This window comes from Quercus suber, unplaced genomic scaffold (genome assembly GCF_002906115.3).
Source record: "Quercus suber isolate HL8 unplaced genomic scaffold, Cork oak 2.0 scaffold_128, whole genome shotgun sequence".
NCBI lineage: Eukaryota > Viridiplantae > Streptophyta > Magnoliopsida > Fagales > Fagaceae > Quercus > Quercus suber.
Genome location: NW_027069591.1, coordinates 527,306 through 599,394, shown reverse-complemented (window position 1 = coordinate 599,394; position 72,089 = coordinate 527,306). Strand labels below are relative to the sequence as shown.

The window sequence follows — 72,089 nt, the reverse complement described above, 5'->3', positions numbered from 1 at the left end:
TAGGGTCAGAGCAATATAAATTATATATCTAGAATAATATCTTCTTCTTTTTTTAAAGAAACATACCAAAGAATAATATCATATACTTATTACGACACATAATAGAAATAGCTTGTTGTTTAATAAAACCATACAGAAGGGACGTCTAGACCAAGTTCATGCATGTGCCTATGTGACAAAAAATTTTACTCAATAAAATACATGGGACACGAAAGGTATGGTCCACCAAATTATTATTGTTGTTATTAAAAAAAAATGAGATAGTTAATAAAATTACTTTATCTTGTTCATCAAAAAAATTACTTTATCTTGAATTTGTGTAGTTCTGTTACATTTAAAAGGGATTTGACGCTTTAGTCCGCATGTAGGACAATTTGAAGTAGTTTATGGAATGACAATATAATATAAGTACTTGTTTATTTATTTTCCGGAAAATAGAATTAAATGCTGGTTCCCTTGGTTATATTAAATAGAAGGTTTCAAAACAAAAAGAATTAATTCTAAAAATTAAAGATTTTATATTGGTCGTGATGCACGAGCAAAGCACACGACTGTTAATTTAATTTTTGTCTTGTAGCATTTCTCCGTTACTCTTTTGAAATTACCACTACTAAGGGGACAAGTTTAGAAGCACATGGCAAGGTTAAGTAAAAGAATTGACAATGATAAGAAAATAAAGAAAAACATGCAAAGGTTGAGGAGGCTAGCCTAATTATGTCCCAGGGACGAACCCAGGTGGGGCCTAAGGGCAGCTTCCGGAGTCTAATTTCTTTTCTTATATAGTTATTATATATTTTATTTTTGTAGTTGAACTTCCTTCCAAAATAGAAATAGCTTGCTGTTTAATAAAACCATACAAAAGGGATGTCTAGACCAAGTTCATGTATGTGCCTATGTGACAAAAAATTTTACTCAATAAAATACATGGGACACGAAAGGTATGGTCCACCAAATTATTATTGTTGTTATTAAAAAAAAAAATGAGATGGTTAATAAAATTACTTTATCTTGTTCATCAAAAAAATTACTTTATCTTGAGTTTGTGTAGTTCTGTTACATTTAAAAGGGATTTGACACTTTAGTCCGCATGTAGGACAATTTGAATTAGTTTATGGAATGATAATATAATATAAGTACTTGTTTATTTATTTTCCGGAAAATAGAATTAAATGCTGGTTCCCTTGGTCATATTAAATAGAAGGTTTCAAAACAAAAAGAATTAATTCCAAAAATTAAAGATTTTATATTGGTCGTGATGCACGAGCAAAGCACACGACTGTTAATTTAATTTTTGTCTTGTAGCATTTCTCCGTTACTCTTTTTTGAAATTACCATTACTAAGGGGACAAGTTTAGAAGCACGTGGCATAAGGTTAAGTAAAAGAATTGACAATGATAAGAAAATAAAGAAAAACATGCAAAGGTTGAGGAGGCTAGCCTAATTATGTCCTAGGGACGAACCCAGGTGGGGCCTAAGGGGCGGCTTCCAGAGTCTAATTTCTTTTTTTATATAGTTATTATATATTTTATTTTTGTAGTTGAACTTCCTTCCAAAACTTTAGATCTCAATTTTCTTCAATCAGCCTAACTAGTTTAACTCAAATAGCAACTATCTAACCCAAAAACTTAACAAAAATAATAAAAACACTCACAATGATTGATGATGCCAAAATCGTCAGTCGTGGTGATCGTCCAAACAGAATGTTGCTCAAGGTCGTCAGATGACCTGCACAAGAACAAAAAGAGAATTTCCACTCGAGAGGTCATCGATGTGGTGCTGGCCACTAAGCCACCGATGGCAAAGTCAAATGACTAAGGAATAGTGGTAATGATAAGAGCTCTGATTTTGCTGTATGTGGATAGAAATGAATCCATACCTCTCTTTGGGATTTGATGTTGTGTATATATACAGGGCCTTCCCTTCTAGCCATTGGTGGCATTTAATGGTGTCTTGAATGCCCTTTTGTAACGCCCCTGGATGATTTTCTGGTGGATTTGATATCTTCTCCAATGGCCCTATTCCCTGCATTCAGTGGTGAGTAACGACACTTCATTTAATATGGGCTTAATGGTGCTTTTCCTTTTCTAGCGTAGACTTATCTTGACAAAGGAATTCATTCTTTGGTGATGACATCTCAAGGATAGCTTTTACTTTTTCTAGGTTGGCTTCTATCTCTCTTTGTGACACCATAAAACCGAGGAATTTTCTTGAGGAGACCCTGAAGGCGCATTTGGTCGGGTTTAACTTCCTATTGTATTGTCTTAGTGTTTCAAAGGTCTCCTCGAGGTCGTCCATATCATTGACATAAACCTCCATGTTTTTCCCAATATGTTTATTGAACATTTGATTTACTAGCCTTTGATATGTGGCTCCTACCATAGTTGTCAAAACATGAATTATATCGTGAATCAATTTTTAATTTTTATGTATCGTGTATCGTATTGTATTGTGTATCGTAAGATACACAAACACTTAATAAAATTTATAAAAATTATAAATATACATATATAAAAAATATATTCATTATAAATTTTGAATATATTCAACTAATGACTAATTTATTCATCACTTATGTAATAATATATAACAAGCTAACTAAATAAATCAAACTAGCATGTGTTTATAACATACACATTCAAATTTCTTAAATTCAAAAGCGATAATATATTACAAAGGACCCAAAAATAATAATTTATTTTCATCATATTCATCAAATTGCCTCATCAACCCCATCTAAGCCAATGCTATCATCATGTTTATAATTTTGCAAACTTATTTCTTCATTAAAATTTTCTTCATCGTCATTTGTTATTAACATTTCCATCTCTTTTTGTTCTTTTTATTTAATAATATTTTTATAAAATTTTTTTTTGGCATTCTAGTTTCTTGGACTTATAACAATAATGATAAAAATACAAAATTTATATTGTCAATTAATATTTCATTCATAGTATTTAAAATAAATTTGTAAATATTAAAGTGAGGGGTAAGTGTGTACTATATAGTCTAATTGTAGGAAAGAGAGCAAAAAAACTTATGAACTGTTATTTTAGTTGGGTAAACTAAGTAAACTAATAATTTTTAAAAAAACAAGTCAACAACTTGTTAGATTCAAATAAAAGTACAAATTTTAACAAAAAAATCTCATTTTAAAGCATTTGTCCATGTATCATACGATACATATGATTTTACGATACGATACAATTCATACGATACGCACACTATATCGTACGATTCATAAATACTTACAATATCCCGATACGGTATAGAATTTTTTATACACAATACGATATGTATCATTCTATACGTATCACATATCGTACGATACTGACAACTATGGCTTCCACATTTTTCAATTTGAAAGGCACAACTCTGTAGCAATAAAGTCCTTGGCTGGTAATGAAAGTTGTTTTCTCCTGATTTTCCTTCGACATCTGGATTGGTTGTAGCCCGAGAAGGTGTCTATGAATGTGAGGAGTTTATGTCCTACTATTGAATCAACGAGCTAGTCGATTCTTGGTAGTGGGAAACTATCTTTGGGGCAGGCGCTGTTCAGGTCCGTGAAATCCACACACATTCTCCATTTCCTATTTGCCTTCTTCACCATGACGACATTAGCCAACCACTTTAGATAGTAGACTTCTCGAATGAAATTGGCAACGAGCAACTTATCCATTTCATCCATTATTGCTCTATTCTGTTTAGGGGCAAAACCCTCCTTCTCTGCTAGACTGGTTTTCTCTCAGGGTTCACATTCAGGTGATGCTGGATGATGTCCGCTAGTATAGCAGGCATATCCTCATGGCTCCAGGCAAAAATGTCTAAGTTTGCTTTCAAAAACCCTATAATTTTTTCCTTCGTTGAGATATCTAGGTTCATCCCTACCTTGGTTATCTTCGTCGGTTCTCCTTCCACTAACTCGATTGTCTCTAGAGCCTCTATGACTTCCAGCATCTTTTCCTCAATCATCCACGTATGGTTTTCCTTTAAAGCCAACGCTGCCTGGTAGCACTCCTGGGCCACTACTTGGTCCCCCTTATCTCTCCAACCCCACGCTCCGTTAGGAACTTCATCCCCAGGCAATAAGTGGATGTAGTTGCTTTCCACCGATAGAGAGTGGGTCTCCCTATGATGACTTTGTAGGATGAGGGGGAATCAAATACTAGGAAATTGAGTTGCTTAGTTATCCAGGGATGATACGAGCCGACCGTGACCGTCAGCGTTACTATCCTCCTCAGGTACACCTTGTCTCCACTGAAACTAACGAGGGAAGACTTGAATGGACAAAGTTTCTTCGGGTCTACCTTCATCCGTTGGAAAGCGAAAAGGTAGATGATGTCTGTTGAGCTTCCATTATCAACCAGGACTCGCCTGGTATAAAAACCTTCTATCATGAGCATGATGACCAAGGGTCGTCATGTGGCTGTTTCACTCTTTGGGCATCTTCTTTTGAAAACCATATCCAAGTTTTCCCTTCTTCGGAGTTTTGACAAATGCATCGCATGGACGCTATTTACTTGCCTTTGCTGAGATTTTTTGAGGGACTTGAACGACCCCCTTACGGTGGGCCTCTGTTGATCATTTCTCCTATGGCATCCCTCAGACGATCTTGTGGACAATCCTCGCCCTGGGCTTTCATTTGATCTCATCCGTGTGTCATGCTTATTTTGTTCTGGCACATCCTTCTTCAAAATTTTTGTAGCTTCCATTTTTAGATCAATTCTTCTATCTGCTCTTTTAAATCCCTGCAATCCTCTGTGTAATGACCATGGTCTTTGTGGAAACGACAATACTTCTTTTTGACATGAATAGTAGGCGAGAAGTGTAGTGGCTTTGGCCATTTAAGGGCATGGTCGTCTTTAATCTGCATCAATATTTTGTCAACATGCATTACTAAGGGAGTGAATTTTACCGTTCTTGGGGATTTGTCGTCTCTCCTCTTGATAGTATCATGGCTAGACAAAGGGGAGCTTCTTTCCCTTTTTTTCCTTTTTGCTCATCCTGAGTGTTCTTTCTTTCCTTTTGTGCATCCCTTGTCNAAAATGAGATGGTTAATAAAATTACTTTATCTTGTTCATCAAAAAAATTACTTTATCTTGAGTTTGTGTAGTTCTGTTACATTTAAAAGGGATTTGACACTTTAGTCCGCATGTAGGACAATTTGAATTAGTTTATGGAATGATAATATAATATAAGTACTTGTTTATTTATTTTCCGGAAAATAGAATTAAATGCTGGTTCCCTTGGTCATATTAAATAGAAGGTTTCAAAACAAAAAGAATTAATTCCAAAAATTAAAGATTTTATATTGGTCGTGATGCACGAGCAAAGCACACGACTGTTAATTTAATTTTTGTCTTGTAGCATTTCTCCGTTACTCTTTTTTGAAATTACCATTACTAAGGGGACAAGTTTAGAAGCACGTGGCATAAGGTTAAGTAAAAGAATTGACAATGATAAGAAAATAAAGAAAAACATGCAAAGGTTGAGGAGGCTAGCCTAATTATGTCCTAGGGACGAACCCAGGTGGGGCCAAAGGGGCGGCTTCCAGAGTCTAATTTCTTTTTTTATATAGTTATTATATATTTTATTTTTGTAGTTGAACTTCCTTCCAAAACTTTAGATCTCAATTTTCTTCAATCAGCCTAACTAGTTTAACTCAAATAGCAACTATCTAACCCAAAAACTTAACAAAAATAATAAAAACACTCACAATGATTGATGATGCCAAAATCGTCAGTCGTGGTGATCGTCCAAACAGAATGTTGCTCAAGGTCGTCAGATGACCTGCACAAGAACAAAAAGAGAATTTCCACTCGAGAGGTCATCGATGTGGTGCTGGCCACTAAGCCACCGATGGCAAAGTCAAATGACTAAGGAATAGTGGTAATGATAAGAGCTCTGATTTTGTTGTATGTGGATAGAAATGAATCCATACCTCTCTTTGGGATTTGATGTTGTGTATATATACAGGGCCTTCCCTTCTAGCCATTGGTGGCATTTAATGGTGTCTTGAATGCCCTTTTGTAACGCCCCTGGATGATTTTCTGGTGGATTTGATATCTTCTCCAATGGCCCTATTCCCTGCATTCAGTGGTGAGTAACGACACTTCATTTAATATGGGCTTAATGGTGCTTTTCCTTTTCTAGCGTAGACTTATCTTGACAAAGGAATTCATTCAGTTCGTCAATTGCCCCCCTATTCCATGATCGTCAAGATGCATAATGATGATCCTATGAATACAAAGGGTCACTCTTTTCTGATTACAACTTTTGAGATTCTCTCTCCTTTTGCATTTATTGCGACATGACGGTGGTGCACGGGTCATGGCCACGTGTTGCGCTCTGATTGGTGGGAGTGGCGCTTTTTCCAAGAAAAACTCTTTAGCTTCCTGTGGTTTCCGTTTTCCAATGGAGCTTTTTAAACTTCTTCTTCTTCCTCTTTACTTTACTCTTCTTTTTTTTGCTCTGCGTTTTTCTTCCTTTAAGTTTGATTTCCTTACTTCTCACGTACGACTTTTCCTTTTTTCCTTTTTGAGAAAAGTTATTTTCCTTCTTTTTGCTTGATGGTTGATTATTCTGAAGTTAGGCATTTTTCCCCTTTAGTTTCGTATTTTTTGCTCACTTAGAAGCATCCCTTAGTTCTTTTGGTGGTCGTTTTCCACAAATTGAGGGTTTTGCTTTGGGGATAGTAGTCTGGGTCTAGTTTGACTAATTTGTACCCTCTGTTACGCCAGTCTCTAAATTGGTTTAAGGCTGTGCAAAGGGTTTTGGCGGAGGAGAGAATGGGGTCTGAGGTTAGGTTGAGCAACTTAGAAACAGGTCTGTCATCTAGTGGCGACGCCATTGGGGCCGAGACAAATACCGTCGTCTCAGTGCCCTTGTCCTCCCAACCTTCCGTTTCACAACCACCGAGGTTTTTCCACGCTTTCAAGGAAGAGTATTCTTTGAATGAGGAAACCCTTAGTAGATTTAGGGATAGGTTTCAGTTTCTCGAGGAGACTAGGATTCGCCTTTCTTGTTCAAGCGAAAAATCTTGTGCTTTTGCCCACGGTGAGGTATGCTTTTATGAAGCCACTTTTCTGTGTGGTCTTAGGTTCCTTGTTCATCCCTTCATAATGGAACTTCTACATTATTTGAATATTGCTCCTAGGCAACTTATGCCAAACTCGTGGAGGATCGTCATTAGTTGTATGGAAATATGAACGATTGTTACCGACAGGGATATAATCAAGTTGGACGTGTTTGTTCACCTGTATTGTCTAAAAGAATCAAAGGAGTTCGGGTACTATGAGCTCGTGCCTTGGGACAAAAGATCTCAGCTTATCGTCGATCTCCCTTTGTCCTTTTGCTATTGGGAGACTCTTTTTAACAATTTTTGGGGGAGGTCCCTAGGCTACTGCGTAGATGGGAGACCCCTCAACTTGGTGCGTTATCTTTTATGGAAAAAGAAATCTTTCGTTAATCCTTTTGGTTGCTCCTACCCGACTTTTAATTTTCCTTCCTTTGTTTTGCAGTTAAGAAGCACCCAAAGCTTAAAGGTAAATTCAAAGGACGTGTCCGGGCGGCTATTGAATACGCGAGTACCATCGAGGATTTTGACGAGCTTATTGACCTTCGAACTTTGGCTCATCACTGCTTAGGTCCTAAGCCTTCTCATTTCGTTCTCCGTGCCATACGAAGGGAGGAAAAAAGTAAGTTCGTCAAAACTGAATCTATTTGCATTCTTATCTTTACTTTCTTTCTACTAAAATGATAAAGAGTTCTTTTTGTAGAGATGACAAACAAATTCAATCAGGAGATGTATGCCTGCATTAAGGCGAAGAAGAATGAGCTGCTTTCCAACATTGGCCAGAGGAGGGTTCGGGTCGTCCAAAAGGAGACCGTTGAAAAGACTTCGTCCACTCCTACTCCTGAAAAAACCCGATCCCGCTTCTCCTACTGTCTCTCTTGAGGAGATCACTCCTCGTCTAAAAAAGCGCCGAGCTAGAGACAAAGGGAAGGAGAATTTGGGGCCAAAGTCTGGGATGACGCTGGGACGACTTTGATGAGAGCTCATAGCATTGTCATGGCCAAAGAGCTAAACAAGATCTCAAGGGTACCTTCTCATGAGATGGTGAATCGTTACATTCACAAGCTCGTCCAAGTAATTCTTCACCATCCATTTTCCTTCTCTCTCTCTCTCTCTCTCTCTCTCTCTCTCTCTCTCTCTCTCTCTCTCCTCTCTTTATATATATATATATATATATATAAATTCGTTCTTATATGGATGATTACCAAGTACTGGGAGAGACGCTTCATATTACCTCGGAGTACCTGGTCCATGAGGAGAAGGCTGTGGTGGCTGGTTCTAAGGTGAAGGCACTGGAGGCCGAGGGTTCTTACTTGAAGAAGGATCTTATAACAGCAATGGACAACAGTAATGTGTCCAAAGAGAAGATTAAGACTCTGTCTGAGAAGCTCAAGCGGAGAAGCTACTAATGGTGCAGAAGGACGAACAACTTTAAGCAGCCAACCAAAAGATCAAGTCTATGGCTGCCAAGGCCGTCCAAGCGTTCCAATTTACCGATGAGTATAACATTGTTCTATTCAGCTGGTATTACAAAGGTTTCGAACTGCTGAAAAGGTATATGGTGAAGCATGGTCTGGAAGCGAACTTGGAGAACTTGGAGTTTGAGTCTATTGACAAAGAGATGGAGGCCGATGAAGCTGCTCAGGTTGCCGCCACCACTGACGAGAATCCAGTTGAGCTTGAAGGGGAAGTTTTGAGGCCTGATGGAAGTGAAGCTCCTGTTGCCTAGTTTTTACTTTTTTTTTTTTTTTTTGGGTGGTGCCTTACATGTTTTTGGGCCTTTGACAATTTCGAACAATTTTATTTCTTAATGCTTAAGTTCATCGCAAGTTTCTGTGCATGTCTAATATTTCCTAACGTTGAATGATTTACCTTATTTTTTATCGTCATTCAACGTTGTTCTTTACTTGACTCACATTATTGTTCTTGTCAAATAGAACTTAATACTTTGTTTTGTCCTTGGCGAGAGAATCTTATTTCTTGGCTTCGTCATGTGATTTACATCCCTTAGATTAGGGAATTTCATCACTTGGCCTCGTGATGTGATTTATATCCTTTAGATTAGAGAATTTTATCACTTGGTCTCGTTATGTGATTTACATCCATTTAAAGAATTTTATCACTTTGGCCTTGTTATGTGATTTACATCCATTTAAAGAATTTTATCAATTTTGCTTCGTCATGTGATTTACATCCACTCAAGGAATTTTATCACTTTTTGCAATCGTGGACAAAGCATCTTCAGCGTTCATGTACTTCTGGGTCTTTAGCAACATCTTTGCCATTGACCCAAGAGGGCTTTTGGCAAGAGCGACCACGAAATCTTTGGACTTCAACCCAGCTTTGAACATGGTTAGTTGCACTTTGTCTTCTGCCTCGTCCACCTCCAATACTTCCTTATTAAATCTCTTCACATACGATCTCAACGATTCCCCTTCTTCTTGCCTAATTGTAAGCAGGTGATCCATTGGCCTCTTCTGTCGTTGACCACTAACGAAGTGACGTATGAAGGAGTTGCTGAGTTGCTCGAAGTCGTCAATGGACGATCGAGCGAGCTTGCTAAACCATACTCTTGCAAATCCTTAAGGGTTGTTGGGAAGGATTTGCACAAGATCTTGTCGGGAGTTTGTTGTAAACTCAAAGTCATTTTGAAGGTGGTTATGTGATCCAAAGGATCTCTCAAACTATTGAATGACTCAAGCTAGGGGGAGACGGAATTTCGACGACAAAGGGCATTCCAGGACTTTGGAGGTGAAAGGAGAATCAATCCTTTTTACCATTCTGTCTAGGTTCTTATCCGTCTTCTCCTTCATCGCGTTCTTGAGCTCATCCATCTCCTTTCGCGTGCTTTTTTGGAGATCATTGATGGCCCCTTTAAATGGGTCTGCCTTTCTTAACTCATCCTTCCTGTTGTTGTTCTCCTCGTCCTCACTCCTGTTAGTGTCACAATTCTCCTTCTGTTGTAGCTGCAGTCTTATCTCTTGATTTTGTCTGGTGAGCTCTTTTACATTAGTTGTGAGTGCTTGAATCTACAAAGCTAGTTCTGCCGAATCTTAAGATGCATTAGACTCCATCTGGGTGTCACAAATGGTAGAGTTATGTTTTCAAACTAAGGTTTGAAGTATAAAAGCTTCCCCACAGACAGCACCTAACTAATGATGCTAGAATCGTCAATCATGGTGATCGTCCAGACAGGACATTGCTCAAAGTCATCAAATGACCTGCACAAGAACAGAAAGAGAATTTCCACCCGAAAGGTCACCAGTATGGTGCTGGCCACTGAGCCTCCAATGGCAAAGTCAAATGACTGAGGAATAATGGTAATGATAAGAGCTTTGATTTTGCTATATGTGGATAGAAATGAATTCGTACCTCTCTTTGGGATTTGATGCTATGTATATATATAAGGCCTTCCCTTCTAGCCGTTGGTGGCATTTAATGGTGTCTTGAATGCCCTTCTATAACGCCCTTGGATGATTTAATCGGGTGGATTTGATATCTTCTCCAACGGCCCTATTCCCTGCATTTAGTGGTGAGTAACGACACTCCATTTAATATGGGTTTAATGGTGCTTTCCCTCGTCTAGCATAGACTTATCTTGACAAAGGAATTTATTGGGTTCGTCAATGATGATTGTATTTTAGCAAAAAAAAAAAAAAAAAACTATTTTACTGCCAAAGAACCAAAAAATCATGTGTTATAGGAGAAGCTAAAGCTAAATTTGTTGCAATTACAATAAACTTGTATAAATACTAGTTGACTGTAGTAAGTTGTTAAAAATAAAATACAATATTTTATTAAAATTATATCTCTTCCTTCAATTAAAGAACTCAAATTCTCTCTTTTTCTTTATTATTTTAATGAGCTGTTTATATTATTTTAAATGAAGTGATAAAAATAAAAATAGAACATTTGATATTCAGTGTATTACAAAGTGAGGTGGTAAAATAAATAAAGTAGTTTTTTGAAGTGCTAAAAGCTAAAATTTTTAGCACTATCACTGTGAATGCTCTAACTTATAAAAAAAAAAAAAAAAATCCTAGCCAGTCTAGTATTAAAAAAAAAATTTATTTTGTTTTAGTTTCTGTCTTTGTTGGTAGATGATTGCATCTTAATGTATTTAGAAATAACGATTTTGTATATTTATAATTTTTTAATACTATATGGATGCCTATTTGGAGTTTTTTTTCTTTATACTCTGGCTTTCGCTAGCTTAAAATCTTGAGTACGTCACTGTCATGTCGCACCAAGGCACCAACGGTGATGATTATATTTAGAGGTCTACATGGATTAGATTAGGTCAGGAAAAGAGGATTTTTTAATCAAACCTACCATAGCTGGGTCAAAAAATAAAAAATAAAATTTAAAAAACAACAACAACACATCACAAGGGTCCAATCCAACCATGTGGATTGGGTTGGACCATAGGTTGGATAGTATTTTTTTTTTTTCAAAAAATTAAGCATTAAAACAGCAAATTTATAAGATTATCAACGCAAATAACAACATATTTACAATCTTATTTGTATTGGTTTGATGTACTATCAAATTTGAGCATAGCACTAAACCAATACAAATTGTTTGATTATTGCATCAAACCAACATAAATAATCTGAGATTCAAATGAAATGTGAAAATAGGTTAGGAGTTTATTTTTAATTTAAGGAAAGGGGCTAAATAGTAAGCAACAAAATCATATAACATATATATTAAATATAGGTGGGTTAGGCGGATTTGTGAATATACTAACTTGCACCCAACCCAACTCGTTGTAAAAAGAATTTTGGAAACCCACCAACCCATAAAAACCAACCCAACCCACTGGGTTGGGTCAGATCCAGTCAGTTTTCACAGATCGATGGGTTGGCCACACTTGTGGTACAACCTGTGACAGTTGTACCATAGTTCTAGTTGTATATTTTTACAATAAACTAAAGTAGACCATAATAATATGAAATCAATGATTGAAAACCTAGGTTTTGCTAGGGTAAATTAAGTGGTCTCTTTTTTGGTTGAAAAACTGATATTGACATAAAAGTCACAACCCAAAACCAATATTTCATTAATCATTTGGTTCTCATGTTCCCAAAAAGTATATGGACACCCAAAAAATGAAATTAGAAGAACCTTGTAAGATGAACTGAGGAAAATAGCAAGATCCTTTTTAGTTGTAGGGTAGGTGACCTAAGACAGTTCATCACCTCTTTGCCCTTGTACTCTTCCACCAACCAGTCACCTAAACTAGGCACACACACACACACTCACTCTCTCTCTCTCTCTCTCTCTCTCTCTCTCTCCAACTGATGCTTCCTCTACCAATCCCCACTATCTGTTCCTTGTCTCCAACAGTCCCACCCATCCACCACTTGTTTCTGTCAATCCACCCATCCAACCCATTCCCTCTCTATCGGCACCACCTATTCCAAAACTCTCTCATTCTGCCATTTTCACCCTTTGCCTTTTGGGGTTTAGTAAAGGCTTAGAATATTTAGTTAAGCTTGACTTTATTAATTTAAGGTTTAAGCATTGATTTTACTGAGTGATGAATTAAGAACTTGGAATTTATTTAGGGGAAGCAAGAGAAGATAGTTGAAGGCTTATACATTACTTGTGACTCTTGATACTCAACTGTTGATCGAGATAATGGATTATGCCATGAAAATTTAATAGTCCATGTTTTTAGTATACTCCTTTTAGTTGGTTTGTGTTAATATCAGGTAAAAACTTAGTATTAGCATACTGGTCCATCCTAGATCAAGGTATGACACATATACATGAGCAATCAAAATAAAAAATGAAAGCTAAAATTCCAATAATCCATGTGGTTACTCATTCATAAGGTAAAAATAAGAACATAAAATAATGATAAAAGCTTATATGCATGATATTTTCTTCAAAACAAGCAAAGTTCTACCAAAATATATATAGTGTTTTTAAGATACCAAAATCCTAAAAGCGAATGTTTGGGAAACAAAGAAAAAAAAAAGAATAACCTAGAATTTGCCCTAAATGTATGCATTAGCTCTAAGTGACTACCCCATCTCAAGTTAAGCAATAAAGTTTGTTGGAGGGAAAGAACTCATTCCAGGAGTACAACAAAAACCCAACAGTATTGCAATTCTTTGAATTTGATGATTATTTGTAATAAAAACCAAATTTTTACAATTTGAACGGAAAAACCAAACAATTTTTTTTTCTTCTAAAAGAAAAGACACGAAAATGTACCTTAAACCCTATTGAGGAAGAATACCTATATAACTAGAAAATATATCAAATCTAGAAACCAGTCATATAAATGAAATAATTTTTTGACTAAGAGCAAACATGCAAAGTGAGAGAATATTTAGGATTTGAGCAATGATAATGTGCAGAAGAGAAAGAAGAGTATATGGGGGAGAATTTCGGCATACATAATCCAAACCTGAAAATGAAAATAAATAAATAAATAAAGATAGTAAGAGTTGCGCAAATTGGCAAAGTGGCAGGGGAGGGTTAGGTGGAGGGTGGAACAAGATGGCCAGATGGGGTTTGGGACTTTGCTACATGAGAGAGAGAGAGAGATGTTTAGGTTAAGGGAGAGAGATCCATCATGACCACCATTGGGGACGAACCTAGGAATTCAAGTTAGGGCGGGTTGGAGTATAAGCAAAAAAAAAAAAAAAAAAAAAAAACAAATAATCATCTATATATTATTAACAAGCTATCAACTAAGATAAATTAAAAGATACGAAATACTATTGTTTTTTAATACATTACAAGCAATCATCTATGGTAAGATCAATAAAGACAAAAGACACAAAATACTATTGTTTCTTAATACATTACAATGCAATGCAATCATATATGAGAACATGAAACTCTTTTTTTTTTTTTTTTTTTTTAGTTTAGTTTGTAACTATCAAGCTAATAGATTTTTTTAATTTTTTAAAGTTTTGTTTTAGTTAAGTTTTTGGATTACGCAGTTGCCAGTTGGGCTAAGTTGATTGGAGGGGAGGGACCTAAGGTTTTGAAAGAGAATATTTAGGATTTGAGCAATGATAATGTGCAGAAGAGAAAGAAGAATACATGGGGGAGAATTTCGGCATAAATAATACAAACCCAAAAATAAAAATAAATAAATAAAGGATAGTGAGAGTTGTGCAAACTAGCGAAGTGGCAGGGGAGGGTTAGGTGGAGGGTGGAACAAGATGGCCAGATGGGGTTTGGAACTTTGCTACACGAGAGAGAGAGAGAGAGAGAGAGAGAGAGAGAGAGAGAGAGAGAGAGAGAGAGAGATGTTTAGGTTAAGGGAGAGAGATCCATTGCAATCACCATTGGGGACAAACCCAAGAGTTCAAGTTAGGGCAGGGCGGAGTATAATTATAAAAAAATAAATAAATAAATAACTTCAAATAAGCATTTATATATTATTAACAAACTATCAACCAAGATAAATTAAGAGACATAAAATACTATTATTTTTTAATATATTACAATGCAATTATCTGTGAAAAGATCAACAAAGACAAAAGATACAAAATACTATTGTTTTTTAATACATTACAATGCAATGCAATCATACATGAGAACATGAAACATTTTTTTTTTTTTAAGTTCAGTTTGTAACTATCAAGCTAATAGGTTTTTTTATTTAAAGTTTTGTTTTAGTTAAGTTTTTGGGTTACGCAGTTGCCAGTTGGGCTAGGCTGATTGGACGGGAAGGGCCTAAGGTTTTGACAGAGGGGGGCCTAGTAACAAAATTGTAAAAATATATTTACTAAAAATAATCCTTAGGACCAGGGGGCCCGAGCCCTTAGGCCCCACCATATGTCCGTCCTTACCACCACAAATCTCCCAAAATCCAACATAATCACCATAAATTCACAAAATCTTTCAAATCATCTAAAAACTTTAAGTAGATGTAAAAATTTTACCTTTGATTTTAAGCATTTCGTTGGTGGTGGTATCGACATGGCGGCTATTTTACTCAACTTGGTTACTAGGTAATTGGGAAAAGGGCTAGCTAAAGTGGATCTAGGTTGAGAAGAGAATTAGAGTGAAGTGAATGAAAAAGTGAAAGGCTTTTTATATATAGATAGTGCATAGTCAAAATACAAGACCCATTACTGATAGACCAGCATACTGATGTCAAAAAACCAATATCACCTCCAACCACTACCCTAAGTATTTTCAACATCATTCTTTGGTGGTTGGAGTGGTGCAAACTCCAATCAGGTCGATTATACTAACCCCTAATCAGGGCCGGCTCAACAACTTTGGGGGCTTTAAGCGAAAATTTTAAGTGAGACTTTTTTTATATTTAAATATTAATTAAATAATATTTATTGATTTTTTTATTTAAAATCTATCTTTCTTACTTTTTGAGATGCAAAATTACTAATTAAGTTTTTGTATTTAAGTTCCTCTAACAAATAAATATTTTCTAGTAAACATTTATAATGAGAAAATATTTATAGATAAATAAAACACAATTTATAATTAAAAATGATAATTTAACTAAAAATAAAATTTAAAGTATAGAATAATAGAACCTGGTTATTGCAATTTTTCCAAAGCCGTGACCACTTTAAAGTCTAAACTGCACAAATGAATATTAATTTATTACATGGTTCAATAAATTAGTATCACCATAATACAAATGAGTTGATATGATATATATCAAATTATTAATTGGTGTGATAATTTATAATAATTGATAAAATAAGAGTTTGCATTTTTTTTTTTTAAAGATGTGATAAATTATTAATTAGTGTGTGGCGGGGCCAGCTATGATGTGCTATAGTTTGTGGGCAGATTGTGCAGTGTTGTGTGCACTATGCAGTCTTGTTCGCACAGCCCACAGCCTGTGTGCAACATGCACTGTCACTATGTAGTGCTGTGGGCTCTGCAAGGGCTCTGCAACTTGTACAAGACGTGTTGTCCTATTAATCAAGCCGTGAAGTAGATTAAAAAAAGTATAATTTAAAATATTTAAATTGAATAAAAAGCAAACTCGTCAATCTTAATTTTCGGAAAGATAGAGAGGGAGAGAAGGTTACCTCTGCTATGCCCATAGCCCATGCCGCCCCTCTTCAATTTTGAATTTACTGTGAATTGAAGGGAATGAACAAAGAATGATTACAAGCTAGACTGAGCTTATAGAAAAAGATCAAGAATCAAGATGAAGAAAAGAAAGATTAGAATATAGATGGAGAGGCAGAGAGATAGAGAGATGAAAGATTTTTTCTTTTGTTTTAGAAATTTATAATCTTTATTTTAGCATATTTTAAGACAATTATTTTGTATTATTAATGAATTTTTCTGGTATTAATTTTGATTTTAGCATATTTCAATAATGAGTTAATGAATTTGTCTCCTAATTTTTAATTTTGTTTGCTAAAGTTTGATTATTTTTGTTTTTTTCCTTTTTAATCTTCTGCATTTTAGAATACAATGGGGTCTTTTTAATACATTTTACTGACCAATAATAGTACTTAATTTTTTTTTTGTAATTAAAATATATAAATAAATATATTATATATATACACATAAATTTTTTTTTTTACAAGTGGGACCTTCTTTTATTTGAGGGCCTTAGGCGATTGCATCAATTACATCAACTATTTAGTCGGCCCTGCCCCTAATATAAATTATGTATATTATTTTTTAAGTTATAAAAAGGGGGTGCCTTTTGTTTTTGTCTTTTTCTTAATAATATAAATTTATGTTTAGCAAAGTCATTCTGAAAGTAAATTAAATGGATAAAGTTTGGTTATCAACTTGGTTGTAGTTAATGACTAAGACTTTATTCAATATATTTTTATTAGATGTGAATCTTGACAAAACCACCATTGAATTACATTTCTTCTTATACCATCAACTTTTGCAAAATTTACGCAAGATAAAAAATCAATAGTTATGTCATTAATCAAATGTTTAAATTTAAAGTTTTTGTAATTTAAAAAATTATGTATAAAAAATAAGTTTATAGACCTTATAGGAAATATTTTCACCATCTCATAATTTGTCTAACATACTTGCATCATCAGGCCCTTTCAGGACATTCAGAAGCAATTGGGTCATTAGGTAGCAAAGACTTGTTAGGTCCCCCATGCGTTAGACAACCTTTAAGGTGACCTAACCAACGCCTACCTCCATATGCCCTATGGTGACAGACGAGTGCCCTGTGACTGACAATGGATTGCACTTGGCCTCAGAGACTATCTTGCATATTCTCCATTCAAGTATCTCCATATGGAAAGAACTTGCACACCATACCCAAAGATCATTCTGCATAGTTGTATCCTCCAAATATGAGAAGTTAAGCATGAATATCTCAGAGCATTAACTCCATAACTCCCTTGTAAGGAAAGAGCCTACACTCATGGGATCTTGGTCAGCTCTTCATTACTATATAAGCCAATCCCTTTCTCCTCCAAAGTACGTAATCTTTAGCTCTCGTACTCTTAGAGTTATTGATAGTTATTCTATTACTGATTTAATCTTCGGAAGGTCTTTAGCCGGCACCCCATTGGTGCTCTCTATAGGTTCTCAACTTTTCATTCTTTTAGGTGCCCTTGTCATTGCACGTCTGGACGATCAATTCATTGACGATTTTGTGTATCATCAAGATCGAATAGTAAATAGTATCCGATTAGCACGAAATTTGACAGGAGTATTAAGGAAATAAAAAACATACAATTGGATAGTTAGATTTTCAAAATATATAATTAGATGAATTATTTTCAAAATATTTAGCCATATGAATTTTTTTTTATGAGAGTTATAGCTACATGCTACAATTAAATCAAATTAAGTGTCCGTTTGGCAAAAATTATTTTTGTCAACTTATTTTACTATTCAGCTTATTTTTATTACTATTCATAAGTCCTAATGCACTTTTTGATACTATTCATGAGTCACATTGTACTATTTCAACTAACTTTTACCTTTATCTATTATACTTTTAGTAAAAAGTTGTTAGTTTCAGCAAAATAAGTAAATCCCAAACTGACTCTAAGAGTTCGTTTGGGAACAATTTATGGTGCGTTTGGTAAAATTGTTAAACAACTCATTTTCAATTTTTAAACAACATTACACACATTTCTAAACACATTTTCAATCACATGTATTTCAAAAAACTATAAACAATATTATTTAAACTCTTCTACCAAATAAGTTTTTATTTAGCTGAAACTAAATTTTTTTTACTGAAAATATTATAAATAAAGCTAAAAAGTAGTTGATATTGTACAATAAAATCATAAATAATACAAATAACTAGTAGTAAAAATAAACTTGACTTTTTAAGTTAACGTCAAATAAAACCTTGTGAGTCTCTTTTAAAAGCTCAATTAACTCACTTAACTCACACCCATTATTCTTTCCAAACGCTTTCAGCCAAAAAAAATCTTTCCCAACTCTAGTAGTAATAAAAAGCAAGAGAAAACGGAGCTACGATCAAGACAGTGAGAGCTGGGGTTGAGAAAGAAAGAAAGAGAAAAATAGAATGGCGAGCGAGGAAGAAAGCGCAGTGAAGGAGCCTTTGGATCTCATCAGACTCAGCCTGGATGAGCGCATCTACGTCAAGCTCCGTTCCGACCGTGAACTCCGCGGCAAACTCCATGTACTTCTCTCTCTCTTTCTCTCACTGCTTTTCTTCTTCTTTGGTCTTGGTCTTGGTCTTGGTCTTATGCTTGTGCTGTGTTTGTACTAAACGCCTCCTAGGGTTTTTTTCGCTTGCTTTACTGACTTGGGGGTTATTTAAATTTCCACAACAACAGTATTTGTGTAGCACTACCAGGCTCTTCTTCATGAATTTATTGTAAAATAAAGAACCAATTTGAGCCTTTTGTGTATCCACTTTGTGAGGGCAATGTTGAGCTCCTGGGCATAAGCATAAACCCCTTTTCCCGTTGTGGTTGAATGCCCCCTACCTTACCCGGAAACTGGTTCTGGCGACTCCAAAGGGCTCTTCTTTAGAAAGATTATTATTATTTTTTTTATGTGGAACCTCACCAAGGTAAGGCACTTCGGACCCGTCCATGGGGAGTAGTAAACCACGGATACACGACCCCACCCACCAGAACCCTGTATCATGGAGCCAAGGGAACTCCTAGTGGGGATCAAACTCAAGATGATGTCTGGGTCTATACCTCATCCTAAGCCTTCAAAAGGACAGATAGCACCTTGTGTATTGTCATTACTTTTAGCCATCTGATTTTGGTTGGTTTTGTGGTTAAAAATTCTGTCTTTGCATTGCAGGCTTATGATCAGCACTTGAATATGATTCTTGGTGATGTTGAAGAAATTGTTACCACTGTAGAAATTGATGATGAAACTTATGAAGAGATAGTTCGGGTATGTTCTTTATCTCATATTGTTTCTTTTTGTGTTCTTCTTTTTTGTATTTTTGAAATGTAATCTTATCTCTATTGTTACATTGTAAGCACCTTGATCTTGAAAGTTGCAGTTTCATATTTTTCATTTCTGAAAAGTTTTTAATCTAAACCTAACAAAATTTATTCAAGGAAGAACTGAAGTCAATAAGATTCTTTATCAATTTATACTCTGAAATGGCAAGTCATGTAGAAATCTCATATAATTAGAACTTGATTGTAGGAACCTCCACAGCAAAGTGTTCTATAGATTTTAGCACAGATGGAATTTACACCTTAATAGGAGCTGAGGGATGTAATTTACTCCTATTTTGGGGATTACCCTTTAATAGGGGCATGTTTATCAGTTCTTTTTATACTTATCAAAAAGAGTCTGTCTCTGTCAGATCTTTTTATGAAATTTTATTGTTTAAATTCTAATATATAACAATAGCCATCTGGAACAGTTTAGTAACTTTTAAACTTTTGTAAGCTGATCGATATGGAATAGTGTTATTGTGCGGTGATAAAAGAATGCAATTTATTTTTGCCACAGTAAAGTGAGGGATGTTCCCTGGGCAGGCTTTGAACCTAAGCTCACTCCCAAGGGTCCCAAAAATAAAATGCCACTGAGCCAAGAGGCTCGTGGTTGAAAGAATTAAAGAATGCTTATTGATATACTAAAGGGAACTTGAATAGAAGTAGGAATAAAAATCAGTGGGGATATTAGTTGCAATAATGATTTAATCCTAATCTTCTTCTTTTTAAGTTGTAACAGTGAGATATAACCAAATTAAAAATTATCCAATCATTTTACTTTAATTAATTAGTAAGTTAAACACGCACCCAATGGATTGTGAACCCATAACCTCATCCTCCATCCCATTATTATGGGAAGAGAGTGCTAGTTGAATTATAGCACACTGGTCCCTTTAGCCAATCATCTAGTACACTGAATTGCCTGCTGTAGCTAATGAAGGATTTTCTTTTTACTATTTGTGATATAGGTAAGAGAATGAAAGATTTTTAATTCTTTGAAGTCATCTATTATGAAATTGTTTATATGAGAAATAACTAATAAGAAAAATAGAATGACAGAAAATTAAGGAGTGAGAGAGGAGAGGAAAAGTGGGAGGTGATGACAAGGATTGAACGGGGGGGGTGGGGGATAGGTGATTTGAATGTAGTCAAAAAATTTGGGGAGGGAATAAGTGGTGGACCCAATCAGAGAGGAGCAGGTTGCAATGGAGGGATTGGATCAAAATGGGGGAGAGGGAGAGGGAGGTTGTGGGTGGCATTGACAATGGAGATTGGCTCTTGCCATTTGGGTGGGACATGATCAGCAAGAAAGAGAGTGAGGAAGAGCAAGAAAAGAATATTAGAACACTACTGGTGGGTGGCATTGACAATGGACATTGGCTCTAGCCATTGGGGTGGGACACAATCAGTGAGAAAGAGAGAGTAAGGAAGAACAAGAAAAGAATTTGGACACCACCAACTAATGCTTTGGAGCTGTTAGGATTGGTTCTGTACCATCATTCGTCCATCACACATTACACACTCAGAGGTCATGGAATTATGCTTCTCCCACCACCTTTAAAACCAAAAAGGAAAAAGAAATCAATTTATTACCTAGCTCACGATATAGCTATTCCCTTCCTTTTGAGGAGGAATACTTGTTCCTTAGGTATGAGGAAAAGCTATTCCTTGTAATCAAAACTACAACCAAGCCACTATTTTTGGGGGAAATTACACTTTACCACCTTAAACTATGTCTTAAATTACACTTTGTAGCCTAAACTTTTCAAATGCACATTTTGCACGCTAAACTATGACCATTGTTACACTTTGCAACCTAACGTTAAGTTTGTTGTTATGTTGGACGGAAAGCTCAATCACCTAACTCCCACGTGACTCATGCTTAAGTGGCACCAAGTCAAAAGACTCAAATGCCCCTCTTCCAATCCCAGCAGCAAACCCCCCTCTCTCCAAACTCTTCCACCATTTTTGGCCACACACCTCGTCGCACAGCCCATGAGATCCACAATCAAAAACCCACACACCATCGCATAGCTACCAATTTTCGAGCATGAGATCCAATGCCAAAATCAAATCACAAACACAAATTCACAGGAAATTTTGAGTTTTGACTTGGAAGAGGGGCATTTCGGTCTTTTGACTTGGTGCTACTTAAGCAAGAGTCATGTGCGAGTCACGTGATTGAGCTTTGCGTCCAACATAACATCAAACTTAAACGTCAGGGTGCAAAGTCTAACAAATGTCATAATTTATGGTGCAAAACGTGTATTCGAAAAGTTTAAGGTGTAAAGTGTAATCTATGGTATAATTTAGAGTGGTAAAGTGTAATTTCTCTGCTTTTTTGAGGAGGAATAGTTTTTCTGTAAATATGAGGAAAAACTANGATTTTTAATTCTTTGAAGTCATCTATTATGAAATTGTTTATATGAGAAATAACTAATAAGAAAAATAGAATGACAGAAAATTAAGGAGTGAGAGAGGAGAGGAAAAGTGGGAGGTGATGACAAGGATTGAACGGGGGGGGTGGGGGATAGGTGATTTGAATGTAGTCAAAAAATTTGGGGAGGGAATAAGTGGTGGACCCAATCAGAGAGGAGCAGGTTGCAATGGAGGGATTGGATCAAAATGGGGGAGAGGGAGAGGGAGGTTGTGGGTGGCATTGACAATGGAGATTGGCTCTTGCCATTTGGGTGGGACATGATCAGCAAGAAAGAGAGTGAGGAAGAGCAAGAAAAGAATATTAGAACACTACTGGTGGGTGGCATTGACAATGGACATTGGCTCTAGCCATTGGGGTGGGACACAATCAGTGAGAAAGAGAGAGTAAGGAAGAACAAGAAAAGAATTTGGACACCACCAACTAATGCTTTGGAGCTGTTAGGATTGGTTCTGTACCATCATTCGTCCATCACACATTACACACTCAGAGGTCATGGAATTATGCTTCTCCCACCGCCTTTAAAACCAAAAAGGAAAAAGAAATCAATTTATTACCTAGCTCACGATATAGCTATTCCCTTCCTTTTGAGGAGGAATACTTGTTCCTTAGGTATGAGGAAAAGCTATTCCTTGTAATCAAAACTACAACCAAGCCACTATTTTTGGGGGAAATTACACTTTACCACCTTAAACTATGTCTTAAATTACACTTTGTAGCCTAAACTTTTCAAATGCACATTTTGCATGCTAAACTATGACCATTGTTACACTTTGCAACCTAACGTTAAGTTTGTTGTTATGTTGGACGGAAAGCTCAATCACCTAACTCCCACGTGACTCATGCTTAAGTGGCACCAAGTCAAAAGACTCAAATGCCCCTCTTCCAATCCCAGCAGCAAACCCCCCTCTCTCCAAACTCTTCCACCATTTTTGGCCACACACCTCGTCGCACAGCCCATGAGATCCACAATCAAAAACCCACACACCATCGCATAGCTACCAATTTTCGAGCATGAGATCCAATGCCAAAATCAAATCACAAACACAAATTCACAGGAAATTTTGAGTTTTGACTTGGAAGAGGGGCATTTCGGTCTTTTGACTTGGTGCTACTTAAGCAAGAGTCATGTGCGAGTCACGTGATTGAGCTTTGCGTCTAACATAACATCAAACTTAAACGTCAGGGTGCAAAGTCTAACAAAGGTCATAGTTTATGGTGCAAAACGTGTATTCGAAAGTTTAAGGTGTAAAGTGTAATCTATGGTATAATTTAGAGTAGTAAAGTGTAATTTCTCTGCTTTTTTGAGGAGGAATAGTTTTTCTGTAAATATGAGGAAAAACTATTCCTTTTAATCAAAACCACCACCAAATGTCAGAATGATTAAATCTGTATGTTACCTTTTCCGTTATAGGACCTATTTAGCATATTAAACTTATTCCTCAGCTTATGTAGACTCACTAAGTTTGGTTGTAAATAATATAATCTGTTTGTCCTACAACTGATGAAAGTTTGCAAAATAGTAAGTATTTAATGAAAACAATAAACATAACAATATTCTGGAAATGTTGTTGGGTGAATCATGTGTGTTGGAATTGACTCCAAACCCCCAACCCCCCCCCCCCCCCCCACAAAAACAAAAACAAAAAAAAAAAAAAAAACTCATGTCCATTACTTAATCTTGGACATTTTACGTGATTGTTATTTTTTTTTGTTTCATTAAAGTTCATGTCATTTTATTAACTTGTATGTTTGTTTTTTAACTGATTACATTTTTAACTATTCCTTTCATTACAGACTACAAGGCGCACAATGCCATTCCTTTTTGTTAGAGGAGATGGTGTGATATTGGTTTCCCGCCACTAAGGACAGCTTGATTTTCGAGTAGAAGAGTAGGATACCTACTATGACATATTTTATGTTACTGTATTCTTAACCTTATCAAGCTTATTTTGCATTGCAGTGTTGAATATGTTTGAATTATATATTATTCAGGGTTTATCTTACTGATTTAGAAAACACTTGATTACTTCCTGTATTGCAATCTTTGTTGTTGGTCCCCTTTTCATTTTTGCATAAGAGTAAAGCACATTTTTTTTGCCAATCTTTCAAAATCCTGGATTTGCAAGGTTGAATCATCGTGCACAACACCAGGACCATGATAATACTTTGGGATGGTTGAAAGAGATATTTCAACACCTTCCTCATGGAGAACAAAAGCCAATATCAAAAAGCTTGTTAGACACTTTTTTTTTTTTTTTTTTTAATTTTATAATATGAGATAAAATTCTATTTTAGCCTAAAAAAAACTTGTTAGAGTAATTGCATCCGTGCTTCTAAAATTATCTGTCTATTTTATAAAAAGAATTTACTTTTTCTATTTTACACGATCATTTTTACACCCACATCAGTTATCTATTCTACACCATTTTTTATTTAAATAATCATTTAATATATATTTTTATTATTTATAACAACCCATGTCAAAACACACTTTACTACACGGTCACATTTCTTTCTTTCTTTTTTCTTTCTTCCCTCTTTCTTCGCCGGTCAATTTTTTCTTCTTCCTCCCCCTTTTCTTCACCGGAAAACCCCATAAGCAAACCTCCAAACTTCACTTCGACACAAGCCCATGTCAATCCTAATCCATTTTCAGCATTTTTAGACAAATCTGAGGTCTAACTCTTCACTTTCTCCCTCATGGCAGCGGCTAGCACTCCATCGGAGCCTCCATGGCAACGGCAACGACAACATCAGCGTCGGTTGGGGACTGATTTGGGTTTGGTTTTGATTTTGGTTTGGGATGGTTTTTCGGTGGATTTGAATTTATTTTGAGTTGAGTTTTCCGATGGGTTTGGAAGGATTTCCTAGTGAGTTTTGATTGATATTGAGTTGGGTTTTCTGGTGGGTTTGGCTTGATTTTGAGTTGAGTTTTTCTAATTGCTTGTGTTGATTTTGGGTCAACTTTGTGGTCGAATATCAACTGTTCAAATGGTTTGTGTTGGTGTTGGTTGGGTGGTGGTAGGTTGCGGTGGTGGTTGGGTGGTTATCCTTTTCTTCTTCCTTCTTCTTATGTTCTACTGCTAGGGTTATTGTGAATATTGGGGAAAAGAAATAGTCAAACAGAAGAAAGATAAAAAAATAATAATGTATTATTATATACAACTACAATAACCGTGCATATTTGAACTATTACTACAACAAATGTGCAAATATACACATTTTTACAGCTACTGATGTTGGTAGTTTTGAAGGAAAATTTTGTAAATATTGTCACTTTTTGTATTTTAGAAGCACGATGCTCTTAGACACTTGAAGCCTGATAGTATATACTATATACTATATACTAGCAGTTGAAATGAAAAATAACCGTCCTTTTGGTCCCGAAAGGGCATAAAGGAGGGCATTGAGCTTACTTTTGCAAGCGAGAATATCATAAGTTTTTCATCTTTCAGACCCCATACACCAGCAATGGATGCTCTTCGTAGTTTACAGCCCCTCTAAAAGAGTTCATAAAAATAATATAAGGGTTTTATATCTCAGGATCCATATTAAAATTGTCTACTCTTTAACATAAAATAAAGGATACTTTTGAAAATATTATTTTATTTTAATTTCTTTTTAAATAATCATGCCCTTTTTCTTCTAATAATAATAATAATAATAATAATAATCATGCTCTTTGAACTCAAAGAGACATAAATTAGGATGTAGAGTTTGGATTTTTTTTTTAATTTTTTTTTTATTTCAGTGTAGATAAATAATGCTTCTCGAAAATATTAGAAAAATATTAGAACAGCCTCCATATCGATTTTTTCCTTCTCAAAGAGCCAAGGGATCCATTCTATAGTTGGACTAACAAGCATTTATGTAATTGGGTAGGATTCAAACCCCAGATTTAAACCTCACAGAAGGGGGCAGATGCTACTATGCCACATGGTCATTGTTATCCTCGAACTTTGTGCATCTGGAGGTGCTAGGTATATAAACTTGACCTTATTTATCCATCAATAGAATGTATCATCTCATTACAAAGAAACCTTAAAAAGAGTTTATCTTATGGATGGATGATTAAATTGGCCTAGACCCTGATTTTGCATTGAAGACCCCAAATATTTTGGAGTAACTGCATAAATTGCTAAGGCTATGTGGGTGGTAATAATAAAATAAAACTTATGAATTTATTTCTTATCTTCAGCAGCATAAAGAGCTTTGACTTCCTCAACATCCTCGTAGCTGCCAAGAAATATTGGAGATCGCTCATGTATGTCATTTGGAACCAAGTCAAGCGCCTGCAAAGATTACAAGTTTCAATCAGCTTCTAGTGAAAGAGGTATACGCACATCATTGGATTTAGCCCCAACGGTTCCTTGAAAGTTAAGAGAAAGATTTTCTGTAAGGTGGATTATTTTAAGGGGTGTAATATGAGGACTTAGTCAGTTTGGTACAACGGATCAACCCAACTTCTTACTAATTAGGATATACATGCAGTCTGTCTAGACTAGATACTGATTGGTTTGAGCACTAGTAAAAAATAATTTAAAAAAAAAAAACTTGGTTTGAAAATTAAGTACTAGTTTTATAAGGACTTGGCTCAAATTTTGAATTCAAAGACATCAAATTATGTACTAGTTTTCTGTTTGAAAATGAAAAAAAAAAATTAAATATATACTGTGCAATTCATGATTGGTCCAACTTTCTGCCTTTTCAAACTCACAAGTCACAATTACTGGTCTTTCAAACTTAGTTGACTTACTTACCGCCCAAGCATAAACATAGGCAGTGTACATTCTTTCAACATTTTTCAGAGTTAGGTAATCCGTAATAATTAGTAATTTGTTGACAAGTCAATACCCGTTGCTTGCCGGAAATCTATAGTAAGTATTAATTTGTTGACGAGTCAGGTCAGGTTCAATAAATTAAAGAAAGTTTATCAAGTCAATACCCGTTGCTTGCCGGTGAAGGCCTGGCCTCCTGCTTGTTCCATCAAGAATGACATTGGAAAGACTTCATAGAGAACACTGTTCACACAAATCAAATTAATCCTCACCACAGATTCATGAGTTGAAGCTATAGGATCTACACAAAGGTCCAATGACTTTATAATGAAAACCACTACTCTAACCATATCTCACATACCGCAGTTTCCCATTTGGGCTCTTCTTGTCAGCTGGATACAAAAAGATACCCCCATAGAGTAATGTGCGATGGACATCAGCTACCATGCTGTCATCATCATAATATATTATCAGAAACTACAAAATACTTTATGAAAGAGATGAAAGTGACACCAGGATGTAAACCAAACAAATTCCTTTTTGGTCCATCTATATCTATATTGCATCAGTTGCAGACAAGTTAAGATACAAGTATATGCAGATGATCATTATTTCAGACTGAATTCAGAGTCATAAGAGTGGTCACAAATGGGTAATTAATAAAGCCTAAAAGCCTTCAAGAAATCCTGTATAAAGTTGCTCATGGATTTTTAATTTGAGAAAATGCATGAGCATTAACAACTATTGTGGTGTTCTCTAATCAACCAATTGCCAAAAAAAAAAGGTATGTCCTGCATTATTCTTTGAAATTTTTGAAAATTTGTCTTGATTTCAAAGGGGGGGTGGGGGGGGGGGGTGGGAAGAAAAAGATATTGGGGTTGGTGTGAGCATTGTATGAACCCAACCTGAACCTGCTGTGATGGTATTCAATTCAAGACCAAGTTACCCTACCTTTTATAGCAAGGTGATTTACTAAAGAAACTTCAGACTGTGCTGCAGAAGAGGGTGGATTAGTTGTTTGTCACACATTCAATGGCTAAAAATTGATAGCCCTATCTTCACAGGGCTATACATTTTGATATTTATGACGAGAATGTGATCAAATAAAATATAACTGTGAGAAGAGCAAAAAAATGGGGAAAATTATCTTAAATGGATGTTGCCAACTTTAAAAGTTAATGATGAACTCTAAGAAGTAGATGTATCTGCAATAGCTAAGCATGGCAAGAAAACTATAACGAAGCCACCTCTTAATTTTATTTTATGTCTTTTCTTTTTTTGGTCAGCAGAAACAATAGTTCAATGTCTGTAAGCAAAAATATTACTAATTATCCTATATAACCACTGCCTATAGAATATACTCCATTATCAATTAATGATTAGAAACTGCTAGATGGCAATACCTACCATTAAATTAATTGCTGCAAGCCAAAAACCTAATATCAGAAAACATTCAACACCTGGAAATATTTAGTTGCTAGGCTTATAACCATGATACCTTCCAATGTATCTTAGAGACTTTGGTGAAGAACCATCTTTTGGAAACTTGCACCTTTCCACATACCTAAGTCCCCCAAAAAAACAAAACCCAAAGAAAATAAGAGAAAAAGAGGAGAAGTCACAAAATCACTAAAGAACCAAGTAAAGAAACAAGACATATTATTGAATTCAACATACTTAGCTGTAGGACCATCCCAGTTCTTAGCATTTCCTTCATTTACTGAATAAATCTTTCCTTTCTTTGGAATCTGTGGAGAAAGGCATATGACATACAAGTTCTAGACACTCCAAAATAAACCAGAGATGCCATATACAGAGCCAATATGTGTCCCTTGTAACATATATGTGAATTAAAATATTGAGCCCTCTTCCATTTAAGAAAGAACACATGCATGATCATCCTGAAGCCAATTCTGTCAGAATACTAAGTACAGACATTTAGGATCAGCATATTGTAAATAATAAAGAGACAATTAGTAGAAACTAATAAAGCAAATTTACTCTTGATATGGGAACATACAGATTCCAAGGTAGCATTTATACAGAACAGAATGCTTTATGTGATATATCTGATAATTCCAATAACATATATATACCTTGATGTCTGGGTGAGTTAGAATGAACTCCCCAAGAGATGGATCAAGGGTGAAGCCATTAACACCAGCTCCAGTGCTTAACACAAACTGAGAAATAAATTATGCTCCCAAGTTAATAGAATGACATAACAAAGTTAAAGTCTAGATGCAAATAGAGAAAGTTACATTATTTGATACATCCATCATTAAAAAAGATTCAATTAAAGGTTTTTAGTTCATTCTAAGACACACTCATCACATCAATCCGGTAATGAAAGAGCCAATTGTTCCAATTGGAATGGTGATGCAGTACAAGTTCAAAAGAAAACTGGGAGAGGCAAATAGAATAGACATAAAAAAAAAATAAAGGAAAAAAAAAAGGCTTACAGGAAAATCAATAAGGAATTAAACCATAAGCATAATCCCACATAATCCTCAATCATCGTAAAATTACATCAATGGCAATTCAAATTCAAACTAGCATTCATTTTGGTGTCCATGCCAAACGGTCTTCCATTGCGTCACCAAAAGTAAAATTTGAGGGTAAAAGTTAGAAAAGTAAAGGTTCAACAGATTTGTACCGTGCAAGAGCTCCCATACATGCAATAGCCTGCTGCCAACATATTCTTCCCAGGTTGCAAAACCTCATCTAGGGTTGGTTCAATACTATCTTTCACCATATAAATCCCAAAGATCTAGATGAAAGAGAAGGCATTCAATAAGTTACTGCAATTTCAAGTTATTGATTGTGGATCAATAATCACTTCAAGTAAAAATCAGTAGATGAATTCATTATAATAACCATTAAACATATCTCGAAATGAGGGGTCATACAGTTCCAATTGAAACTCCGCAATCAATGTTGGAGGATCCATCCAGTGGATCAAAAACCACAGCATACCTGTATTATTAAAAAGTATTTTAAGATAAATTTACATAAATTCTTATATCTGAATCCCAAACAATTTAAAGAAATATAAACTCCTGAACAGGTGTATAACAGAGAGCAACAGAAAACACCTTCCGCGCTTAGATGGCTCCACAAATGTTGCCTGTTCATCCTCTTCTGATACAAGGATGCACTGGAAGAAGAACCAAACTCTCAGAAATCATTATCAGCTCAGTTAAAAAGCATCAACGATCTTCCAGTGACTTACTGTTCGGCCACTACTTATCAGAGCCTTGACAAAAACGTCATTTGAAAGCACATCTAGTTTCTTTTGCTCTTCGCCCTAGAGTTATTAAGGAACAAAAATCTCATATAAATATGATAATAAGGAACATATAACACTAACAAAACCAGGCATATGAAAATCGAAAATTGAAAATGAAAATGTTCATAGAAGAATGACAAGATGGTTTTCAAATAAATATATCTGTTTGTTTCGATGAAAGTCATTGTTTAAAGATAGTTTTCCATGTGTTCCAGTGTTTGGTAGCATCAGAAAAAATGAATCAAAAGGAAAAATATCTTTAGTCAAATTAAAAAAGGATGGCTTATTTTTAGAAATTATTTTGCACTAAATTCTTTTTTGGAAAACAACTCTATCTCACTACAAGCTAAATAAGAGAAGTTAGGAAATTGTTTTTCAACTCATTTAAAGTTTCTACTAAGCATAGAAAAATTAAATACTTTTATAGAAAATACTTTTTGGAAAATGACTCACTTTCTAGAAAATTGCCCAAAACAGAGAGTATATATTACTTGCCTGAACATTGGTCTCTCCAGCAAGTCCAATGAGTTTGGCAAGACCTGCCTGCACAAAAACAACGTTTACTGTCAATAATCACAAGTAGAACCAATGTAAACTTCAATACCCCCTTCTCTCTTTCTTATTGTTGCAAACTTTGGTCCAAGATAGAAGATGAATAGGTTGAGAATTTTAAAAAAATAAACGTAAAAATGAACAAATATAAAAGGAAATCAGTATCTAGTAACACCAAGGGTTGGTATAGTGGAGGTGGTATTATATGCAACATCCCTCTTCTATGAGGAGGGAGTGAGTCAGGTTTGCAACCTGTTACACAAAATAAAATAAAATAAAAAAAAAAAAAAACATGAGGCTCGTGAAATCCACGATTTTCTAGATTCAAAATGATATGATTCTAGTGTTCCAATGAAAGGTAAGTTTAACCACGTGTTTATAACCTCGGACACACTATCCTTTTCAAGGGTGAGTTCTACGTATGAGGTTATATCGTTTGGTATCAGAGCCGACGGGCCCATCTGTCGAGGAATCGAAGTAGCTCTTTGTGATCAAATCTTGGGGGGGACTACCCAGAGGCTAGATTAACATAATTGATAGGTGTTCAAGGTGAGTTCTACCCTGGGTTTATTCCAAAACTTATAATCATCTTAGACACAATCATGAGAAAATACATAGTCAAGTGGTCGACATCCTGAGAGAAAAAAAAAATGTCATTTAACAAGAGAATTAAAAAAAAGAGAAAGATGAATAGGAAAAGAGAGAGACCTTGTTGACAGCAGTGCAGACGAACTTGCAGCCGAGAACAATGTTACTAAGCAAGATGGTGAAATCGCCGCGTGACTCTGGGTACTTCGACTGCTCATTCAGCACGAACCTTGTTATTGTCATCAAGTCCGTCCTGTTTGCCTCCGCCGCGTGATCCATTTTCCCCCAACCTTTTCCTTTCTCTCTCTCTCTCCCTCTCCCTAAACGCCTTGGTGCTCGGTTCGAGGTCAAACTCAGAGAATATATATATATATTTTTTAAGTGTGGGCAAAGAAAGGAATCTGAGTGAATGGGGGCAGATGAGATGAGATGAGATGATCTCATACTCTGCTGTCAACGGAAGTTTCGGAGGACACGTGGCGGGCCTGGAGTGAAGGGAGTGAGCGAGTGGTCGTCACTGCTGTGCGCGGATAACGTCTTTCGTCGTTTTCGTTTCCTGATCCTCTCTTCTTGTCCTTCCTTTTCCATCATGTAAAATGTAGATCTGGATACGCCCCTTGTGTTTTGACCTGTCCCTCGCTTAGAACAGGACAACTTCGTGCACTTCGACGAAATTTTTATCACACCAGATGCGTTCTTTTTCGTACGAGGTCGCTCTGAATTTTTAGGATTTTCTTATCCAAACACATCCAAATTCACATATAATTTTCCTTGAGGTCAAAATTTTAATTTGGATCCATAATTCTAAAATTTTACAATTTTAGTGGCTCAAAATCTTCCAGATCTTTCAAGGATCTTTGGTAGAATTTGATGATAAAATTTGATGAAGTGTGAATTCGCCAGTTAATAAATACAGTCAGGGACGAACTTGGGCCTCCTGCAAGGGTGTTTTCTCAAGGACGGTCACCGGTGTGGTGCCTACCACAACGTCTCCGATGCTAAAGTTAGTATCAAGAATTACACAAGAATAAGCAATCAAATAGCATCAATCTCAATATGTTCATACCTCTTCTTTGTGAGAGTGTGAGGGATTTATATATGTTGTTGTTAGGCTCTAGCCGTTGGATAATTATGGTGGTTTAAATTCCTTCTAGGTAACGTTTTTCTGGCCTTATTATGTGGCTTCAATTCTGTCCCAACGTTCTGTCCGTCTGGTCTTGTAACTGTCCCTGTCATTTACTGAGAGTATTGAATGAAATGTTGTCGCTGTCAGTAAATTGTCTTCTCATCATTGAAGACTTTCCTCGTCGGTCCAGCTCACCTCTTCCAAGATCTACTTCGTCAGTCCCATCAGTTGCCCCTAGATTCCATGTGTGTTGACCAGGAAAGGTGAAAGGTTCCCGGGCAGCAGGCGGTTGGGTTTTTGAGCCGTATTTAATGTGCTGCGGCGGTTCTTTTTGGGTTGTGGCCCACGTGGCACCTTTTGATTGGGGGAGTTAATGCTTCACATGATGAGTCTCCTTGATTTTCCCGCTGGTTTTTCAGCTTCCCAACCTTTGGTTTTAAACTTTCCCTCTTCTCATCATTTTCTTTTTACCTTTTCGAAAAAAGCTCCTCCATTATTGCTCTGGTTCTCCTCCTCTCTGCCTTTCTTCCCAGCGGTTTTTTTCTGTGCAGCACCACGATTTTCTTCTCCGAGGTATGTCTCTTCTTTTTATCTTTCTATTTACCTTGCTTATTTCTGCCGCTGTAGTTCTCTGATCTTTTATTTCTTCTTTCCTTGATGTTTCTTCTTTGTTTGTCTTCTTTTTGGCTTTGGGGTACCTTAGGCCTTTTATTTTCTGCGTTTTCTAGCTTTCCATGTTAAGTAGCTCTGAGGTTAGGTCAGATTGCCCTTCGATTTCGTTCCTTTTTGCTCGATTAGGGGGGGCCTTAGGAACTTTTCCTTACCTTAAAAACTTCGTTTACGAGGGCAATAGTTTGGCCACTGTGTTGGCTGATTTACTGCCTCTTCTGCGTCAATCCGTCGAGTGGTTTGAAAAATTAGTGAAGGAAAGGACGATGTCAGAGGTCAGGTCTAGCGAACTCGAGACTGGGTTATCGTCTAGCGGTAACCCAGCAGAGGAAGATACAGCCCATTCTGCCCCTCGAGAGGTTAGGGCTTTCTATGCTCTGGAAGAGGAGTGCGGGTTGGACGCGGAAACCCTAGGTAGATTTAGGGATAGATTTCAATTCCTAGATAGGGTTAGGGTTCGTCTACCTGGTGAGAGGGATCGGGCCTGTCACTTCTTTCCTGGCGAGGTATGCTTCTATGAATCTGCCTTTGTCTGTGGACTGAGGTTCCCGGTCCACCCCTTCTTCATGGAGCTTTTAGACCGTTTTGGTATTGCTCCTAGGCAGCTAATGCCCAACTCGTAGAGGATCTTGGTGAGTTGTATGGAGATTTGGCTGGCAGCCAATGACGGGGACATGCTCAAGGTGGACGAGCTTGTCTATCTTTACCGTCTGAAGGCGTCCAAGGAACGTGGGTATTATGAATTGGTGCCCTGGGAAAGAAGGACTAGGATTGTCAAGGGTTTGCTATCCTCTTTCAGGTACTGGAAGTCCAGGTTCTTCTTTGTGTCTGGGGACGATTTTGAGACACCCTCGGGCGAGTTGTGGGGTGATCTCCCGAGGTTACGTCGGCGGTGGGAAACCCCGACTTTAGGTGTGTCAATATTTCTTCTTCATTTCTTGAGTTCCGTTGAGTTTACTGTTATGGTTGCTAAACCCACACATTTTTTTTTTTTTTTTAGTGAAGAGACGACCAAAACTTAAAAGCAGGTACAGGGAACGAGTGCAGAAGGCCATTGAGTACTCGCAGTCCATCGAGAGTTGGGACGATCTCGTGGACCCCAGAACTCTTGCGTTCCATTGCCTCGGGCCTGAGCCATCTGCTTTCGTCTTAAAAAATATTGAAATAGAAGAAAAAAAGAGTAAGTACCAGAGTCGTCAGTGTTGGCCCTTCTTCTTCCTTCATTTCTTGTGTTTCCTTCGGGACTAACTTTCTTCTTTCGGCAGAAATGACGTCTAAGTTTAACAAGGAGATGTACGCGAAGACGAGAGCGAAGAAGGACGAGCCCTTGTCGAATATAGGGAAAAAGACCGTCCATGTAGTGGGGAGGAATTCTTCTGCTACCCCTCCTGTCTCCGTTACCCCTCTTGTCTCCGGTACTGAGACGATGAGGACTACTTCGCCATCTACTTCGGTGGAGGAGCTTCCTACGCCCGTCAATAAGAGGCCACGTCTGACGGAGAAAGAGAAGGAGAAAGGGGATGCTTCTCGCTCCACGATCTGGGGGGATGAAAGGCTGGCCGTTGAGAGGGCCCATAGCGTAATGACGGCGGATGATTTGAAGGCTCTTTCTGGGGTCCCCTTCAACACAGTGGCTGGTGGCCACGTTCATAAGCTCGTCCAGGTGGAGTGCTTTCATTCCTTTCATTCATCATTTTTTTTTTTTATATAGAAAACTGAGACCTCTTTTCAGGTTCTGGGAGAAAGCTTACACATCGCCTCTGAGTATCTCACTCAAGAGGCTAAGATGGCGTCCCTTTCGTCAAAAGTGCTAGCTCTGGAGAGTGAGAACTCAAAGTTGAAGAAGAACCTGATTGAATCTATGGACGAGGCCACCACTTTGAAGGAGAAGGTCAAGGTTTTGGGTGACGACCTCAGAGTTGAGCGCTAGTTGAACCTGGAGAAGGACGAGCAGCTCCAGAGCTCCAAGGAATTGTTGAAAACCATCGCGGCTAGGTCCGTTGAGGCCTTTCAAACCACTGACGAGTATAATACAGTGCTCTTCAGCTGGTATTTTAAAGGCTTTGAGCTTCTTTGAAGGTACCTGGTTAAGCACCCATCTGGCGTGGACATTGGAGGCCTGGACCTGGAAGAAGTGGACAAAGAGATGGCCATTGACGAAGCTGCTCTGGCCATGGTCCCCGTCAATGTCGCTCCAGGAAATGCCCCAACTGATGATGATGCGGCCGTTGATGCCCCTTCGACTACCGAAGCCTGAACCTGTTACTAAGTTTTTTTATGTTTGTTGATTATTGCCCATTGTGGCCTCTATTTTTGTAAATCTTATCTGGAAACTTTTTTTTTTTTTTTTTGGGGAACAATATTTAGGCCCGAGTGTTTATGGGCTTGTAAAGAAACAAGGGTATTTTTAACTTACTTTTTGCATCTTACCTGTGTTTACAAGTTATATGCTCTTAATTGTTCATGTGATGTGTGTGGTGAAACATTTTTCGTCTCTATGAGACATACCTTCTTTGGAGCCGTGAGCGTCAGTAGTTTACATCCGTCAAGGCGGAACTTTACCACTTAGCCATTTTTTTTTGGCTTTTCAATCACCTTTAGTGATATTATCTTCGTCGGTAACTTACATCCGTCTATGCGGAATTTTGTTACTTAGCCTCTTTTCCGGCTTTTTATGACTTACACCCTTTTCAGGGTTCTATAATTGTCAGTAGTTTACATCCGTCAGTGCGGAATCTTACTACTTAGCCATTTTCTGGCTTTTTAATAATTTAGTTTGTAGTCGTCAGTAGTTTACATCCGTCAATGCGGAATCTTACTACTTAGCCATTTTTTGGCTTTTGTTAGATTCTTTGAGCGAGCCTGTTTGAACACAAATATTGGCTGAATAATCCGTTTATTGATAGTTATTGACGAATATGCCTTTCAATTAAATCTACCGATGGTATTTCTTCAAATTTTCAACGTTCCATGGCCTTGGGAGCCTCTGTCCGTCTAAGGTCTCCAGATGGTAGCTGCCTTGTCTGGAGTAGTGGATGACTTTGTATGGTCCTTCCCAAGTAGGGTCGAGCTTTCCTTGAGTTGGGTCTTTGGTTGCTTGGGTTACTTTGCGCAGGACGAGGTCTCCTATGTTGAGTCGCCTGAGCTTCACCCTTTTGTTGTAGTACTCTATCATCTTCTTCTTGTATTCAATCATTCTGCTGAGGGCTTTGTCTCGTACTTCGTCAAGGCAATCTAGATCAACTCGCAATAAATCGTCATTCTCTTCTTCGTTGAACACTTCCCATCGGGTGCTGGTTACTCCAACTTCGACAGGGATCACTGCTTCTGTACCGTAGGTAAGTCTGAAGGGGGTTTCTCCTGTTGGGGTTCTGGTCGTGGTTCTGTAGGCCCACAGGATGTTGGGCAGTTCTTCTGGCCAGGCACCCTTTGCATCGTCCAGCTTTGTCTTTATGATCTTGAGCAACGTGCGGTTCGTTACTTCCGTCTGTCCATTTGCTTGTGGGTGGCCTGGTGATGAAAATTGGTTCTTGATGCCTAGGCCTGAGCAGAAGTCTTTGAAACCTTGGCAATCGAATTGTCATCCGTTGTCTGATATAATCGTCCTTGGGATCCCGAATTTGCAGATTATATTCTTCCAGACGAAACCCTGGATTCTGGTCTCGGTGATGGTCGCCAATGCCTCTGCTTTAACCCATTTAGTAAAATAATCAATAGCAACTAGTAAGAATTTTACTTGACCTTTGCCTTGAGGCAGGGGGCCAACGATGTCGATTCCCCATTGTGCAAACGACTATGGAGATGTTATCGTCGTCAGCTTTTCTGATGGCAGGTTTTGAACATTCCCGAACCTCTGACATTTGTCACATTTCTTGACGACCCTTGACGCGTCATCTTGCATGGTTGGCCAGAAGTACCCTGTTCGCATAATCTTTCTCACCAAGGATCTCGGTCCTGCATGGTCCCCACAAATTCCTTCATGCACTTCTCTCAGGATGTATTCCGCCTCTCCTTCGTCAACGCACCTCAAGTAAGGCATGGAGAAACCTCTCTTGTATAAGGCGTCATTGAGAATCGTGAATCTGGCGGCTCTCTTCTTGATCTTCCTGGCTTCATCTGTGTCTGGGGCAGGTGTCCATCCTGGAGAAAGGACATGATGGGCGTTATCCAGCTACTTTCGCTCCGGACCACGAATGTTAAAATTTCTTCTATGCTGGGGTTTTTCTGCTTCTCTATCATCAGGTCTGTCTTCGACTCTGCTCCGTCCGACGAGGCTATCTTTGAAACTTCATCTGCGGCCCTATTCTGGCTTCTCGAAATTTGGATGAACTCTACCTTTTCAAACTCTTTCGTCAAGTGCTTCGTCAATTTGAGGTACTTCTGCATTCTTTCTTCTTTTGCTTCGTATTCCCCTTTGATCTGCCCAATTACTAACTTTGAGTCGTTCTGAACCAGCAGGTTCCTGGCCCCAAGCTCTTTCCCGAGCCTTAGGCCCGTCAGAATTCCTTCGTATTCAGCCTCGTTATTGGTGGCAGGGAATTTTAGCTGAACTCCATACCTCAATGCTTCTCCGTCGGGGGTGGTTATGACTACCCTTACTCCCCCTCTTTTTTGGGCTGACGAGCCATCAGTTTGTATTATCCATATTTTGTCTTCGCTGGTATGGTCGGGCTCGTCTGGGTAAGTAAACTCGGTGATGAACTCTGCCAACGCTTGTGCTTTGATGGCCATCCTGGGATGGTACTCCACGTCGAATTGGCTGAGTTCAATCGCCCATTGGACCATCCTCCCAGCTGCTTCGGGCTTGCTCATAGACTTTTTGATGGGTTGGTCCGTCATCACTAAGATTGGATTCGCCTAGAAGTATTGTCTGAGCTTGCGCGAGGCTACAATCAAAGCAAATGTGATTTTCTCAATCTTTGGGTACCTGAACTCAGCCCCCTGGAAGGCTTGGCTGACGTAGTAAACTGGGAGCTGTTTCCTCTCCTCTTCTCGGATTAAGGCTGCACTGACTGCTGTAGATGATACTGCTAAGTACAAATACAAGTTCTCACCTTCCTTTGACGGGCTTAGGAGTGGTGGGTTGCTGAGGTAAAGTTTGAGCTCTTCGAATGCCGCCTCGCATTCGTCAGTCCATTCAAAAGCCTGCTTCAAGGTCTTAAAGAAAGGCAAGCATTTGTCCGTCGCTCTAGAAACGAACTGGTTGAGTGCGGCAATCCGGCCCGTGAGTTTCTGGACCTCCTTGACGGTCTTAGGTGATGCCATGTTGATTATTGCCTGTACCTTCTCAGGATTTGCTTCTATTCCTCTTTGTGACACCATGAATCCCAGGAATTTTCCTGAGGCAATACCAAAAACGCATTTACCAGGGTTCAGCTTCATCTGGTATTGTTTGAGTGTTTTGAACGTCTCCCTCAGGTCGTCCAGATGTGCAAGAACTTCTTTACTCTTGACGAGCATATCGTCGACGTACACCTCCATGTTCCTGCCTATCTGCTTGACGAACATTTTATTTACCAATCGCTGGTAAGTTGCCCCAGCGTTCTTTAGTCCAAACGGCATTACATTATAACAGTAGAGCCCTTGACTCGTAATGAAGGCGGTTTTCTCCTGGTCTTCGTTAGCCATTTTAATCTGGTTGTACCCTGAGAACGCGTCCATGAACGTCAACAGCTTGTGTCCAGCTGTAGAGTTTACGAGCTGGTCTATCCTTGGAAGAGGAAAACTGTCCTTCGGGCAGGCTTTGTTTAGGTCTGTGAAGTCCACGTACATCCTCCATTTCCCATTGGCTTTCTTTACTAGGACGACGTTTGCAAGCCAATCTGGATAATATACCTCCCTGATGAAGCCTGCTGCCAACAGTTTGCTCACTTCGTCAGTGATAGCTTGGTCTCTTTCGGGTGCAAAGATTCTTCGTCTCTGCTTGATGGGCTTCCTTCCTGGGTCCACATTCAACCTGTGTTGGATGATGTCGGGAGATATGCCTGGCATGTCGTCGTGGCTCCAGGCAAAGACGTCAATGTTCTCCCGAAGAAACTGAATGAGCTTCGCTCTCATCTCAGGACTCAGGGTCGTCCCTATTCTGGTTGTTTTTGTTGCTTCTCCTTCGATCAGCTCCACTGTTTCCAGTGCTTCTGTTTTTTCCTCTTTTTCTTCTATCGTCCACGTGTGGTTTTCCTTGGCTGCAAACACAGCCTGGTAACACTCCCGAGCTAGAATTTGGTCTCCTTTAACTTCATCGATACCATTTTCTGTTGGGAATTTTACCTTCAGGCAGTAGGTGGATGTGGACGCCTTCCACTTGTTGAGCGCTGGCCTCCCAATAATGACGTTATACGACGAGGGACAATCCACTACCAAGAAGTCCATTTGACGAGTCAATTGCCTCGGGTATGTTCCTACTGTTACAGCCAGCGTCACTATGCCTTTGGGATATACTCTGTCGCCGCTGAAGCTGACGAGGGGGGAGTCAAACGGACGCAGTCTTCTTGGGTCCAGTTTCAATTGCTGGAATGCAGGAAAGTAGATGATGTCAGCAGAACTGCCGTTGTCCACGAGGACCCTTTTGGTATTGAACCCTTCGATAGTAAGCATCACGACCAAAGGGTCATTATAAGGCTGTTTCACTCCTCTAGCGTCATTCTCGTTAAAGGTCATATCTTGATCAGTTCGTCTATACTTTGGTGGGGGCTCCATGTGGACGCTATTCACCTGTCGTTGGTGTGCTTTCTTCAGTGACTTGAATGAACCTCCTGTGACAAGCCCCCCTGAGATCGTCTATATTTCCCCGATCACATTTTGGGGAGGTTGGGACTGACGACTTCCGCTCTTGGACGAAGACTCATGTTGGCCTTTGTTTTCATCTCGGAATTTGCTGTATTCTCCCTTTTTTATAAACTTCTGCAACTTCCCTTTTCGTATCAATTCCTCTATTTGCTCTTTGAGACCCCTACAGTCTTCAGTGTAATGGCCATGATGTTTGTGGAATCGACAATACTTACTCCTGTCACAGACGTTAGGGGACGAATGTAATGGCCGTGGCCATTTGAGGTAGTGTTCGTCTTGAATCTGTGTCAAAATTTTGTCGACAGGCATAACAAGAGGGGTGAATTTTGCCGTCCGAGGACTTTTATCATTTTTCCTCCTAACTCCGTCATTACTCCGACGATCTAAACGATCTCGCTTTTGTCCTCTACGGTCGTCTTCCCTTTTTCCTTTGTCCTCCGTCCTACCTTCGTCCCTGATAGCAGCCAACGCGTCCTCAGCGTTCATGTATTTCTGCGCTTTAAGGAGCATTTCAGCCATCGTCTTTAGGGGGTTCTTCGCGAGAGAACTGACGAGTTCCCTAGACTTCAATCCTGCCTTGAAAGTTGTCAACTGTACCATATCGTCAGCCTCGTCTACCTCCAGTGTCTCCCTGGTAAAGAGTTTCACATATGACCTCAATGTCTCCTTCTCTCCCTGCCTGATGGTGAGCAGGTGATCCGCGGTTCTCTTTGGTCGTTGTCCTCCAATAAAGTGTCGCAGGAAGGCGTTGCTCAGCTGCTCGAATGTGTCGATGGACGACCTTGGCAATTTCGTGAACCATTCCCGGGCAGCCCCCTTGAGTGTTGTTGGGAATGAACGACACAATATTTCGTCTGGGGGCTGCTGAAGCCCCAGGGTCGTTTTGAAACTATTCAGGTGATCTTGGGGGTCCTTCAGCCCATCAAAGGGCTCGAGCTGAGGTAACCGGAACTTTGAAGGCACTGGACAGTCGAGGACTGCCGTTGTGAATGGCGAATTCGTCGCTCGAACCAGCCGATCCACGCTCCGCTCTATTTTTTCTTTGATGGCATTCCTTAGTTCATCCATCTCCCTCCTCATCTCCCGAAGAACATCTGAATTTTGCTCGGCGGGAGTGTTTGGTCCTCGATGGTCACTTCTTCTGCAGCTATCCCCTTCGCCTTCCTGATTTCCCTTCGAACGATTTTCCTCCTGCTGAAGTCGTAGCCTCATTTCCTGGTTTTGCCTGGTCAGCTCTTCAACTGTGGCTGCAAGGGCCTGAACTTGTTGAGCTAGGGCTGCGGAATCTTGATTGGACTCCATCCTAAAAAGAACAAGAGTAGGAAACTACTATTTCGAGTTTGAACACGAAAAATGTCGTTTCCCACAGACGACGCCAAACTGATGAAGTGTGAATTCGCCAGTCAATAAATACAGTCAGGGACGATCTTGGGCCTCCTGCAAGGGTGTTTTCTCAAGGACGGTCACCGGTGTAGTGCCTGCCATAACGTCTCCGATGCTAAAGTTAGTATCAAGAATTACACAAGAATAAGCAATCAAATAGCATCAATCTCAATATGTTCATACCTCTTCTTTGTGAGAGTGTGAGGGATTTATATATGTTGTTGTAGGCTCTAGCCGTTGGGTAATTATGGTGGTTTAAATTCCTTCTGGGTAACGTTTTTCTGGCCTCATTATGTGGCTTCAATTCTGTCCCAATGGTCTGTCCGTCTGGTCTTGTAACCGTCCCTGTCATTTACTGAGAGTATTGAATGAAATGTTGTCCCCGTCAGTAAATTGTCTTCTCGTCATTGAAGACTTTCCTTGTTGGTCCAGCTCACCTCTTCCAAGATCTACTTCGTCAGTCCCATCAGAATTATTGTGATCATTCAAGATCAGTAGAATTATATGATTTTGACGATTTCAAATGATCTTGATTTCTTTGTAATATTTTTAACTTGATAGAATGTTCAGTTGGATTTAAATGAAAAATAACATCTCAATAGACCTAATTTTTTATTCTAAGATAGAAAGATAGAGTGTCAATTGAGCTCAAATGAAAAATAACATCTCAATTGAAGATCACGTTTTGAGATTTTTGACCTATTTAAATAATGCTTACAAATAAATATAATGATATGTGATAATTATATTAAATGGTTACAAATTTTTGGTTTTTTTATGAATGAAGGTTGTTAGGGTACATTTTTTTTATATACACCTAATGTTATCTAAATAACACTTATTTATTTTTCAAACGTCACAAACAAAATATTGGGCATTCCTAAACATTTTTTACTATTACTATGTTAGGCTATAACCCTTTTTTCTTTCTATCACAAAATTGGGCTACAAATGTAAAACACTATAAGACCCAATATTTTTTATAAAGCCTAAATTATTTACTGAGCAAGTTAAAATCTCATTCTTTCTAAAGCCCAAAAATTTTTATGTTTAGCAATATTTGGAAAAAGCCCATGATTCAAATTCATGGCAATACTATTTTATCAATGAGATTCAACTCCATAATTAAAGCTCATGGTTCAAATTCATGGCAATACTATCTTATCAATGGGATTCAACCCCATAATCAAAAATCAAAGCCCATGATTCAAATTCATGGCAATACTATCTTATCAATGAGATTCAACCCAATCAAAGCTCATGATTTAAACCCATGTCAAATTATTTATCAAAAAGCCCAATTCCATTGGCAACATCAAAAGCTCAATTTTCATTAGCAACATCAAAAGTTCAGTTCTCGCTGGTAACATCAAAAGGCCCAATTTCCATTGTTAATATCAAAAACCCAATTAATATTGGCACTATTTTATCAAATGCCCGAGAATATTAATGCTTGGCAAAAAATATCATGTTTATTTCATTTAAAAGATGAACAATGTTTCTTAAACATTACTATGGCAAAAACCGTAGCAATCATTTTATAAAAATTCAATAGAAAGTTATCTTGAAAATTATGATATTCATCTCATATTATAAACTTATGAACATGTGGTCATCATTTACATCACATCTTCGGAGCTCATGGTAACTATTCAATCACACAAACTCACCATTTAAATTATGATGTGATTATTAGAAATCATGAACATTACTTATGATGTGGAATTCATTACTTTCAAAAATAGTAAATGTTATTTACAAAGGCATTTTGAAACTTATCCTATTATTTCAAATATTACAACTCATTGCCCAAAGACCCACTACAAGTGTCTATGAAACCCAAAATATTTACTAATAATAAAAGTCCATGAGGGATGAAAACCCATGGCAACATATGTTGTTAATGTCCATTTTGTAGAATGAACACAACCCAGCCCAAAGGGACCAGCCACATGGGCAAGCCCAATCCAAAGAACCCCAACAAGAGGTAGAGTATTGAAAATGGATAACTAGCCCTTGTTCATCCTTAATCAGGGTACAGCTGGAGGCCTCTACAAGAGAACCAAGTCTTTGGAAATGAACTAGGGGCTATCACATCAGCTTTCTATCACCCTTTACCTTACGTGAATAGTGCCCAAAGGTTGTGATATTAGTTGAAGTCTAATGGGTGATGAAACTCCATCATTTTCCTCAAGACTATATCTCTAGTGAAAGGGGGGCTGAAACTAAGTTATCTAAATGTCAACAAATTGATGCTATAAATGTCAAAAACGTTCAAGACATGGTTCGTGTGTCAAGCCCATGAATCCTACAGAGGAAAAATTGGGAACATATGGTTTGGAGGGCATAAAAGGATCTCCAGCAAAATGAAGTGGACTTAAACTTTGACATTTGGCCTGGGGTGTTGAATCCTACTTCCTGTGGTCCAAATCTCAGTTGCAACAGTAGGATTCGTTCTTGATACTTGCCTTTGATGGAAATAAGCATGTATGCAGCGGAATATTAACGGATCTACTTCATTCTCAATCTATAACATGCACTATATAAATTTCAAAATTAAAGTAGAAGAAAGTGTACCTTGGTGCGGTGAAATTCAAAACCGAAAATCAGAAATTCTTGGGAGACTTTTAATCTTCACTCAAATTCCACTTGATACCCAAGATGTGTGGACTCTCAATTGGTAACAAAGGGATGATTAGAGAGTGTACAAACACTCACATACACACCATTTCATTCCTTATGAGAATTCTCATGAAAAGACTTAATGAAAAGTCACATGAAAAAGCCTTAATGAAATTCTGTATGTTACTCTCCTTATATACAACTGATTATCTAATTGGGCTAGCCTTTTGGGCCATTCCAATTGGGTTCTAGTATGTGACTTGGAGTGGGACCAAAAATGACCAACAAGACTCTAGCTCCAATAGGCCTTGGGCTTTTCTGTCAACTCTTGACAAGTCCAAAGTTACCATTAACTATATTTAATACCACTATATAAATATAGTTGCACTCTAGGCCTTATCTATAAATTATATCTCAAGACTTTATTATATATGCAACTCCTTCATTAAAATATTCGTAGTAATACAAAGTCATGAATGTTGACTGCCACTTTGTAGATTACTACATCTTAATCATTGAGTATCCGATTTAATCTTTTATGTTATTCAATATATATTTATGAAATCCAATTCTATAAATATATACTTTAGTAATTCCTTACTAAAATGGTTGGGCCTAATATTCTGAATAACTAAACCCATTAAACTTATCTCAAGGGAATATTTTATATCTCCGTTAAGAGACTATGAATTCCATCTTGAGAATATATGTTCCATCAACATTAAATATGGCTGCCCAACATACTGAGGTTTTGACCTTGCCTTTAGATCTCACTCCTGATATATCAAAGTAACCTACACCTCATGATCATGTCTATTATTCTTTCAGGATTTAGAGTTGATGTAAATAGAAGTCGTGAGATTTATTATTCATTTGATAGTTGTTAGAAGAATAATAAATTTTACAGCGGTCCAGTTCAATATGTTTTAACTCTTAAAATATACTAACATACCAACTAGAAATCTCCACTTCCATAATCAAAACAAATCATCGTAGTTGATATGTTATAGTTTTCGCAGATGAAATGCTCAATTTCATCACTGACTACGAACTAAAATTATGAGTTTACAAAGAACTTGTGATTTACATCTTCTATGACTTTTCACATAAATCACATTCTATGCATCTTATGAATTAAGATAATGTCTCATTAGTTCATAAATAGATAGACTCATATAATTAAACAATTTAACTATTTATAGCATGCCAATAAATTGGATTTTAGGGCATAAATCCTAACAATCTCCCACTTGCCCTCAAAGACAATTTATCATATATCCGACACTTATCTCCCTTTAGAGTAACTCATAGTCACTCTAAGGCAATGCTTGGAAACAAGTTTCAGTCAGATTTATTACATAAATTATCTTTTTCTACGACTACTTCTCACGTACTCATATCTCTCTAATGAGATTATACTTACGTTTAATGTGTATCTACACCACCTAGGATGAACACATATCTTGAAGCCCAACTTCATGAATAACAATCAAACTACAAGTCAGTATTTGTACATCCAATAAACATCAAAACTTCACTTTTGTGGACAAGCATATAATCCCTCATTCCCCTAAAATAGTTGAGTATATGCTTTACTCCCACTAAATTAAGTGATTTTTTATTCAATTGATATTTGCTTACCATGCCCACCACAAAATAGATATTTAGCTTAGTATATAACATAGCATAAAGACTTCCTTTTAATATGAAATAAGGAACCGTCTTAATTTGCTTTTCCTTTTATATGTCTTAGGAATATAGTCTTATATAAAGGAACTTCAAACTTAAAAGGAAAGAATCATTTCTTGAAGTATTACATGCTATACTTGGCTAGAATCTAATCTATTTAAGCAGTTTGAGATAGACTCAACATCTTAATTTCTGAATTTTAATAAAGTTTAATTCTTAGGGTGTGACTAGTATTTCCCAAGTACTTTATATCAAACTGGACTAGACAACCAAAAATTCTATTGATGACAACAATTCTACATCATTCTAAATGATTAGAAAGTCATCAATATACATTAAGAGATTTATTATTCTATATAGCTTTACACACTTAAGGCTTTTAAATACTTGATCAAAATCAAATAATTTGATTGCTTGATCAAAGATGATATTTATGACTTAGATGCTTGCGTTAGTCCATAAATGGACTTTAAGCAACTTGCATGCTAATCACCACTGATTCTCTGCTATGAACAAGTCTAGGTACATCATATAGATGTCTTCCTTAAGATTGCTACTAAAAAGAAGTTTTCTTGATATCCATTACCATATTTCATCCAAATGAAATATAATGGATAAGAGAATCTAGATAGAGTCAAACTTGACTATTAGTGAAAAAATCTTTTCATAATTGAACAATTTCTTTTTGAATAAATCTTTTCACCACTAGTCTTGACTTTGAAGGTTTGTACCTTCAAATCTATCAATCTCATTTCCTTGTAGACCTATTTGAGAATAATAGGCTCAATGCCAATAGGCACCTCTACAAGTTCTAGACTTTAAATAGAATCTAATTCTATTCACATAATCTTGATCCAATAATTCATATTCATATCATCTATGACCTCTACATAGGACCGAGGATCAGATTCATATCCTTATGGAATGACTTCAAAAGTTTATCCCAAAAGTATGAATTTACAATCCTCCCACTACGATATTGTACCGGTGTACTAGCTATATATATATATGTATATATAGAATAATACTTTGTAGTGTATCTAATACAACCATCTCGTATCTAATACAACCATCTTATTTCTAAATGTATTTTATAGTTGTCTTACAAAAAATTCTGACATTTTCTTTTAGAACATTTTTTTAAGATTATTCACATAGTCATCATCAAGAATTTTGTATTTGTACTTTACAAACATCTTGTCTTCTTTATGACTACCAAAATAATCTTATGCAATTTCATTTGGATACCCATCATAAACACACATTTTTCTACCTTTTGATTTCAAATTGTCAGACTTCCTTTCTAGCACAAGTGCTGGACATCTCCAAAGTAGAAGTATCATATACTAGATTTTCACCAAATCCACAATTTGATAAATGTCATAGGAACAAACTTTTGAAATCAATTTTAGAAAATGTATAATAATTATTAGAGTATGTCTCCAAAAGAAATAAGCAAATGGAAATACTTATTATGTACTTTACTATTTCTAAAAGAGTTTTATTCCTCCTTCATGTATGCACTGACTTAAAAAAGTCATTAATACTATATTCCTTTACAATAAAGGAGTCTTAGATCATATTATCCTCTAAATAGAATTCATAGATTGGAAATTTAACAAAATAATGGTTCTAAAAGCCCATCTTTCACCAATATTAAATATCATTTAGATTAATAAGATCTAGACATAAGTGCCAAAACATACAATACCAAAGGATGAAAACTTTCTCTTTAAAAGGTAAAACATGTAAATTTTCATCTAGAAAACAATCATGGACAAAACTTAGTTTAACCAAACCAGAAACACTTTCCTTTGGTCATACTTTTGAATCTAATTTCCTTTTGGCAACTACTAGGGCAACTTGTTTGCTCTACTGTTTGGTATTATAATTCTTCTTCTTATCACCCTTACCTTTCAATTTAGGCTAAGAATTTGAATTAAATCATATTGATCATAGCCTTAGCTTTTAGGATGTCTTCCGTTGCATAGAACTCACTCATCTATTCAGATAATATAAATAGAATTTATTTTCAAAATAATCTGAATTGATCAAATGATTCTAACAAGAACTTGTGGATCATATTCATATGAGATTAACATTTAATCTCTACATCCAAGAATTCCAATTTATATAATGATGTGGAACTGGAACTCCTTTAGCTTTTCTTGGCACTCAATATGACTTATATCGAATATCGTCTAGTAGCACGATATTTCATACCAAAACATCTCATTTAGACTTAATATAAAGTCTAAATCTAGTATTAACTCTTGCATCTCATGCTTTAGCACATTTGAGATAGAAGCCAATGAAACATTTTAGCATTACAATGGAAACTATAATGCTATCTTCCATCAATGCATTATGTATAGGAAATTATGACAATGCTGAATCGAAACATAATTATGTACTTCAGCTCCTTTAAGCACCATATCTAAAATTATTTCTTAATTAATGTGATTCAACTAAAATAGTAGCTAGAGGACAAAATTTATGACAACTTTATTTTGAGACAATGAACATAATTGCAGGGACATTATATTTTGCATCCATAACCATATAATATGGAACCTGAAAACATACTATACTAGGTGCAACGACAACCTAATCTCGCAATTAATATTCCTCAGCATAGAGTGAATACCAATCACTATGATCAGCCGAAAATTATTCTCATTATTAATGCTATCATGGTAACTCTTACCAAACAAAAATAATTTGCCGCTTTTCTTTAGCCTCTAAGTAATAATAGCAAGAACTCAGCATAAAGGATACTATCAAACTTAGTCTAGTGTACAACATTGCCTAGAATCATGTGTAGTACCATGATAAAACCACCCTCCGCATGGAATGCAAAGCTCGAAGTTAAGACAAGGTGTTTGATTAAACCACTATAAACTAGGAAATTCAATCTTGTAGTACCATGAAATAAACACCCTTCGCATGGAACGCAAGGCTCGTGGCTAAGACGAGATGTTTACCCCACATCACTATGAATCGACAATGGAGGCCGTGAGATCCAACTCTTGTATCTCTCTCCCACTAGAAATTTTAAAACAAGTAGATTGAGATGAAATTATTATATAATCTAATTACAATTTTAACCTATACATCAAATGTGTTTAATTTTTTAAATTCAATGTGATGGAACTATGTCACGTCACAATAATGTAACGAACATTCGTGTTATCACAAAGAAATTTAACCTTGTAATCCGTGAAATAAATACCCTCCGCATGGAATGCAAGACTCGAAGTCAAGACAAAGTACCTACTCACATTACAATAAACTTAACAAAAGGATGATTTCAGCACTCCCACTCATTATTTGAGTTTTTCTTAAATAATTATGATCCCATCACAACTAATAACCTTGCACTTAACTAAGACTCTAATCTCATTAGAATCACTAACTAAAATGGAAGTCCTAAACTATTTAGGATTCCTTAAACACTAATGAATCAAAAATTAGTTATATAGAACTCTATCCTTAATTTACTAGATAAAGTATTCTAATATCATTAGAAACTATATACCTTTTAATTAAGCTTTAATCTCATTAAAACTTCTAATTAAAATAAATTAAGTTAAAGACTTTTAATCATACAACAATTCTAATCTCATTAGAATGTTTCTTAAACGACAAGTTCCAAACTATTTAGAACTAAGAGTTCTATTTAACTAATACCTTTGATCTCATTAGGTCTTTTAGTTAGAACTATGTGTAATCTAATCACACATCGCATTGCTCTTCCTTTTTTGTGAAAACACTTAGAAAAAATTATGATTTTTTTTCTTTCGATCAATCGAATGTACCCCTCGATCGATCGAAAAAATTAAAAAAATTTGAACTTGACCTCCTGACTTGTTCGATTGATATTCAATTGTCTCTCGATCGATCGAAAAACAAATTCGATTGATCGACTAGCAATCGAAAATCAATCTATTTAAAAAGCCTGATCATTGTTTCACTCGATCGATCGAAAGTGATTTTCGATCAATCAAAAATTGCAAAACTTGAATTTCCAGAAATTTTCTAAGGCAGTTTTCTTCGTTTTTCATGAACAAACATTCAACATATGAACATTACAGACAGAGATTGATGTCAAAACTAAATTCTATTGATGCTATAACCTTAAAACTCAATTTAACGTACTTAAATTTAAATTTAAACAACATCATAACATCAATTTCATTTTTTATCAAATCATAGTTTCAACAACATGTAGAAAATTAAAACATAATCTTCTAACAATATGAAACTATCATCTCTAATTCTAAAACTCACAAAACATGTTAAACAGATTGGAAATTGAAAACCGCTCTGATACCATTTGATGGAAATAAGCATGTATGCAGCGGAATATTAATGGATCTACTTCATTCTCAATCTATAACATGCACTATGTAAATTTCAGAATTAGAGTAGAAGAGAGTGTACCTTGGTGCAGTGAAATTCAAAACCGAAGATCAGAAGTTCTTGGGAGACTTTTAATCTTCACTCCAATTCCACTTGATACTCAAGATGTGTGGACTCTCAATCGATAACAAAGGGATGATTAGAGAGTGTACAAACACTCACATACACAGCATTTCATTCCTTATAAGAATTCTCATGAAAAGACTTAATGAAAAGTCACATGAAAAAGCCTTAATGAAATTCTGTATGTTACTCTCCTTATATACAATTGATTATCTAATTGAGCTAGCTTTTTGGGTCATTCCAATTAAGTTCTAGTATGTGGCTTGGAGTGGGACCAAAAGAGACCAACAAGACTCTAGCTCCAATGGGCCTTGGGCTTTTCTGTCAACTCTTAACAAGTCCAAAGTTACCATTAACTATATTTAATACCACTATATAAGTATAGTTGCACTCTAGGCCTTATCTATAAATTATATCCCAAGACTTTATTATATATGCAACTCTTTCATTAAAATATTCGTAGTAATACAAAGTTATGAATGTTGACTGCCACTTTATAGATTACTATATCTTAATCCTTGAGTACCCGGTTTAATCTTTTATGTTATTCAATATATATTTATGAAATCCAATGTCATAAATATATACTTTAGTAATTCCTTACTAAAGTGGTTGAGCCCAACACTCTGAATAACCAAACCCATTAAACTTATGTTAAGGGAATATTTTATATCTCCGTTAAGAGACTATGAATTCTATCTTGAGAATATATGTTCCATTAACATTAAATGTGACTGCCCAACATACTGAGATTTTGATCGTGTCTTTAGATCTCACTCCTGATATATCAAAGCAACCTACACCTCATGATCAGGTTTATTATTCTCTTAGGATTTAGAGTTAATGTAAATAGAAGTCGTGAGATTTATTATTCATTTGACAGTCGTTAGAAGAATAATAAATCTCACAGCGGTCCAGTTCAATATGTTTTAACTCTTAAAACATACCAACATACCAACTAGAAGTTTATACTTTCATGATCAAGACAAATCATCATAGTTGATATGTTATAGTCTTCGCAGATGAAATGCCCAATTTCATCACTGACTACGAACTAAAATTCTGAGTTTACAAAGAACTTATGGTTTATATCTTCTGTGACTTTTCACATAAATCACATACTATGCATCTCCTGGACTAAAATAATGTCTCATTAGTTCATAAATAGATAGTCTCATATAATTAAACAATTAAACTATTTATAATGATGATGCCAAAATCGTCAGTTGGATCACTCGTCCCATCCGGAGGTTTAGACGATCTTGTAGGACCTGCAAGATAAAGAAAGTTGATCGAAGAGACCACCAGGTTATGCCCGGTGGAGGAGCCTCTAATGCTTAAGTTAGTATTAATCCATATTTTTCATATTTAGATGGTGTTTTTTAGTAGCTTTTGATGTACCTTCACAAGTGAGACGGACTGTCCCTTTTATAAGTGATTTGGATAGCTGTTATACATAATTGAAGGTGATTATTATCCATGTGAAATAGTCATCGTATTGATGGGCATTTAAGACTGATGAGTAACGGTCGCCATTAATGTGTTGAATGTGCTTGAACGGTTACATCTTTTGGTCTACTAATGATGCAAGGTTGTCCATATTAATGGACAACCTTAATGATTTTTAGGACTCATCAGTTGCCCCCCCATTCCCAAGTCTGATTTTGCTTTATGCTGGTTAGGCTTAGGGAATGTTCTTGACTTGTTTAGATTCAGGCTTCTTTATCTTCAACTACTTTCTTCTTCAGGAATGGTAGTATTTTTGTGAAGACTTCTTAGTATCTGCCTGTTGAAGGTCTTTTTGGACGTTCGAGGGATCATAGCTTGGTCATGAAAGTGAGCAAATTTCTTTGGACGGTCATTTTTTATCACTGCTAAAGAACAAGCTAATTTTTTTGGACGACCATTTTTTATCATTGCTGAAGTGTAAGGTGATTTCTTTGGACGACCATTTTTGATCACTTTGATGCTTCTTCTTTTATTCATTTTCTGGTTGTCACATTTGATATTCTTGATTTGCATTTGACTTGCGTTTGTGTAAGAATCCTTGTCTGCTTACACTCGTCTAAGGGTATTTAGTCACTTAGCCACTTTTGGGTGACTTACATCCAGTTATGGAGCTTCGTCATTTAGGTTTTGTCAGTAGTTTACATCAGTCTTGACAGAATCTTATCACTTAGCCATTTTTTGGGTGACTTACATCCAGTTACGGAGCTTCATCATTTAGGCTTCATCAATAATTTACATCCGTCTTAGCGGAATCTTATTATTTAGCCATTTTTTTGGTGACTTACATTCATTTAAGGAATCTTGTCACTTAGGTTTCGTCAGTGATTTACATCCGTCTTGGCGAAATCTTATCACTTTTTTTTTTTTTGGTGACTTACATCCATTTAAGGAATCTTGTCACTTAAGCTTGGTCAGTGATTTACATCCATTTTGGCGGAATCTTATCACTTAGCCATTTTTTTGGTGACTCACATCCATTTAAGAAATCTTGTCACTTACGCTTCATTAGTGATTTACATCCGTTTTGACCGAATCTTATCACTTAGCCATTTTTTTGGTGACTTACATTCATTTAAGAAATCTTGTCACTTAGGCTTCATTAGTGATTTACATCCGTCTTGGCGGAATCTTATCACTTTTTCTTTTTTTTGGTGATTTACATCCATTTAAGGAATCTTGTCACTTAAGTTTCGTCAGTGATTTATATCCATTTTGGCGGAATCTTATCACTTAACCATTTTTTTTGGTGACTTACATCTATTTAAGGAATCTTGTCACTTAGGTTTCGTTAGTGATTTACATCTGTCTTGGCGGAATCTTATCACTTAACCATTTTTTGGTGACTTACATCCATTTAAGGAATCTTATCACTTGTTGCTGGAAATATTTCTTGACGCTACGTCATTTTGGACCTTCTTGAGGCCATGTTGATATCTGCATTAAGTAGCACATGCTCTTGCCAAGACTTGGTTAAACAAGAATTTTAGAACAATTCATATATAAATAATAAGTTACCAATAGCCTAAGTGGACATTTTTCTTATTTCCTTGTAATCCTAGAGTTTTACCTCTTTTGTGATCTGTCTAGTAATGCATACATTTTTGCATGAAACCTTACTAGGTGTAAATTTTTATAGACGAATATAAAAGAGACAAAGATAAATGTGTAAAATGACGATATTATTTTGTCACATACCTCAATCCTTTTATTGCTAAGATCTTCTTGACAAGCTTTTCCCTTTTTAAGATGACGAGCTTTTCCCTTTTCAAGATTTTTTTCTAAGCTCAACATGATACTTCATGTCTAAGGCCTAGACCTCTTTTGCTTCAATTTTTTGAAGGCGTAAAAACTAGGCCACGTTTTTGCCCCCACTCAAATGTGAAAAGTATAATTCTCGTTTGTTGACGACTAGAGGAATGGTCTATCACGATTGGAACTTTTTTTTTTTTTTTGGGCGTGCTTTGATGACTATGGTCATTGCCATTTGTAATAGCATTTTCCTCTTCCTTCTTCTTTAATTGTACACTTAAGTCACTTCAATAGTGCTAGCTACATGACAATGTACAAATGTGCAATTGCATGCTATACAAGACAAAGTGCATTCTATATGAATCATAGAGAAGTATAAGAATTGAAGCTATTTAACTATATGCTTCTTTAAATTGGTCTTTGTTAGGTGCTTGCACAGTATATGATTTTTAAAGCAATTTAAGAAGATTTTGGTGAGTTGATGGAGATAACGGAAATTTATTGAGACTTAAATTCATGAGCATATTGTGAACACGATTATCTAGCATTTTAAGTGTAGGAAACTTAATAGAACTTCTCAAATTCATGATGATGAAACATATGCTACTGAAACTATAGTCATATTGATTGTGATAATTGTAACAATTTTATAGCAATATTTTCAACATGTTCTACATACACATTTGTAATAATCATGCAAGCTAGATATTTATTTAGTTTCAATGAAATCATCTCATGGATAAAAAAGAAAGAAAGAAATGAGTTACCTCAATAGAAGACCTTAAATCTCAATACCATTTTGTACATACCTCGGTCTTTTCATTGTTGTAGTCTTCTTGACAAACTCTTCATCATTGAACTCTTACTTATAGAGCTCTTCTTTGTTGGATTTATACAACCCATAATTTACAGGAGTTAAAGTCGGCATTTGCGATATAGATGGAATTTTCACAACTTTTAGCTATATCTCTATTTTCTTTTTAAGGGTTTCTATTCGTCAAATTATGACATTCCCTTAGAAAATTTGGAACATCTGTTTTTTGCATATCTGAAGCTAGTAATCTAGCAAACCTCTTATAGGTTTACATATTATACAAAATTTTGGGTGAATTGATATAGCTTACATCCAAACAATATCATTTCATGTAAGAGTATAGAAACTTAGTGAGAATTAAAGTCACTCTTAATACCATGTAGTTGAATAGAATTGTCTTATTTTATGTATGAAGCACATGCTCTATTGGCAATTCAGTCATTTCCACTTTTTTCTTGGTTCTGGTGATAGTAGAATAATAAAAGAAATGGATGGACTTAAGATCATTTGATCGGCTAGAGATCAAAAGTCTAAAATAGGTCACACTAGCTAGAGTAGATATTACTAGTCAAGTCTTTAACTTTAACAAGAAATTATTTAGCCTTTTGTGTCAATTGTGCATGTTTGTGCTAATCTTATAATTTAGCAATTTGCCTTTCCAACAATCGTTTTCATAACTATTACCCTATTCTCGTGCAACTAAATAAGACTTGGCAAAGTGTTTAAACTTCTTAAAGAGTGTTGGAATTCGGTGTGTTTAATGACATTTGCCATTATGATAAACAATCATCATATTTATCATAGTAAACAGTTATGATCTTATTTTAAATTTATAGCTAGGTTTTTATTTGGCAATAATGATATTTGTCAATATGCCTAAAACTTGACTTCAAACATTATTGCAAATACTTAAAGAGCTAAAAGGAAAAGAAAATTTTAAATCTGACCTTAAGGCCCAAGAACTGGGCACCATCGTTGCTGTATTTTGTTCCAGCTATTTGAAGATGTAGATATATCCAGAGGGTTTGCCCCCGTTCAAACATGAAAGGTACATTCGTTGTTGGATGATGACCAAAAGAAGGGCCTGTCATGGTTTGTACCTGTATTTTTCTTCCTTTAGACTTAATCTGGCAAGAAAACCTCTACGACATTCTCAACAGTTGTGCCTACGCCATGACCTTTTTCTACTGGATGATTCTTCTTATGTCGAGCCTTTTGTTGATCCATTTTGTCAAGCTTTACTAGGCTCATTTTGCTCCAAAAAATACTAACAAATTAATAATCTCGATTGTTCTTAAATGATGAGCTTAATATAGAGTACATGTCATTCCGTTTAATAGAATCATGTAGAAATAATTTGATACTATTTAGTATTTAGAGACAGTAAGCTCTGCTCTTATATCATATATGTGAGTAAGTATGTCACTAGTGCGAGCATAAAATAAAAAACATTGTACCTGTATAGCCGCTTTTATTGAATCATACATGTGGATTGTGACACCGTGAGTCCCACATTTTTCCCTTTGAATTCTCGAATGCATGATTAGGTATAGATGGAACCATTTAAATTCTCCATTCTCAATGCCAAAGCAACATATATTTATACATGGAAAAGTTTGAATAGTAAATTTTGTTCCTTCTATTGTGGAACATTTTAAGATTCAAAATTTCATAATATTTTGAAAATGATTTATTCTTAACTATTGCAGTAATTTTGTAAGGACTAAATTTTATAATTCTCTGGTTCTTTCAACCTCAATCCCACCTTGCATTCACTTTGAAAATTATTCTGTGTGCAAGGCCGAATATGCCATTCATGCATTCTATTCCTAAAGGTTTCTTTTAAATCTTTTCGGAATTGTTCCTTGAAAAACATAGTTTCATTAACCAACTGACGAACTAATAACTCATGCATAGCTGACGGTAGAGCATTCTAACCATGTTATGCATTTTCTACTATACTTTCGCCACCAATAAATACACATATAAATTTGAGGGATGCCTTATGTTGTGGTTTTATTACCCATGAATATCAACCAAGATATTATCAGGGTACCATTTATTTTTCTTCATATTCCTCAATTTCAATACCCCCTTTATTTGAGAAAATTTTAAATGAAAAACATGCCACATAAAATTCTCAATTATTTAAAGGCACATGAACTCTTCTCAATATAAGGTTCTTCAATATAGAAACACCATAGTTGGTGGGGTTCATAAAAACTCATGAGATTTAAAATTTTCACATAAACACTTTTTTTAAAAAAATTAAAGTACAGTAGTGTTTATAAATACTCACTAAGGAGTACATAGAAAAGATTGTTTTTAGAGAAATGACTTAACCCTTTTTTTTTCTTTTTTTTTTTTATGGGAATGACTTAAGTCATTCATTCTCTAATAATGCTGAGCATATCATATATATATATATATGTGTGTGTGTGTGTGTGTTAGATGGAGCCTTATCATTAAAAATTCACATTTCAATTATCACCAGACCATCTAACACATGGTGTAGAGTAAAAATAATGTTTACATGCAATTAAAGAATTTATTATGGCATTCAACACTAATTACTCCAGCATATACACATTAAAAAATGTTTGACAAATAAAGGCTCAATGAACACGTTGCAATCAATTTAAAAAGTAAAACGGTTTATGCCACAAATGAAAATTAAATTAATTTCAAAATCTTCCATTTGAGTGACCATTGACCATTTAATCAATTAAAATATTATAATTAAATAAAGAGTCTAATTTACTCTTGAACCTTATGTCCAACATAAACTCTTTAAGCAACATCTTATATAAGATAGCAATATAGCATGGCATATATCATTCACGCAACCTTTTTGACTAACGATAGATCATCCATACGGTTTTATAACAACCCAAAAAATTCATTGTGATACATACAAATATGTATCAAAAGAAATTATATGTCATGCATAAAATTCTGACATATGACCTCAATTATATTATTATTATTATACATATACACATATTTAGGCCATAGCAAAAGTTTTAGGTGTTTGCTTATTAAATTTTATTCATATATGTTATTAATATATCGAATAAAATAAGAGATACATTACCACATACTCATAATTTCTTGCCTCTTTGATTGCCTTTCATTTGAGGGTTTGTTGAGATTTTCGCCATCAAACTTGAAGTCTTAAAAGTTGAATATCCACGAAATTGTTATTCCATAGCCACGATTCCATTTGCCATCATAAACAATGTATTAATACATATATAACCAATGAATTCAAAGAAAAAACTAGAAAGGTTTTATTCATGGACAAGAAATATATATGTAGTGAAGAGATAATCATTGAGTCTCATCCCATGAGGTACTCTAGATTGAACCAAGTGAACCCTTTGTTATAGGAAGAGCTAGATGACTCATTGCTCCCCACAGACGGCGCCAAACTGATGATGCTAAAATCGTCAGTTGGATCACTCGTCCAATCCGGAGGTTTAGACGATCTTGTAGGACCTGCAAGATAAAGAAAGTTGATCGAAGAGACCACCAGGTTGTGCCTGGTGGAGGAGCCTCCGATGCTTAAGTTAGTATTAATCCATATTTTTCATATTTAGATGGTGTTTTGTAGTAGCTTTTGATGTACCTTCACAAGTGAGACGGTCTGTCCATTTTATAAGTGATTTGGATAGCTGTTATACATAATTGGAGGTGATTATTACCCATGTGAAATAGTCATCGTATTGATGGATGTTTAAGACTGATGAGTAACGGTCGCCATTAATGTGTTGAATGTGCTTGAACGGTTACATCTTTTGGTCTACTAATGATGCAAGGTTGTCCATATTAATGGACAACCTTAATGATTTTTAGGACTCATCATATAACATGCCAATAAATTGGATTTTAGGGCATAAACCCTAACAACCTTAATCCTATTGGTTAAACTCAGTTCCAGAAATCTTAACATTTAATGCAAAACACCCCAAAAACCCACCATGTGTCATATTACCCAAAGAAACAAGGCAGCCCCAAAAGCAAATCTCCTACTTCTAGCCAAGTCCTAGGATGATTAAGCCTGATTCCCTACCCCTGATCAATCCTACGTTTTTTAGATTCTTGTTAATTAATGCTTCTCTAAACTCTACTATAAAAACATAAGCACCCCAGCCCACAAACACATAGCTACTCCCTTTGAAACTTCTGATTTGTTTGCCATTTTGCTTGAGGTTTAACTCTCCTTAAGCTCACAACTCATTCCTCTTAGCCTACACTCACTTAGTCTCAGACATTCTTTTCCTCTTTTGCATATCCACAACTCATAAATACACCAAAATCAGTAACAATTAGTCCACTGCTCACTAAAGCCTTAACCTCAGCATTAATTTCATCTCACTCACTCAAAACAGCCCACATTACCCCATTTATGCATTATGTACATATATTCCCTAAAATCTTAGTATAATACTTGCTACACTGAGCTGGGATATCTCTCTCCTTTCACACCATGCCAATTAACCCCTTTCTTCTTCCCACGGAACCTTTGATTTTTACTTTTTGTTTTACTATTGAAGGATATAATGTATTTGTAACAATGGAATTCTTCCCTCGTATTGATATAATGATGGTTGAAAGTACAATAAATTCCCTTGACCGAGACGCGCAAGGACCCCCAGGAGTGAACATTTTCCTAAATTTATTTAATTATTAACTGCTAGACTCTAAGTGTAATGTCACTCCTACCGCTGGAGAATTTATTTTTCTGGACTGTGTAATTTCACCCCTACCGCTGGAAAATTTATTTTCTTGCACTATCAGAACAGGCTAACTAACGCATTAACTAAGTATTGTGAAGTATTTTTATAGGGCTTTTGTTGCTGTTTTGTCAAGTGCAGTCTTTATTTCTAACTTGGATAGGCTTATCACCACACTAAAAAGCCTTTGGGCATCATCTCAAGAGCCCATAGTTGAGTTTTAGCTTAGCTTCTTAATATTTTATTCAGAGGCATCAATTTCCCCCTCAACAAAGGTATAATTTATATGATTATTTAACACACCAATGAGTTTTTTTCCCCCCTCAAATAATGTAGGATCTTACAATCCATGATTTGATCCTATGATTCACGATTTTATCTACCTCCTATGATTCTACATAGGATCCCGATTTTGACAACCTTGATCTAAACAATAATAAATTAAAAATTTTAAGACGAAATAAAATGACACAATTTGTGTCACAGTTGTCTTTATAGTGTACTGTGAATGACGGAGAAAAAATAATGGGTCAATGTGAAAGTGACAAGTCATCAGTCACAGTCTGACACGTAAAATAGTTGATGCAAAAATTGTGACAATTTATGTGGTACTAGTGCTACATAATACTAGTTCAACATGTCATTAGATTTTAGGTTCGGTTAATGTGTGTCCTTAAAGCATTTGTTAATAGGCCAATTTAGAAAAAATTTGATACCAATTTTATAAAAAATAAAAAATAAAAAATTCATTACTTTTTTTCCCATAAAAAATTTCTTAAAATATTCCATAAATCATTGTGGATATATTCAACTTTTTTTTTTCTTTAGTATTAACGTTTTTGAAAAATGGTTCATTTTTCAAAGAGTATTTTGTGGAAAAATATTTTATTTTCCTAGTAATAACCTTAAAAATGAGCTTGAAAATGTTTTTTGGTATTTGGTATGCACAAATTTTTATAATATTTATTTTATAATTTAAAACATGTATAACATGTATATTGTGTAATCCCACCTAATGTAATCTATATATATATATATATCAACAATACTTCTCATAATTCAAAATAACCATAAGCTCCATTTTAAATAGTTCAAAATTCCATATAGGCTAAATAGTTTAACTGGAAAAATAATCTAGTACAAATAGTTTGATAAATACGAAAACACCAAATTGTTATATAATTGTGATCTGTGAGGAGAAAAAAATAAAAACCTTATCAAAGAACAGTGTTATAAAGGGGAAGAGAAACATGGAGAAAAAAGAGAGAAGAGAAACAAATAGAGAGAGAAATCTATAGGAAGAGAAGAGATCAGAGGGGTGACATAAAGGGTGTGAGAAGAGAGAAAAATAAAAGGGAAAAGAAGTGCAAGTGCTTACTATGAAAAAGACTAAATGCGTGAAAGAAAATATTATTTCCCAGACTAGAATAATGTTTATAAGAGTTATGCGCCGCGTAAGAGAGAGATTGTTTTCCAATTTTTATTTTTTTTTTGGAAAACAATTTATAGAAATTAAGCCTTATTTTTATTAGAGTTTTCTGTTGACTAAAAATAGTTTTTCGTTGACCAAATTTTTTTAATACTACCCAACACTGGAAAATGCGGAAAATTATTTTTACATAAGGTTTTCCAGCAAAACAAATAGATTTATTTTAATTAATAAGCCACATGCCAAGAACACATTAAATTTACAAGGTATAATATGTAGATATATATAGAGACATTATCTAGGGTAACTTAATTATTGTAATTAATAATGAATATTCCACGTGACAAAACACATTAATTTTATGTATAATACATACATACATATATATGAGTCAATTGGCACGAGTACAACATGTAAGTTTTATGCTATCTATAAAAAATTAAAAATAAATTTAATTTAAATGACATAAAACTTTTGGTAATATATATATATATATATATAGAGGTATAGAATTTTAGTTCAAGTAGAGTTTACTTTTTAAATATTCCATAAATCATTGTGGATATATTCAACTTTTTTTTTTCTTTAGTATTAACGTTTTTGAAAAATGGTTCATTTTTCAAAGAGTATTTTGTGGAAAAATATTTTATTTTCCTAGTAATAACCTTAAAAATGAGCTTGAAAATGTTTTTTGGTATTTGGTATGCACAAATTTTTATAATATTTATTTTATAATTTAAAACATGTATAACATGTATATTGTGTAATCCCACCTAATGTAATCTATATATATATATATATATCAACAATACTTCTCATAATTCAAAATAACCATAAGCTCCATTTTAAATAGTTCAAAATTCCATATAGGCTAAATAGTTTAACTGGAAAAATAATCTAGTACAAATAGTTTGATAAATACGAAAACACCAAATTGTTATATAATTGTGATCTGTGAGGAGAAAAAAATAAAAACCTTATCAAAGAACAGTGTTATAGAGGGGAAGAGAAACATGGAGAAAAAAGAGAGAAGAGAAACAAATAGAGAGAGAAATCTATAGGAAGAGAAGAGACCAGAGGGGTGACATAAAGGGTGTGAGAAGAGAGAAAAATAAAAGGGAAAAGAAGTGCAAGTGATTACTATGAAAAAGACTAAATGCGTGAAAGAAAATATTATTTCCCAGACTAGAATAATGTTTATAAGAGTTATGCGCCGCGTAAGAGAGAGATTGTTTTCCATTTTTTTTTTTGGAAAACAATTTATAGAAATTAAGTCTTATTTTTATTAGGGTTTTCTGTTGACTAAAAATAGTTTTTCGTGGACCAAATTTTTTTAATACTACCTAATACTGGAAAATGCGGAAAATTATTTTTACATAAGGTTTTCCAGCAAAACAAATAGATTTATTTTAATTAATAAGCCACATGCCAAAAACACATTAAATTTACAAGGTATAATATGTAGATATATATAGAGACATTATCTAGGGTAACTTAATTATTGTAATTAATAATGAATATTCCACGTGACAAAACACATTAATTTTATGTATAATACATACATACATATATATGAGTCAATTGGCACGAGCACAACATGTAAGTTTTATGCTATATATAAAAAATTAAAAATAAATTTAATTTAAATGACATAAAACTTTTGGTAATATATATATATATAGAGGTATAGAATTTTAGTTCAAGTAGAGTTTACTTTTTTTGAAAAATAGGTAATAGAGTTAAAATTAAACTAAACTATCATTACATTTTTTGTTTTTGTTTTTGATAGTTGCAACGGAGAAAGATGATTTAAATTATAGATATTTCCATTGAAAGTAATAGATGATGACAACTAGTCAAGCTACAAGACTCTTGGCACCATAACAATTAATTAATACATTACTTGATATTTTGGTAATAGAGTTTAACCCACAATATGAGAGTGTAGCCACTTGTCAAAAAGAGGTAATAGACAATTAAAGTACCTATAACTTTTAAGACTCTATTTTTATTGTATAGGCATAAAATATTATTTTATTTTAGTTTATTTATTTATTATTATTATTTTAGTATAAGACCTCCAAAGAATGAGACTAGTTTTTATTTGTCAAAAGATACACCACTTTCCTTATTGAGTGAACTAGTTTAGACTTCCACCATATACGACTGAATTCAACTTCGAATGAATGTGGGTTTGTTTGCACTTTTAAATTTTTAATACTACCTCGACATTGGTTCTTGTTATCATATATCTAGATTACAATCATTACATATCTTGGTCATATCCAAGCAAAAGTTCATCCCTCGATAAAACAATGGACCATGCTGAAAAAGTTGCTCTTCCCTTCTTATTCCTTCTTGTGTGCTTTTGGTTTACTCTGTGTTAGATCAATGGGAATAAAGTGATCCACATATATTCTTCATATGGATGTAGCCCACATGCCCAAAGTTTTTACTAGTCATCACAATTGGTACTTATCCACCATTGATTCTCTCAAATTTGCAAACCCTGCCTAATTAGATAACCATCAATCCCCACCATCTTGTACACCTACGATGGTTTTAGTGTTGTTTTAGCTCCAAATGAATTAGAGGCTATAAAAAAGTTCCCAGGGTTCATCTCAGCTTACAATGACAAGATTGTCACACTTGAAACCACCGATACCGATACTCCAAAATTCCTCTCAATTCATGCATTTGTTGGCCTATGGAATACCTCAAATTTTGGCCAAGATATTATCATTGGTGTCATAGATAGAGAAGTGTGGCTGTCAATGTTACTAAACTTGTTTTTTAGTGAGTTGAGAAGTAGGACATTGAGGGTCTATTGGGAATTCGCTTATTTTGTTAAAACTGAAAACTTTTTGCTGAAAGTATTGTAGATAAATATAAAAGTTAGTTGAAATAGTATAATGAGACCCATGAATAGTATTAAAAAATGCAGTAAGATCCATGAATAGTAGCAAAAATGAGCTAAATAGTAAAATAAGTTAGCAAAATTAATCATGCCAAATGGATACTGAGTAATTTAAGACTTATTAGGAGCAATTGAGACATGAATATAAATTTCATGTTGCCTTTCACGTACCTTAAACATTCGTAGCATATTAACTATAGGGTCAGTTTTTGTAGCCCAAAAGATATGGGTTTCTCCCAGGCCCAACGAACCCAAAACAATGAATTTGTAGAGAGTGGATCGAAGGTTTAGGTGCTCGTCGGCGTGCATGAAGCATGAACTACTTTTCTTTTATTGAAAAATACTTAGAACAATTTACAACTGGGGGATGCTCTTCGGCCATGGGCCGAGGAGGTTTTTCCTCTTTTTCCTTCTTTCTCTCTTTTTTTTTTCCTCCTTTACATTTTGCTCACATTTCTTATATATCCCTCTCTTCCTCCTCCTGTTGATCATCTATTGGCCTCCCTTCTGACTGTCTGTCCCATCAGAGGTCATATCTGTGCTCAGGTGGCTCACCCTGATCGATGTCGCTCTATCAAGGGGTTACATCCCTATTAATGCGGCCAGGAGGGTTAGGTGAGTGTATTCAATGCCGAGGTGACAGTTCGCCCAGGGCTTGCCCCTTCTGCGTACTTTTGTTGCCAACGTGTGGCACTGGGCCTTCTCCTCTTTGGATGTTCCAGGAGTCCTTTGGTAGGGTGATCCTCGTGCTTTTCTAAAGTCTCAGACGCCCGATGACAAAGTCATCCTCGGACCCATCATGCACCCTCGGCGTGGGCCATTTGGGCCTGGCTTGGAGTGGGCCAAGGCTACCCGATTTTCTGGCCCCATAATAGCTCCTCAAAATCTTGCTGCACGCATCCTTGGGCGGGGAGAAGGATTTTGACATCTTCGACCTTACCCCCCCCCCCAATCAGTACTGGGGTCTATTCATCTGCCCAAGGCACGTCGCTGACGTTTCGGAGCACGTAACGTGCACATCATTAAATTTAGGCGGCTCTGTGCTCTCCACGTCTAATGAGGCGTTATCCATCCAACGGTGGAGGTCCATCTCGCATTTATGGGTGGAAAAACTTGCATGGCTCCTCGATTTGAGGTATAAATACCCGTACGAACCGCTTCTTCCTATTCCTCATTTGTAATCAAGAATATTCGTGCACCCCTCTTGAGTTCAGCCACACTCTCACTAGCACCTCCAGCACAAAAGCCTGTCCGAGGAGCCCTTCCTCTTTCCAGTAAGTCGCTCTGTCTCTCTCTGACCTCCCTTTCTCTTTACCCCTTTTTCTACTTCGCCTGTTCTTTCTTAGTTCTTTTAGGCGTCAACTGGGATGGATAGGTTTAAGAAATACGTCGATACTACGAAGGCGATGGAGAAATTCATCACTGACCGCAGAATTCCCGGCAATGTAGGTNGGTTTGCATTTGTTCTGGGTTTGCTCTTGTTTTGGGTTTGCTTTTGATTCTGGGTTTTATTTCTTGTTTTTTGGATTTGATGGAGATTAGATTTGGTTGTTGGATTTGGATTTGGGTTTGCCATTGGTTGTTGGGTTTATTTATTGAATTTGGGAAGAACATGAAGAACATGTTGTTATGTTCTTACAGAAAAAAATAATGAAAGTAAAAATAATAATAATAATAATATATTTAAGGCCAATAATAATAATAATAATATGAAAATAAAAAATTAAAATGCTGATGTGGCATTAAAAAATGCCAAATATTTTTTAAAATAATATTTTAATGTCATGTCAGTGTTATGTCAGCGCCATGTCAGCAATCCGTTTGCCACGTAATAGGATTCCGTTACTTGGATGACAGCAGAGACTAAAATAAAAATAATTTTTTTTTTTAATAAAAAAAATAGGGATGACAATAGGAACGAAATCAATTTTAGGACCAAAAAGAGAATTAACCCAAAATATTGGGACTAAAAGTGCATTTACGCCTAAATTATATATTAGAAACAAGAAAAATTCTAAGATTACAACCAAAAGAGTTAAAATAACCAAGTAAAAGAGTTCGTTAGTCAATTGAAAATCTAAAAAAAACCAAAAAACATTAGAATCACTAAAGAAGATTAAGGCCCATTTGGTACATACATTTAAATATATGTTTTTAGTTTTTAAACAATATTACACGTATTTTCATACATATTTTTATGCACACGTATTTTTAAAAAAGACAAACAACATTACTAAAAAAAACATTATCAAACGAGTCCTAAAAATTAAAACTCCTTTTCAATAAAAATACTATAATAATTGATTTTGATATGGACAAACTTTACCTCTATGTCTCTTATTCAAAGCCGCTAAAGTTTATGCAAAATGTATTGTATTAAAATTTTTTTTTGGGTACTTTATTAAAAGAAAAAAAAAAAAAAACATTGCTCCAATAATTACGACTACAACAGCGCTTGACAAATGACTACGTTTCTATTCTCAAAACTCAAAAAAAGCAAAGCCCAAACAGGAAACACAATTCCAATCGTACGGAAACCAAAGACACCCACCATATCTAAGCCCACTTCCCAACAACGTCAGACTTTCACGAGCATAGATTCTCTCTCTCTCTCTCTCTCTCTGTCTCTGTCTCTGTCTGACTATTAATCGGAAACTCTTCTTTACTCTCCGTAAAAGGAAAGTATCGCCGCTCATTCAAGTACACGCACTAAATCCAAAACTGTTAATTCCCCAAAATACCCTGACCTTTTTCCCTATCCATCTGATCTCACTTTTTTACTCGGAGGGGGCACAGCAGTCATTCCAACACCAATCATCTTGTTTCTTTTTAATTACCAATCAGATATTCACCAATCCTCCACAAAAAAGCATTGGGGGTGTCCCCAATACGACCCCGTTTTACAATAAAACCCCAAATCTCATTTAATTTCTTTCTTTCATTCTTCTTCTTTTTCAAATCAAATACAATTAGTACTCTATATATATATATATATAATTCTCACAATTCGTTCGGGTCTGTATTGATCTGCGATTCAATTATGGACTTATAAGTATGCAATAATTTTGAATTTATCGGATATCGGAGCCCTAATTTGTACGACTCGTTGATTTCGCATTGAAGATTCTTTGGATTCGGATCTTAGGGTTTCAATGGCGGATCAGGAAGAGGAGGACCTGAGGATCGCTCTGAGGATGAGTATGCAGCACTCTCCACCTGAGCCCAAGCGGAGCAAGCCAAGGGACACACCTGCCGGAGCTCCGGCTGTCTCGCCGGACCAATCGCCCCGGCGTTTACAGCGGGAGCTCATGGCCGCTGCTGCCGAGAAGCGAATGCTGGCGGCGAGGACGGGCTCTGCTTCGGGCTTGGCCGGCTCGGGTTTGGGTTCGGTGTCGAAGGTTGAGAAGAAAGAGAAGGAATTGGGAGTGGAGAGTGTGAATTTGGGGAAGGAGCTGTCGCAGGAGGAAGCGAAGCAGTTGTTTTCGATGGTGTTTGGGACTGAGGTCTCCAAAGACATTCTTGCACAGTGGACTAATCAGGGAATAAGGTAGTGTTTTGATGATTTCATTTTAATTCTGTTGCTTAGTTGTGTTAGGAAATTGTGGGTTTTATTGAATGAGTTATTGAGTTTGAGAAATTCGCGATTTTTGTAGGTATATGGCAAGATGGAATGTAATCTAAGTATACTATATGGATATTGGATAGGTAATAGATTGTGGGTTATTATGCACTAGTCTCAGCATATGGTTGTTTTAGGGGATATTGTAGTAATGCATAGCTCTTTGTATGTTTACATGGCTAAATTTGGGTTAGTGTTAATATTTGGTTTATGCAGTCACATTACTTTGAGTGCAGTTGATATTGGCGATAACCTATCTCATAAAGTGCAACTATGTTATTTGACATACTTGACAAATTTAAGAATGGGCCAAAATTCACTTCTTTTTGTGCTGTTCGTAGTAGCTAATATTAGAACTTACTACTCTGAACGCATGTTGCTCTTAACATGTAATACTTTGTACCTTTTACCAACTTGGTTAAATTTTGGATTATGATCATTAGGAGAGTTTTCTTCCTCTTTTTGGTATTGTGAAAAATCCTTACTTCCAGTATTTCCTTTTGTTCAAGTGATAGCCTAGTGGTAATGACATCTTTTGTAGTGTTTCATGTTTGTGGTTTGAATCCCACCTTCTTCTCCACTACATCTACCTATCCACCAAAAAAAAAAAAGAAAAAAGAAGAAGAAAAAAGTAAAAAAGAGAGGAAGTTTTGGTGCTTTGGGCATGAAGTTACACACTTGCAGCATCGGGTTATAGCTGCTAAGTACAGGAAGGAAGGGGGTGGATGGAGTACAAAAGCAAGTAGAGGGTTGCATAGGTGTAGACCTGGTGGAGTATCAGAGTCGGTTGGGATAGTTTCTTCCAGTATGTGTCCTTTGAGGTAGGTGACTGGTTTTGGCATGACCAATGGAGTGGACATCTCTATTGAAGGATTTGTATCCTAACCTGTTTGTGTGCTTTACTGATAGAGATGCCTCAGCCTTTGCTTGTTTGCATTGCCAAATGGATGGGTGGTTAGGACTTGGAACATGTGTTTTCACAAAGAATTTCATGATTGGGAGTTAGAGTTGGTGAATTCCTTTCTAGAGTTTATTTATTCAGAGGTGCCCAAGAGGATGGGGTGTAATAGGATGATGGCGATTGAATGGGAGTGGTATGTTTGATGTTCACTCCTATTATAAGGATTATTCATGGAACCAATGCTAATTTATTCCCTTGGAAGAGTATATGGTGTGTCAAGGCCCCAAAGAGGGTGTCCTTTTTTGTTCGGACAAGAACTTGGAGTAAGATTCTTACCTATGACAATCTTATCAAGAAGGGTTTTTCTTTAGTTGGCTAGTGCTGTATGTGTCAGTGCAGTGGGGAAACGGTGAGTCGGTGAATAAATGCTCCACTATGATTTTGCTCATGTTAGTTGGAGTGTAGTTTTTAAGATGTTTGGGGGCTTAGTGGGTGGTGGTGTCGACAGTAGCAGACCTATTATTTGGATGGTAGAAATTGGTTTGGGAAGTACTTTTCAGATGTTTGGAATCCTTTATGTTTGATGTGGATAGTGTGGAAGGACATAATAACCGTATATTGGAGGATGATGAGAGACCTCTTGATCAATTGAAATCCTTGTTGATTTGTACCTTGTTTGATTGGTTTTGTGCATGTGGTCTTACACATTGTAATTCTGGGTTTCAAGATTCACTTTGATTCTCTGTATAATTCTTTGTAATTCTGTAAGATACTTTATGTTCATCATTATGAACATGAAGTAATCTTCTCTTTTAATAAATATTGTTACTTTAAAAAAGAAAAGAAAAGAAAAAGGTTCAAACTATGTGTATGTTATATGCAGAACACCAAGGTACTACTTCCCACTCATATGGTGATACTATGATGGAAGATTGTACAGTAGTGCGTGGAGCAGAAGGATGTTTGAAAAAATTAAATTAAATCTTCTGAAGAAATAATATGTTATATAGAGTGAATTGTCATTAGAAATATCCATAGAAGTTCAATCTAAAAGAAAATTGTGAGACCTTTGCTTTGGTAGTCTAGTGTGCGGTTGCCTTTCAGTTCATTTGGTCAGATATGGAATTACATTGACAAGGTTACAAGTACTTGTTAAATATTTAATGTAATATAGTAAATAATCTTTTAGTGACAAAAAAATACTATTAAAAAACTGAGCCTCTTAGCTCAAGTGATATCTCTGGCCCTCTTCTTAGGGGTGGGTTTCAGTTCAAATTCCCAGGGGCACATATCCCTCTACTTAACACAGCGAAAAAGAAAATACCATTAAAAATGAATGTTTGAAACATATTATCATTACATTTAAAAAGCTTGGAATGTTTTACTGGCTTGCTTAGAAACTTGGTTCGTTGAAACTATGGCTGTACCAATATGTGATTGGCATCATACCTGATAAATTGTAAAGGAAAAAAGAAAAAGAGAGCAGAAAGATTACATGACCTTTGTTGTAAGGTTATTATGTTTCACAAGCTAGAGAGCAACAACTTATGTTTTAGCCTTTTTTTGTGATGCCAGATACAAAACTCAAGCCCCCCAATACCTTTCCTTTTCAAGTCCACCATTCATTATTAATATCTTTGTACTGTTCTGAAGTTAACATTTTAATTATATATATGTTTAATTGCTTAATCTTATTATATTGTTCAGTTTTTATTTCAGCTTAGGCTCAGTATTTAAGTAAGCTAATGATGAAATGATATTTCTGTCTGTGTGTGCTTAAATCTGCTGCTTATGTATGTATCTGTCCAAATTATTTTAATAGACTTTTTTTTTCTTACCTTAAATGCACATTCCTTCATCTTTAATATCTCGAACATCTTTTTTCTTTTTTTGTATGTTTTCTATTCCTTTTATTAATTAAACAATAAATCTTTATGGTAGTGTCATTTCTTGCTCTTATTAGCTAATATCACAAAAAACTTTCATATAGGTTTAGTTCTGATCCAGAAACATCTATGGGCCTAGTGCAGCATGAAGGTGGGCCCTGTGGCGTCTTAGCAGCCATACAAGTAATGCTCTGATTACTTAACATTAATATGTATTTTTGTCTCATGCTGTGCGTGACCTAGAATTTTGTGATGTGTCGTGTGTTATTTCACATATGCTCATAATCAGTATTGTTTTGTTGTTTCCAACAGGCTAAATTTATGATTCAATACCCACTACTTTGGCTAACATTGAGTCGCCAAATTAGATGAACTGTTGTGAATTTTTTTTTTTTTTTTCAAGTCAACTTAAAATTGTTGTAGATGTAGAGTGTTTTAAGGTTATTTAACTAATTGATTGTTAGAACTTAGAACTTTTGGGAGATTTGAGAGCATGAGGTGCAATTGCAGAAGACTTGGAATCCATTAAGGTTGGAAGTTGGAATATTTTAAATTTTAATGGCAGTATTTTTCCTCTTGATGATTTAAATGATATTTTTACCTTATTGAAAATACACAAATATCAAATTTATATAGATCCTTTCTAACAAGTGTAAGAGCTTATAGGTTTTCTAATATTCTTCTATTCTTTACTTGTTTTTTGGTTAGCAAATGACATGACCTTCCTTTGAATACTTTCAGCTTTAAAATCCATCCTGTTGTTTTGTTGTTTTCCAAGATCTTTGAGCTCAACTAGCACCTCCAGGTGTTTGTCCACCAGAGACATTCAGGGTTCAAATTCTCCCACTCCAAACTATCGAATTATTAAAAAAACCATCTTTTTGTTGTTTAAACTAAAAACTTTAGGTTCTCCTTTCCTCCATCTTGTTTTTAGATGAGGGAAGGTTGTACCTCCAAAGGTAGAGTCTGGTTGGAAAATTTCAATTAGCGCTCCAGTTGGAATTATTAAAAATAAATAATGTATGGATTTATATAAGGGATATAATTGTTCATTTCCATTTTGTTTTTGGACTCAAGGGCGAACATACAAATCAACCAATCAAGAAAATTGAAAGTTGCATGAGAAGTCTAGAAATAAAAAGCTGAAGGCTTATTATTTTTGTATTTTATGTCCAAGAATGAGAAACTAATATCAGCTTTATTTATTTTACTTTGGTTCTCATTATTAATTTACTCTATTATGAGTGACATTAAGGAAAAGAAAAGAAAGAGGAAAAAAAAAAAAACTTAATTCTTTGTTAAACAAGACACAATTTGGAATCAAAGGAGTGTAACTTTATTCTTGTGATTTCAATAATGTGATTTCTTGTCTTATTAGGGTCAATTAATTTATTAGCTTGTGGATTAGGGGGCAATGATTGCCATCTGTTCATATCTTTCACAATGGTAATTCTCTTTGGGTGTAACTCTGACCTGATATAGAAATTGGTTATGGATTAATGAATCCTGACCCAGCAGAATGAAGCTGTCTCTAGGATTTTTCCCTATCCCGCATACATAACCATTTTGACATTGTTTGTTTTGATTAGAATGTTTAAAAATAAAAAGAGGGGTTATGCTAATAGCCCAATGGTATTGGCACCCTTTGTGGTGCCTGGAGATTGGGGTTTGGACCCCCCACCTTCTGCCCTTTTTAACTAGCAAAAAAAAAAAAAGGAGAAGAAATGAGCCTGTCCTTTGGAGGAAACAAATAATTATGATCTGTTTGTACATTATAAAGTAAGCAGTAATATTCACCATTAAATTCGCAGTTTCTTAATAGAATCTGCCATGTTCATTGGTACATTCATACATGATCTCAACAATAATAATTTTTAATTGAAACACACACACACACACACACACACACACACACACATATGGGTGATTATTAAGTGTTAAGCTGGTTGTAGATTCTAAATGAGTAATATGCTTGGTCTTGACCTGTATGAGGCCTGGCAGCATGTTGAACATGGTGGCATGATGCTGGTTTAACCTGTTCTCATGTCTAGAGTTTAATAGTGTCAGCCTGGACTATAAAAGCGTTTTTGATATGTGACAGGCCATTGAAATGTGAAGATATAAACATGATAAATTCATCAAAAATCATGTTTAGCATATCATATGTTAGTTAAAAAAAAAATTGCTAACTTTTACAGTATTAAAATGGATATAATTTTCAAATGTATTACATTTATGAAATGTCTACCAGTTATGCAGCTTGATCTTAAATTTTTAGGGCCTTGATATCAGTCCTAGAGATCCTGCCAACATTTTGTTCCATCCTTCCCAAAGAATTTGTTAGGTGAACTCTAGTGATTAGAAGTTCGTTATATGGGACATGTTTTAATAACAACCTGTTAGTTCAATCTGAATTAGGTAATGGAGTGATTAGAAGGCATTCTGAAATTTTCATTTAGCTAATTGGCCTTTTATAGTTTAATTTCGATTAAGGAGTTATATGAATATCAAAGTACTTTCACCGGGAAGTTCTCAAGGTTTTCCCCCCATTGAAACTAATAAGTTATATTTTGGTCTTACCCTTTCATGGTAGTTTTAGTTTGTATTTTATTTTCTTGAGTGGGTATGTCAAAGTGTTCACCATCGTGAGCATGA

The 72,089-nt window shown here is 35.8% G+C and overlaps 5 protein-coding genes across 5 annotated transcripts in view; 3 read left to right on the top strand and 2 right to left on the bottom strand.

Annotated features, from left to right (window-relative positions):
* The first annotated feature begins 18,403 nt into the window (after positions 1-18,403).
* LOC112021129 (sm-like protein LSM3B) lies at positions 18,404-23,933 on the top strand. The gene is given in 4 exon segments (XM_065776107.1): positions 18,404-18,677; positions 19,316-19,411; positions 23,702-23,756; positions 23,759-23,933. Coding segments are annotated over 4 exon segments (291 nt in total). The 5' UTR covers positions 18,404-18,560; the 3' UTR covers positions 23,782-23,933.
* Positions 23,934-25,888: 1,955 nt separating this feature from the next.
* LOC112021092 (fructose-1,6-bisphosphatase, cytosolic) lies at positions 25,889-31,718 on the bottom strand. Its single transcript, XM_065776106.1, has 12 exons — positions 31,235-31,718; positions 30,470-30,517; positions 29,918-29,992; positions 29,781-29,842; positions 29,595-29,661; positions 29,342-29,455; positions 28,782-28,868; positions 28,363-28,433; positions 28,184-28,249; positions 27,047-27,133; positions 26,853-26,928; positions 25,889-26,199 (listed from the first exon to the last, which is right to left on the bottom strand). Exons 1-12 carry the CDS (start codon positions 31,556-31,558, stop codon positions 26,089-26,091), a joined length of 1,188 nt encoding a protein of 395 aa, XP_065632178.1. The 5' UTR covers positions 31,559-31,718; the 3' UTR covers positions 25,889-26,088.
* A 2,614-nt stretch (positions 31,719-34,332) lies between these two features.
* Positions 34,333-35,065, top strand: LOC136068660 (uncharacterized). Its single transcript, XM_065776086.1, has 2 exons — positions 34,333-34,572; positions 34,642-35,065. Exons 1-2 carry the CDS (start codon positions 34,336-34,338, stop codon positions 34,837-34,839), a joined length of 435 nt encoding a protein of 144 aa, XP_065632158.1. The 5' UTR covers positions 34,333-34,335; the 3' UTR covers positions 34,840-35,065.
* Positions 35,066-39,686: 4,621 nt separating this feature from the next.
* LOC112021120 (uncharacterized) lies at positions 39,687-40,997 on the bottom strand. The gene has a single exon (XM_065776090.1). It carries the CDS (start codon positions 40,995-40,997, stop codon positions 39,687-39,689), a length of 1,311 nt encoding a protein of 436 aa, XP_065632162.1.
* Positions 40,998-65,701: 24,704 nt separating this feature from the next.
* Positions 65,702-72,089, top strand: part of LOC112021081 (uncharacterized) — a 19,678-nt gene continuing 13,290 nt past the window's right edge. Inside the window, exons 1-2 of the mRNA XM_024053649.2 lie at positions 65,702-66,575; positions 69,539-69,617. Of these exons, the coding sequence (XP_023909417.1) occupies positions 66,181-66,575; positions 69,539-69,617 (474 nt within the window). The 5' untranslated portion in view covers positions 65,702-66,180. The remainder of the gene's footprint in view (positions 66,576-69,538; positions 69,618-72,089) is intronic.

Excerpts from the sequence above, each read along its gene's own strand:
- LOC112021092 (XM_065776106.1), bottom strand. The coding sequence starts at position 31,558 with ATGAGATCATCTCATCTCATCTCATCTGCCCCCATTCACTCAGATTCC. Across the intron at positions 28,869-29,341 it reads TGTATGGGAGCTCTTGCACG|TTTGTGTTAAGCACTGGAGC; the intron begins GTACAAATCTGT and ends TTTATTTCTCAG. Across the intron at positions 26,200-26,852 it reads CCTTCACCGGCAAGCAACGG|GCGCTTGACTTGGTTCCAAA; the intron begins GTATTGACTTGA and ends TAATCTTTGCAG.
- LOC136068660 (XM_065776086.1), top strand. The coding sequence starts at position 34,336 with ATGAGGACTACTTCGCCATCTACTTCGGTGGAGGAGCTTCCTACGCCC. Across the intron at positions 34,573-34,641 it reads ACGTTCATAAGCTCGTCCAG|GTTCTGGGAGAAAGCTTACA; the intron begins GTGGAGTGCTTT and ends ACCTCTTTTCAG.
- LOC112021120 (XM_065776090.1), bottom strand. The coding sequence starts at position 40,997 with ATGGAGTCCAATCAAGATTCCGCAGCCCTAGCTCAACAAGTTCAGGCC.